Source organism: Pristiophorus japonicus, chromosome 14 (assembly GCF_044704955.1).
Source record: "Pristiophorus japonicus isolate sPriJap1 chromosome 14, sPriJap1.hap1, whole genome shotgun sequence".
Taxonomy (NCBI): Eukaryota; Metazoa; Chordata; class Chondrichthyes; family Pristiophoridae; genus Pristiophorus; species Pristiophorus japonicus.
In genome coordinates, this window is record NC_091990.1 from 37,464,739 (window position 1) to 37,536,827 (window position 72,089).

Sequence of the window (72,089 nt, forward strand, 5' to 3'; positions counted from 1 at the left end):
ATGATGCTTTGATTCTTGTATTTATATAGGGCCTTTAACGTAGTGAAATGTCCCAAGACGCTTCACAGGAGTATTATGAGATAAAAAAATTGACGCATAAGTAGAAACTAGCACAGGTGATCAAAAGCTTGGTCAAAGAGGTATGTTTTAAGGAGAAAAGAGCGGTAGAGAGGCAGAGAGGTTTAGGCAGGGAGTTCCAGAGCTTAGGGCCTAGGCAACAGAAGGTACGGCCAGCAATGGTTGAGCGATTATAATCAGGGATGCTCAAGAGGGCAGAATTAGAGGAGCGCAGACATCTCGGGGGGTTGTGGGGCTGGAGGAGATTACAGAGATAGGAAGGGGCGAGGCCATGGAGGGATTTGAAAATAAGGATGAAAATTTTGAAATTGGGGTGTTGCTTAACCACAGGCCAAAGTACGTCAGCAAGCACAGGGGTAATTGATGAGCGGGACTTGGTGCGAGTTAGGACATGGGCAGCCGAGTTTTGGATCACCTCTAGTTTACGTAGGGTAGAATGTGGGAGACCAGCCAGGAATGCGTTGGAATAGTCAAGTCTAGAGGTAACAAAGGCATGGAAGAGGATTTCAGCAGCAGATGAGCTGAGGCAAGGGCGGAGACGGGTGATGTTACACAGGTGGAAATAGGCAGTCTTAGTTATGCTGTGGATATGTGGTCAAAAGCTAATTTCAGGGTCAAAAATGACACCAAGGTTGTGAACAATCTGCTTCAGCCTCAGACAGAAGTTGGGGAGAGGGATGGAGTCAGTGGCTAGAGAACAGAGTTTGTGGCGGGGATGGAAAAGAAGGGCTTCAGTCTTCCCAATATTCAATTTGAGAAAGTTTCTGGTCATCCAGAACTGGATGTCGGACAAGCAGAGTGACAAGTCAGAAACGGTGGAGGGGTCGAGAGAAGTGATAGTGAGGTAGAGCTGGGTGTCATCAGTGTGGAAACTGACGCTGTGTTTTCAGATGATGTCACCAAGGCGCAACATGTAGATGAGAAATAGGAGGGGACCAAGGATAGATCCTTGGGGGACACCAGAGGTAACGATTTGGGGGCGGGAAGAGAAGCCGTTGCGGGTGATTTTCTGGCTACGATTAGATAGATAAGAATGGAACCAGGCCAAGCGCAGTCCCACCCAGCCGGACGACGGTGGAGAGGCGTTGAAGAAGGATAGAATGGTCAACCGTGTCAAAGACTGCAGACAAGTCAAGAAGGACGAGGAGGGATAGTTTGCCTTTGTCACAGTCACATAGGATGTAATTTGTGACTTTGATGAGAACCGTTTCGGTACTGTGGTAGGTGTGGAAACTGTACTGAGGGATTCAAACATGGAATTGCAGGAAAGATGGGCATGGATTTGGGAAGCAACAACACGGAATTTGGAGAGGAAAGGGAGGTTGGAGATGGGGCGGTAGTTTGCAAGGACGGAGGGGTCGAGAGTTGTTTGTTTGAGGAGACGGCTGATGATAGCAGATTTGAGGGAGAGGGGGACAGTACCCGAGGAGAGAGAACCATTAACAATGTCAGCTAACATGGGAGCCAAAAAAGGAAGTTGGGTGGTCAGCAGTTTGGTGGGAATACGGTCAAGGGAGCAGCAAGTGGGTCTCATGGACAGGATGAGCTCGGAAAGGTCATGAATGGAATTCAGAGAGAAACTGGAGAAAGATGTGAGGTCAGGACTAGGGCAGGGGGCTTCCAAGGAGGAAGTTTGGCTTGGTAGGCTAGGGAAGGAAGGGAAGAGGCAGAAGCGGATGCTTCACCAGCTATTCAATGTCAAAGGAAGCAACTTTTTGTTACCTCTGAGTAATTCAAGCTATTCGACTTTATAACCCACAGCTTACTACAAGGATCCTCAACTGCTGGTCAAACTCCAGCCACCCAGCGTGACTTTTATTCTAAAGTCTCAAGGTTATCCTGGGGCATCTGTTCTCTGGTACTGTGTGGAAGATAAAAATGTGCTCCTCAAGCCTAACATTTCATTAATTGAAGGTGAAGATGGTCTCTACTCACTGCAGATTATTCTTCAAGTTGACAACACAAAGACATATTGTAATCACGTAGTTGAAATTCAAAACTGCCTTGTTAACCAGACTGTTACCAGGAAATTCAGCCTCCTTTTACCCCGTAAGTTATTTTTTACTTAATAATTAGTGAATTTCCTCCAGTTGAACTTACTGGGCATTGTGGCTTAGACATGCTCAGTTTCAAAGATTTTTTTCTTCTGGAAGAATAAAGTTAAGGGTCGATTTTCCCAATGTGTGCTACCAGAGCAGTGCCTTGTACACCAGGAGCACATATCACAAGAAATCACAGCTCATTCACCAGAATTTCCTATGTAAGTGGTTTTGCCTTTGGTGGTTTCGAATGGTGCCCCCCCCACCCACCCCCCCCAGCCTTACAACAGACACCGGAATTATAGTGGTGAGCAGAATACACAGTTATGGGCAGATCCTTTGGGTCTCAACCATCACAATGCTTTTATTCAAGTTAATCACACACCTGCACCCAGCAAAACACACCCTGGTGGTGTAAAACAAGCCCCTATCGCGAACAGGCCCCTATCGCGAAGTACCCACGACTAAAACCCCCCCTGCTTGGTTCAATACGGCATCACTGAATCTGTCCAACAGATTGTGCGTACGCCCATGATCCTGTGCAGAAACCTCCCCACTAAACCCCTAAGGCTTGGTTGGGACACACGACACCCCTTCACAATATGCGGTGATCTTAAAGATGCGTGGACTGGGATAATGCTCACTAGTTACCCCTCTGGCTCACTCGCTGCTTCTCCCGATGAGGCGTATCTTCTGGTTCTGTACCAATCTGTGGTATTCAAGTCCAGTCTCAAGGTCAGCTTTCCAGTCGAAGTAGCGAAGCTCTCTTTGCTCATAGATGGTGGTTTCATCTCTCCATCCCAGTCGGTGTGCTCGATCCTTGTCTGCGTTGAATGAAGCAAGAGTAGAAGAGGAGAGAGAGAGAGAGAGATGGCAGAAAACTGCCTCTTATACCTGAAAAAATGCTTCTGAATTCTTCGCGCCAAAAAACAGTCCTTTGCCTGAGGCAGTCCAACTGAAAGAGCAATGAATCCTATGTCTTTGTTACCTGGCTCTTCTGGGGATAAAGGTTCCAATGAGTCTGGGTGGTCAATAGCTTCCTTTATCCTGAGGTTCCCGCGCTCCGGGGCTCTCAGTCAATTCAATGGCTTGAGCACTGACCAATTTACTTGATCTTTCACTGATGGGTTCCCATTATATGAAAAAGGGTCCCATCAGCCATCTTCCTGCGATTTCAGTCATTGACCCATCCCCGCCCACCTGGTGTGTATTCCTGTGGAACATGTTTGGACCTGTCCCACGTCATGCTGTCTGCTCTTCTGCAGTAACAGAAAATATGTCCAAAAGCAAAGTCCAAAACTTAAAGTCCAAAATGCGTTGCAGTCTGTCGATGTTTCCGTCGATTCTGACACCTACCCATAGCTTTTAATGGATGGAAAATACAGGAACTACAATTTTCTGATATTTGCTCCTGATCAGAAAGGTGTGATGAGAATGTTTGTGATTTGCTGATATGCATGCCCAATGGGCAAGGCTCCATGCTGGGAGCGGACATTCACAGAATCATAACTTTAATCGCAAATAAGAGCATTGTGGCTTTTGTCTCAGAGTACAACATGAATCATTTTTGGGATATATTCAGAGAAGCTATAAGATATACTGCTTAGAGTTCATGGGTATAATTTCCACAGGGGTACTCCCAATCTCCCACTGTAACTGCAGCACAAACCTCAAAGAAACAAAAAAACATAAGTATTAGGAGCAAGAGTAGGCCATTCGGCACTTCGAGCCTGCTCTGCCATTCAATAAGATCATGGCTGATCTTCTACCTTAACGCAATAGTAAGGAAGGACATTAGCTTGGATGATGTAGAATCTGTATGGGTGGAGCTGCGGAATACCAAAGGGCAGAAAACGCGAGTGGGAGTTGTGTAAAGACCACCAAACAGTAGTAGTGAGGTTGGGGACAGCATCAAACAAGAAATTAGGGACGCGTGCAATAAAGGTACAGCAGTTATCATGGGCGACTTTAATCTACATATAGATTGGGCTAACCAAACTGGTAGCAATAAGGAGGAGGAGGATTTCCTGGAGTGTATTAGGGATGGTTTTCTAGACCAATATGTTGAGGAACCAACTAGAGGGCTGGCCATCCTAGACTGGGTGATGTGTAATGAGAAAGGACTAATTAACAATCTTGTTGTGCGAGGCCCCTTGGGGAAGAGTGACCATAATATGGTAGAATTCTTTATTAGGATGGAGAGTGACACAGTTAATTCAGAGACTAGGGTCCTGAACTTAAGGAAAGGGAACTTCGGTGGTATGAGACATGAATTGGCTAGAATTGACTGGCGAACGATACTTAAAGGGTTGACAGTGGATAATCAATGGCAAACATTTAAAGATCACATGAATGAACTTCAACAATTGTACATCCCTGTCTGGAGTAAAAATAAAACGGGGAAGGTGGCTCAACTGTGGCTAACAAGGGAAATTAAGGATAGTGTTAAATCCAAGGAAGAGGGATATAAATTGGCCAGAAATAACAGCAAACCTGAGTACTGGGAGAAATTTAGAATTCAGCAGAGAAGGACAAAGGATTTAATTAGGAGGGGGAAAATAGAGTATGAGAGGAAGCTTGCTGGGAACATAAAAACTGACTGCAAAAGCTTCTATAGATATGTGAAGAGAAAAAGATTAGTGAAGTCAGATTCAGGTGAATTTATAATGGGGAATAAAGAAATGGCAGACCAGTTGAACAAATACTTTGGTTCTGTCTTCACTAAGGAAGACACAAATAACCTTCCGGAAATACTCGGGGACCGAGGGTCTAGTGAGAAGGAGGAACTGAAGGATAACCTTATTAGGCGGGAAATTGTGTTAGGAAAATTGATGGGATTGAGGACCGATAAATCGCTGGGGCCTGATAGTCTGCATCCCAGAATATTTAAGGAATGGTCCTAGAAATAGTGGATGCATTGGTGATCATTTTCCAACAGTCTATCGACTCTGGATCAGTTCCTATGGACTGGCGGGTAGCTAATGTAACACCACTTTTTAAAAACGGAGGGAGAGAGAAAATGGGTAATTATACACCGGTTAGCCTGACATCAGTAGTGGGGAAAATGTTGGAATCAATTATTAAAGATGAAATAACAGCGCATTTGGAAAGCAGTGACAGGATCAGTCCAAGTCAACATTAGTTTATGAAAGGGAAATCATGCTTGACAAATCTTCTGGAATCTTTTGAGGATGTAACTAGAAGAGTGGACAAGGGAGAACCAGTGGATGTGGTGTATTTGGACTTTCAAAAGGCTTTTGACAAGGTTCCACACAAGAGATTGGTGTGCAAAATTAAGGCACATGGTATTGGGGGTAATGTAGTGACATGGATAGAGAACTGGTTGGCAGACAGGAAGCAGATAGTCGGGATAAACGTGTCCTTTTCAGAATGGCAGGCAGTGACTAGTGGAGTGCCGCAGGACTCAGTGCTGGGACCCGAGCTACTAACAATATACATTAATGATTTGGATGAAGGAATTGAGTGTAATATCTCCAAGTTTGCAGATGACAATAAACTGGGTGGCAGTGTGAGCTGTGGGAAAGATGCTAAGAGGCTGCAGGGTGAATTGGACAGGTTAGGTGATTGGGCAAATGCATGGCAGATGCAGTATAATGTGAATAAATGTGAGGTTATCCACTTTGGGGGCAAAAACACGAAGGCAGAATATTATCTGAATGGTGGCAGATTAGGAAAAGGAGAGGTGCAACGAGACCTGGATGTCATGGTACATCAGTCATTGAAGGTTGGCATGCAGGTACAGCAGGCGGTGAAGAAGGCCCATGGTATGTTGGCCTTCATAGCTAAGGGTTTTGAGTATAGGAGCAGGGAGGTCTTACTGCAGATGTACAGGGCCTTGTTGAGGAATCACCTTGAATATTGTGTTCAGTTTTGGTCTCCTAATCTGAGGAAGGATATTCTTGCTATTGAAGGAGTGCAGCGAAGGTTCACCAGACTGATTCCCGGGATGGCTGGACTGACATATGAGGAGAGACTGGATCAACTGGGCCTTTATTCACTGGAGTTTAGAAGGATGAGAGGGGATCTCATAGAAACATAAAATTCTGACTGGACTGGACAGAACAGATGCAGGAAGAATGTTCCCAATGTTGGGGAAGTCCAGAACCAGGGGACACAGTCTAAGGATAAGGGGTAAGCCATTTAGGACTGAGATGAGGAGAAACTTTTTTACTCAGAGAGTTGTTAACCTGTGGAATTCCCTACCGCAGAGAGTTGTTGATGCCAATTCATTGTGTATATTCAAGGGGGAGTTAGATATGGCCCTTACTGCTAAAGGGATCAAGGGGTATGGAGAGAAAGCAGGAAAGGGGTACTGAGGTGAATGATCAGCCATGATCTTATTGTATGGTGGTGCAGGCTCGAAGGGCCGAATGACCTACTCCTGCACCTATTTTCTATGTTTCTATGTTTCTAACTCCACTTTCCAGCATTATCGTCTTATCCCTTGATTCGCTTAATTTTGAAAATCTATTGATCTCTGTCTTCGATACACTCAATGACTGAGCCCCCACAGCCCTCTGGGGTAGAGAATTCCAAAGATTCACCACCCTCTGAGTGAAGAAAATTTTCTCCATCTCAGTTCTAAATGCCGACCCCTTATTCTGAGACTGTGCCCCTAGTTCTAGACTCCTCAGCCAGGGAAATCATCCTTCCAGCATCTACATCAAGCCCTTTAAGAATTTTATATGTTTCAATGAGATCACCTTTCATTATTCTAAACTCTAGAGAATATAGGCCTAGTCTACTCAAGTTCTCCTCATAGGACAATCCCCTCATCACAGGATGTCAGTCCAGTGAACCTTAGTCTTTCCTTAGGTAAGGAGACCAAACCTGTACATAGTACTTCAACTGTGGTCTCACCAAGGCCCTATATAATTGTACTAAAACGTCTTTACTTTTATACTTCAATCTCTTTATAATAAAGGCCAGCATATGATTTACTTTCTTAATTGCTTGCTGTAACTGCATATTAACTTTCAGTGATTTGTGTACAAGGACATCCAGGTCCCTCTGAATCCCTATATTTCCCAGTCTCTCACAATTTAAATAATATTCTGCTTTTCTATTTTTCCTACCAAAGTGGATAACTTAACACTTCTCCACATTATATTCCATCTGCCATGTTCTTGCCCAATCACTGAACCTGTCTATATCCCTTTGCAGCCTCTTTACGTCCTCCTCACAGCTTACTTTCCCACCAAGCTTTGTATCATCAGAAAACTTGGATACATTACACTCGGTTGCCTCATCTAAGTCATGGATATAGATTGTGAATAGCTGAGGCCCAAGCACTGATTCTTGCATTATCCCACTAGTTACAGCCTGCCAATCCAAAAATGACCCAATTATCCCTACTCTCTATTTTCTTCCATTAACCAATCCTCAATCCATGCTAAAGTATTACCCCCAATCCCATGAGTCCTAACTTTGTTTAATAACCTCTTGTGTGGCATCTTATCGAATGCCTTTTGAAAATCCAAATACATTACATCCACCAGCTCCCCTTTATCTACCTTGCTCGTTACAAACTCAAAAAACATTAACAGATTTGTCAAACATAATTTCCCTTTCATAAATCCATGTTGCCTCTGCCCAATCATATTATCATTTACTAAGTGCCCTGTTACCACGTCCCTAATAATCGATTCTAGCATTTCCCTACTATTGATGTCAGGCTAAATTAAATGGTGTAAATTAAGTTACAATTGAAAAATGGGAGAAGTCCCGCTGAAATTCCAGGTACATGTGTTTTGTAAATGTTACTTAATACAACGGATAAATATTTAATATTTCTGTATTTTTCAATTTCAGAAGAGAGTGTTCAGGAACAAAACAAATGCAAGAACTATTTGATTGGCCTCACCTGCTGTATATTGCTATTGATAGCAATAATCGTTCTGCTATCAGTAATATATAAACAACAACATCATTGACAAAGGAAGATGGAAGAGAAAATGATGTCCGAAGTTGTAGGAGTGATTCCACGAATAAAAGATTTCACTTTTCCTCATTCTCAGGATGTGGGCACCGCTGGCAAGGCCGGCATTTATTGCCCATCCCTAATTGCCCTTGAGAAGATGGTGGTGAGCCTTATTTTTGAACCACTGCAGTCCGTGTGGTGAAGGTACTCCTACAACACTATGTTTTTGACCCAGCGACAATGAAAGAATGGTGATATATGTCCTAGTCGGGGTGATGTGTGACTTGGAAGTGAACTTGAAGGCAATGGCATTCCCACGCACCTGCTGCCCTTTCTTCTAGGTGATGGAGGTCGTGGGAGGTGCAGCCAATGAAGCCTTGGCAAGTTGCTGCAGTGCATCCTATAGATAGTACACATCATCATCATAGGCAATCCCTCGAAATCGTGGAAGACTTGCTTCCACTCTAAAAGTGAATTCTCAGGTGATTGTACAGTCCAATGCAGGATTTACAGTCTCTGTCACAGGTGGGACAGACAGTGGTTGAAGGAAAGGGTGGGTGGGGCGTCTAGTTTTCTGCATGCTCCTTCAGCTGTCCGCGCTTGGTTTCTGCATGCTCTCGGCGACGAGACGTGAGGTGCTCAGCGCCCTCCCGGATGCTCTTCCTCCATTTAGAGCGATCTTGGTCAAGGGATCCCCAAGTGCCGGTGGGGATGTTGCACCAATCAAATATGACACCAATGTTGCGAACAGTCTAGTTCAGCCTCAGGCAGTTGCCATGGAGAAGGAAGGAATCAATGGTTAGAGAATGGAGTTGGAAGACAATGGCTTCGGTCTTCCCAATATTTAGTTGGAGGAAATTCTATTGAATGGAGCCAAAAGTCGGGCGGGATGTAAATCGGACATCGGACCCGAATACGTCCCATTCTCTGGCTGACAGCCGTAGCCTGATTTCTTTCTATTTCAGTGCACACTGTAAATGTGGTCCACTCGGAGGGTTTAAGTTCAACTCTTACCTAAACGAACAAACTAAGTATTGACTAAAAAAAAAGAGAGATATTCAATTATTTCACACCCATGTACCCATGTTTATTCTGGATGTACTATTTCCGTTAGTTCAATGTGAGAGTATTTTATGCTTTTAAGACATGTACATGGTATGTTCTAAGTGGTCTGTTTTGTGATTGGTATTCATGATAACCCAGTATTTTATTGCTTGTACAAACAATTTTTCTGAATGAATTATTAATGTCTTCCATTTACATTGTGAGAAAACAGTGTAACACTTACTTGTCTGGGACAAGTTTACTTATGCAATAAAGTATAACTCACTGCAACATGTCCTTGTTTATTTTAATTATCCATTCCATCAGATTTAAACATCACAGCTCATCGGAAAATATTTTTGAATTCTTTTAGCTTTTTTAAGTCATGTGGACATAAAGGTGAGGAAATGGCAGTGATCAGGAATGGAACAATGTTCCACTTTTTGCACTCAGTATAGGCTCTGAAGATTCACAGATCAGATATAACATGGCCAGATGCAGACATTTGTTGCAGTTATCCACTTAACAATGTCAACCCTCCTTTGTTATTCATCATTGCACTTCTATCTGTGCCCACTAGAAATGTGGCTTCTTCTGAAACTCAGAGCATAGACACGTGCACTGCGTCATGTATCATGTATGAGGCTGTTCTTGCACAGAGTGCTGTGATCTTTGTTTCTGAATTATACTGTACCACCCGTGCTTATTAAAATGGCTGTCCTCTTTCATCATCATAGGCAGTCCCTTGAACGAGGATGACTTGCTTCCACACCAAAAGGAATGAGTTCATAGATGTTTCAATGAAAGACCCGATATTCCAGTCCTGAACTCCAGGGGTGGAAGATGTCTGGGCGTGGATTTTTTTAACGTGTGGTGACCGTTGCACATCAGCCAGCACATGTCCTTGACAGAGCTAGGCTTTTATCCAGTGGCAAGAGTTAACCAGGATAACTGGAGACCTGCTCTGCTGCACGGACCTAGTGCGCACACAAATCGCAGTGTGGGCTGGCCCGTGCTGCCCCTGGGCCCTCGGCTCTTCTGGGTACCGTACCCTCATTTGCCGCACCTCCGCTACGACCTTCCCATTCCTTCGCTGTGCCTGGGCCCCGCCAATGTTCCAGCCCACGCTCTAACCGGCGACATGGGCCTTGATGACGACACCCAGTCGCCCACCTCAAAGTCGTCGCAAACTTGGGACGATTTGCGCTGGAAGCAGGAGAAGTGACTGGATCGAATCAGAACTGGGAACTCTCTCTGATTCTTACCCTTCCCAGCCAATTATACCTCTCTGCAGGGGGCCTGGCTAAAAGTAGCTGTCTTGATCAGCGACCAAACCGGGGGCCCTTTGGTCTGTATGGCTCAGTCCCAGACGAGGCAGGATATTAACCTACGGAGACATCATGGGATACTCTGCTGGGATATAGCCAAAGTTTTGAATGTGTGCACCTAGTTTAACTGGTTTGGGACGTATTTACTTGCCAACTAACCCATTATCTGCAGGACCAATGTGACTGAACGAGGCAAATTCTGTTCACTACAATCAGTTACAAACTATTCCAGATTTTTAGCAGTGTATTTGAGGGTTGCATTCCATAATTCCATCGTGTTGTAATTAGGACCATTGGCGATTAAAGGTAACTGATTAAGGTTGACACAAGTACCTACCAAAAATTTAGATATTGGTCATCATGTCCAGTTTGTGGCCTACACTATTTGCTGTCCATTCATTTAAATTTTCAAATTCCAGCTTTATTATTATGGAATTACAGAATTTTGGTAATCACATTCCACAGTTTTTCTGTGAAAACTACAAATTTGATCACTTATTAACCTGAGAAGTTGGATTTGCATCAGTAGGTAACAGGCATTCTTGCTGAGGATGGGATATTGTGCCAGCTCCTTGTGTTACACTGGAATAAATGCCACTCCAACAGCAAATCATCCCTCATAGTTCCTACTGGAAACAAGATAATTTCAAGGAAAGATTTCCCCTGTGCGCTATGTGTAACAGAATCATGAATTTGTTTATTAAGAACAGATCTAGGATTTTGTTGCATTGTGCATAAAGGAAGTCTTTCCTTCGCCCAGGAATAGGTAACTCTATTGTGGAATACTTTGTACCATATTTGGAATCATAGTTCCAAGAATAGCACAAAGTTCTCTTTACTCTGCTTCAATAATGCACCTTAACCCCAGCCTTGGAGAAACACCTCCAGTGTACCAATATTACATTTCCTTTTCCCCAAAACAAGCATTCTTGTAGTTTCTCTCGGAGTGAAACCAGCAACTTTGTGGGCTAGAAAGAAAGAAAGAAAGAAAGACTTGCATTTATATAGCGCCTTGCACAACCACCGGACATCTCAAAGCGCTTTACAGCCACTGAAGTACTTTTGGAGTGTAGTCACTGTTGTAATGTGGGAAACGTAGCAGCCAATTTGTGCACAGCAAATTCCCACAAACAGCAATGTGATAACCAGATAAACTGTTTTTGTAATGTTGATTGAGAAATTAGTATTGGCCAGGACACCAGGAATAACTCCCCTGCTCTTCTTTGAAATAGTGCCAAGGGATCTTTTCCATCCACTTGAGAGGGCAGACGGGGCCTCGGTTTAATGTCTCATCCAAAAGACGGCACTTTCGACAGTGCAGCACTCCCTCAGCACTGTATTGGAGTGTCAGCCTAGATTTTATGTGCACAAGTCCCTGGAGTGGGATTTAAACTTTTTTTTTTCAAAAATATACTTTATTCGTATAAAATTTTCACAATACATTGGAAAATAGTTCAGTACTTTGCGGTCAGCAATTCTATACAATTCGTTTGGATGCTGACAGCAGTTCCATACAATGCACTAGCGTGCATTTCATTTCTAGGTACAGTTTAGTACAATCTGTAAATCACGTTACATGTAGTACTGTGCAAATAAGGGTATTACATGGAGCAGATAAGAACAGGTTTACATTACATTCCAGGATACATTTCAATACCGATCACGAATCACGTTACATGTAGCACTATGCAGATGAAAGCAGTACACGGAACGGATGAGAATACATTTACATTTCTTTATAAGTTACTAAACAGTTCAGAGATTTTCATTCTACATGGCACAACACAGGTGTTTTCAGTACATGGTGTTCTATGTATATAAGCAGATTAACAAGTGGCGGAAGGGCCTAAAACTGTGGCTCTTTCCCATCTTGCCTTTGCGGCGACTGCACCAACCTTTAGTGCGTCCCTCAGCACATACTCCTGAACCTTGGATTGCACCAGTCTGCAAGACTCGGCCGTGGACATCTCCTTGCTCTGGAAGAGCACCAAAGTGCGTCTTTCACCGAGTTGATGGCCCTCCAGCAGCAGGTGATGTCTGTCTCGGTGTGCGTCCCTGGGAACAGTCCGCAGAGCACAGAGTCCTGCGTTACGGAGCTGCTTGGGATGAACCTCGACAGCAACCACTGCATCTCCTTCTAGACCTGCCTTGCAAAGGGGCAATCCCAAAGGAGATGGATGGCAGTCTCATCCGCACCACAGCCAACTCGGGGGCAGAATGCCGTATCTCTGAAAGCCCAGCTGTGCATGAAGGATCTGACGGGTAGGACCCTTCTCACCGCCAACCAGGCTACGTCTTGGTGCTTGTGTGAAAGCTCTGGTGATGAGACATTCTGCCAAATGAGTTCGACAGTCTGCTCGGGGAACTGCCCGACAGGATCCATCATCTCCTTCTTCCGTAGGGTGTCCAGGACCTTGCGTGCTGACCACTGCTTTATGGCCTTGTGGTCAAAGGTGTTTTTCTTGAAAAACATTTCCACGAAGGACAGGTGGTGAGGCATGGTCCAACTGGTTGGAGCGTTCCGCAGCAGCCTGGCCAGACCCATCCTTCGCAACACCAGGGACAGATAGAATCTCAGCACTTACTGACGCTTGGTATTTGCGTACGAAGGGTCTATGCACAGCTTGATGCAGCCGCACACAAAAGTGGCCATCAGGATGAGGGCCACGTTCGGAATGTCCTTTCCTCCCTTATGGATTTAAATCCACAACCTTCTGACTCAGAGGCGAGCATGATGCCCACTGAGTCGCAGCTGACAAGTAGAGCTTCTTATAGGCTTCAGCAGTATATCAGAGCCTCGCTTGACTTACAAACTTGTTTTATTCTGTTAGTACATATAGATTAACAGGCTGCAACTGAGATAATTAGCTATTATCCCACGCCTGTGGGGTCTGACACACTGATACAGCACTAGACTGGCTAAAACAGAAGAACATTTGACAAAGATAGTCCTCAAAGATATAACACCTGAAAAAAGCAATCCTTCAAACAATGCAATTACATTATGCTTTAAATCTAGGCTGTACTAAAACAATTGTCACCATCCTCCGCCTACTTCACAATGACATGCAAGCCATGATCCTTACCAACGGATCCACTACAGACTCAATAGAAGTGCAGACCGGGGTAAAGCAAGGCTATGTCATTGCACCAATCTTTCTTGCTGCAATGCTTCATCTAACCTCCAACAAGCTCCCTGCTGGAATGGAGCTAATCTACAGGAGGAATTGGAAATTGTTCAACCTCCATCAGCTCCAGTTGAATACCAAGGTTGTCCCAACCTCTGTCATTGAAGTACAGTATGCAGATGATGCTTGCATTTGCGTGCACTCAGAGGCCGAACTCCAAACCATCGTTGACACCTTCACTGAAGCGTACGAGAGTCTGGGCCTTACATTAAACATTGGTAAGACAAAGGTTCTCTACCAACCTTCCCCCACGTCACAGTGCTGTCCCCCGATCATCAAGATCCATGTCATGATCTTGGACAGCGTGGACCACTTTCCACACCTTGGGAGCCTCCTGTCAGCGAGGGTAGACATCGATGACAAAACCCAACACCACCTACAGTGTGCCAGTGCAGCCTTTGGTCACCTGAGGAAAGAATGTTCGAAGACCAAGATCTCAAACCCGGCGACAAGCTCATGGCCAACAGAGCAGTAGTGATTCCCGTCCTCTTATGCTTCAGAGACATGGACAATGTACAGTAGGGACTTTGAGGGTGTAACGAGCAGGGTGGATAAAGGGAAACCAATGGATGTGGTGTATTTGGATTTCCAGAAGGCATTTGACAAGGTGCCACATAAAAGGTTACTGCACAAGATAAAAGTTCATGGGGTTGGGGGTAATATATTAGCGTGGATAGAGGATTGGCTAACTAACAGAAAACAGAGAGTCAGGATAAATGGTTCATTCTCTGGTTGGCAACCAGTAACTAGTGGGGTGCTGTAGGGATCAGTGCTGGGACCCCAACTATTTACAATCTATATTAATGACTTGGAAGAAGGGACTGAGTGTAACATAGCCAAGTTTGCTGACGATACAAAGATGGGAGGAAAAGCAATGTGTGAGAAGGACATCAAAATCTGCAAAAGGACATAGACAGGCTAAGTGAATGGGCAAAAATTTGGCAGATGCAGAATAATGTTGGAAAGTGTGAGGTCATGCACTTTGGCAAAAAAAAAATCAAAGAGCAAGTTATTATTTAAATGGAGAAAGATTGCAAAGTGCCGTAGTACAGCAGGACCTGGGGGTACTTGTGCATGAAACACAAAAGGATAGTATGCAGGTACAGCAAGTGATCAGGAAGGCCAATGGTATCTTGGCCTTTATTGCAAAGGGGATGGAGTATAAAAGCAGGGAAGTCTTGCTACAGCTATACAAGGTATTGGTGAAGCCACACCTGGAATACTGCGTGCAGTTTTGGCTTCTGTATTTAAGAAAGGATATACTTGCTTTGGAGGCAGTTCAGAGAAGGTTCACTAGGTTGATTCCGGGGATGAGGGGGTTGACTTATGAGGAAAGGTTGAGTAAGTTGGGCCTCTACTCATTGGAATTCAGAAGAATGAGAGATGATCTTATCGAAACGTGTAAGATTATAGAGGGGGCTTGACAAGGTGGATGCAGAGAGGATGTTTCCACTGATGGGGGAGACTAGAACGAGAGGACATGATCTTAGAATAAGGGGTAGCCCATTTAAAACAGAGATGAGGAGAAATTTCTTCTCAGAGGGTTGTAAATCTGTGGAATTCACTGTCTCAGAGAGCTGTGGAAGCTGGGACATTGAATAAATTTAAGACAAAAATAGAGAGTTTCTTAAACGATAAAGAGATAAGGGGTTATGGGGAGCGACCGGGGAAGTGGAGCTGAGTCCATGATCAGTTCAGCCATGATCTTATTGAATGGCGGAGAATGCTCGAGGGGCCATATGACCTACTTCTGTTCCTATTTCTTATGTTCTTATGTTCTTAAAAGCAGTGGAGAAGTACCACAAACGCTATCTCTGCAAAATCCTGCAAATCCATAGGCACACCAACATCAGTGTTCTCTCTCAGGCCAACATCCCCAGCATTGAAGCATTGACCACTCTCAATCAGCTCCGATGGCTGGGCCACGCAGTCCACATGCCTGATAAAGACTCCCAAAACAGGTACTCTATTCCAAGTTCCGTCACGGCAAGCGAGCCCCAGGAGGGCAATGAAAATGCTTCAAGGATACTGTTATGTATGTAAACCTGTAATGACCATGTCTAACCATCTGAGGGCTTATCCCCTGGAGTCCCGAGGGATCCCACAATCCCTTGGGAGCACCTGTATATAAGGAGGCCTCACAGGCTGGAGAGGCACTCTGAGATCTATAATAAAGGACTATGACCACACTTAATTTGAGCTTGCAGTATCTAGTCTGACTCTTCATTCAGGACATAACAACTGGCGATGAGTTACAGATGACGAACCCTAACGCAACAATGCAGAGAACTGTGGGCATCCTGGATAAATTTTCGGAGGGAGATGATTGGGAAACCATCGTGGAACGACTTGACCAATACTTCGTGGCCAATGAGCTGGAAGGAGAAGGGAACGCTGCCAATCAAAGGGTGATCCTCCTCACCGTTTGCGGGGCACCAACGTATCGCCTCATGAAAAACCTGCTCGCTCCAGCAAAACCCACAGACGAGTTGTACGATGAGTTGTGCACACTGGTCTGGGAGCATCTTTACCCGAAGGAAAGCGTTCTGATGGCGAGGTATCGGTTCTACACGTACAAGAGGTCTGAAGGCCAGGAAGTGGCGAGCTACATCGCCAAGCTAAGGCGCTTTGCAGGACATTGCGAATTTGCTCAGGGACTTCTTTGTACTTGGCATTGGCCATGAAGCAAACTTTTGAATGTAGAGACCCCAACCTTGAGTAAAGCCATAGCAATAGCCCAGGCATTTATTTTCACCAGTGACAATACCAAACAAATTTCCCAGCACACTAATGCTGCTACAAGTACTGTGAACAAAGTAACATTGTTTTCGAATCTAAATGTACATGGCAGGACTTACATGCCTGTAGCTGCACGTCCACAGATGACTCAGAGTCCACCATCAAGGGTGGTGAATACAAGACAATTAACACCTTGTTGGCGCTGCGGGGGTGATCATCGATCCCATTCATGCCGCTTGAAAGGATACGTTTGCAAGGACTGTGGAACAATGGGACACCTCCAACGTATGTGCAGGTGAGCTGCAAACCCTGCTAATCCTGCAAACCACCATATTGCAGAGGAGGACAGATCCATGGTGGATCATGACGATCCAGAGCCTCAGACCAAGGAGGCAGAGATATATGGGGTGCACACATTTACCACAAAGTGTCCCCTGATAATGCTGAATTAAATGGACTCCCGGTGTCCATGGAGCTGGACACAGGCGCAAGCCAGTCTATAATGAGTAAAAAGACTTTCGATAAGTTGTGGTGCAACAAGGCTTCAAGGCCAGTCCTGACTCCCATTCGTACCAAACTTAGAATGTACACAAAGAACTGATTTCCGTAATTGGCAGTGCTACCGTAAAGGTCTCCTACGATGGAGCGGTGCACGATTTACCACTCTGGGTGGTACCGGGCAATGGCCCCACGCTGTTCAGCTGGGAAAGATACACTGGAACTGGGACGACGTCCGAGCGCTCTCGTCCGTCGACGACACCTCATGTGTCCAGGTCCTAAGCAAGTTCCACATGCTGTTTGAACCAATCATTGGGAAGTTCCAAGAAGCAATAGTGCAGATCCATTTGATTCTGGGGGCGTGACCCATCCATCACAAGGCGAGAGCAGTACCTTACATGATGAGAGAGAGGGTGGAGATCGAGCTGCACAGGCTGCAATGAGAGGGCATCATTTTGCCGATCGAATTCAATGAATGGGCCAGTCAAATTGTTCCAGTCCTCAAGGGAGACGGCACCGTCAGAATCTGTGGTGATTATAAAGTAACTATCAATCATTTCTCATTGCAGGATCAATACCCGCCACCAAAGGCAGATGATCTATTTGCGACACTGGTAGGAGGGAAATCGTTCATGAAGCTGGACTTGACCTTGGCCTACATGACACAGGAGCTGGAGGAATCTTCGAAAGGCCTCACCTGCATCAAAACGTACAAAGGTCTTTTCGTTTTCAACAGATGCCCGTTTGGAATTCGATTGGCCGCAGCGATATTCCAGAGGAACATGGAAAACTTGCTGAAGTTGATCCCGCGCACCGTGGTCTTCCAGGACGACATCTTGGTTTCAGGTCGGGACACCGTCGAGCACCTGCAGAACCTGGAGGAGGTCCTTAGTCGGCTTAATCGTGTGGGGCTCAGGCTAAAACACTAGAAGTGCGTATTCCTGGTGCCTGAAGTGGAGTTCCTGGGGAGAAGAATCGCGGCGGACGGCATTAGGCCCACTGATTCGAAGACAGAGGCAATCAAAAACGCACCAAGACCACAGAACATGACGGAGCTGCGGTCGTTTCTAGGACTCCTGAACTACTTTGGTAACTTCTTACCGGGACTTAGCACATTGTTAGAACCCCTGCACTCTTTACGGAGATGAATGGATATGGGGTAAAAGCCAAGAAAATGCCTTTGAGAAAGCTAGGAAGCTGTTATGTTCAAACAAATTGCTTGTGTTGTACGATCCATGTAAACGTTTGGTACTAGCATGTGATGCGTCATCATACGGGGTCGGGTGTGTATTGCAACAAGCTAATGAATTTGAGAAATTGCAACCAGTTGCTTATGCATCCAGAAGTCTGTCTAAGGCCGAGAGGGCTTACAATATGATCGAAAAAGAAGCGTTAGCGTGTGTTTACGGGGTAAAGAAGATGCATCAATATCTGTTCGGGCTCAAATTTGAATTGGAAACCGACCATAAGCCGCTTATATCCCTCATTTCTGAAAATAAGGGGATAAATACGAATGCATCGGCCCGCATCCAGAGATAGGCGCTCACGTTTTTTTTGTTTTTTTTTGAAATTCGTAGCCAATCGTTCCAATTCTTTGTCAAATCACAAACGCCAGAGGTCACCTTGCACACGCCAAGGATCACTCTGCGCCAATGCTCTTAGCCAAAAGGCCTAGAGCCACTGCACCGTTCCTGGAAGTACTGCAATACCAGGTTCGTGCCATGGAGGTGGATGGGTCAGGTCCCCCACACACCTCCGTGGAGGTGGATGGGTCAAGCCACCCCACCCACTTTTTTTTTTTTTTTTTAAATTCGTAGCCAATCATTCCAATTCTTTGTCAAATCACAAACGCCAGAGGTCACCTTGCACATGCCAAGGATCACTCTGCGCCAATGCTCTTAGCCAAAAGGCCTAGAGCCACTGCACCGTTCCTGGAAGTACTGCAATACCAGGTTCGTGCCATGGAGGTGGATGGGTCAGGTCCCCCACACACCTCCGTGGAGGTGGATGGGTCAACCCTCCCCACCCCACCCACTTTTGTCCGCATACAACTACACCATCCGCCATAGGTCAGGCACAGAAAACTGTGCCGATGCTCTCAGTAGGCTACCATTGCCCACCACCGGGGTGGAGATGGCACAGCCTGCAGATATAGTTATGGTAATGGAAGCATTTGAGAGTGAGCAATCAACTGTTACCGCCCGACAGATTAGAACCTGGACAAGCCAGGACCCCTTACTGTCCTTAGTAAAAAACTGTGTGCTCCATGGGAGTTGGTCTAGTGTCCCATTAGAGATGCAGGAAGAAATAAAGCCGTACCAGCGGCACAAAGATGAAATGACTATACAGGCAGACTGCCTCCTATGGGGTAATCAGGTAATTGTGCCAAAAAAGGGCAGGGACACTTTTATTGGTGACCTCCACAGTACCCACTCAGACATTGTAATGATGAAAGCGATAGCCAGATCCCATGTGTGCTGGCCCTGTATCGATGTAGACTTAGAGTCCTGTGTGCACAAATGTAATACATGTTCCCAGTTAAGCAATGCACCTAGGGAGGCGCCACTAAGTTTATGGTCTAGGGTTCATATCGACTATGCAGGCCCATTCTTGGGATAAATATCTTTAGTGGTTGTAGATGCGCACTCCAAGTGGATTGAATGTGTGATTATGTCGGCAAGCATGTCCGCTGTCCCCATTGAAAGCCTACGGGCCATGTTTGCCACGCACGGCCTGCCTGATGTCCTTGTAAGTGACAATGGGCTGTGCTTTACCAGTGCCAAATTCAAGGAATTCATGACCCGCAATGGGGTCAAACGTGTCACGTCTGTCCCATTTAAGCCAGCGGTCAGGCAGAACGAGCAGTTCAAACAATCGAACAATCAAGTAGAGCTTGAAAAGGGTAACTGAAGGCTCACTGCAGACTCGCTTATCCCGAGTCCTGCTTAGTTACTGCACAAGACCCCACTCGCTCGCTGGGGTCCCTCCCACTGAACTGCTCATGAAAAGGGCACTTAAGACAAGGCTCTTGTTAGTCCACCCTGATCTACACGAACAGGTAGAGAGCAGGCGGCTTCACCAGAATATCGTGCAAATGTGTCACGCAAAATTGAAGTAAATGATCTTGTATTTGTGTTGAACCATGGACAAGGTCCCAAGTGGATTGCTGGCACTGTTTTGGCCAAAGAGGGGAGTAGGGTGTTTGTGGTCAAACTCGCAAATGGATTCACCTGCAGAAAACACTTGGACAAACCAAACTCAGATTTACGGACTATCCAGAACAACCCACAATAGACTGTACCTTTTTCGACCCTCCAACACACATACACACACACGTGGCAACTGACCCAGCGGTTGACCATGAAGCAGAACCCATCACCCCCAGCAGTCCAGCAAGGCCAGCTGTACAGCAGCCCATAGAAGGCCCAACAAACGACTCACCAACACCAGCATTTGCACCGAGACGAGCAACCAGGGAAAAGAAGCCCTCAGATTGACTCACATTGTAAATAGTTACACTATTGACTTTGACGGGGAGTGTTGTTATGTATGTAAACCTGTAATTACCATGTCTAACCACCAGAGGACTTAACCCCTGAAGCCCCAAGGGATCCCACAATCCCTTGGGAGTATCTGTATATAAGGAGGCCTCACAGGTTGGAGGGGCACTCTGAGATCTGTAATAAAGTATTATGGTCACACTTACTTTGAGCTTGCAGTATCGAGTCTGACTCTTCAATCAGGACATAACAGATACCCTCAAAGCCTCCTTGACAAAAAGACTCTTGGGAATCTCTGGTGCACGACTGCTCAAAGTGGAGAAGAAGCATTCAGGAAGGCTTCAAGTCTCTTCGTCGGGAGCACGCGGATGCCAAGTACAAACAGCGAAAGGAATGCACAACAAACCAAGCACCCCATCCACCCGTTCCTTCAACCACCTCCTGCTCCACCTGTGACAGAGTCTGTAGATCCCATATTGGACTCATCAGCCACCATCGTGAGGAAGCAAGTCATCCTCAACTCTGAGGGACTGCCTATGAAGAAACCTAGGTATTACCAAAATTGTTTATAAGGAGTTGTAGGCTAGTTTTTCACTTTGGTTATCTGGATCAATATTTGATTTAATTAAACCTTTAATGAGCTCCATACAATGAGAGCATAGTAAAAGGAAGCTTATGTGTTACACCTGTGAACACTTGTAATTTGGTAAGATAGCTTTAAAGTCAATGAGAATAATTACCTTATACCTAACTACAACTGCAAATACTGTTATAGTGAGCCGTTCCTGCAACTAACAGAATGATAAATAATTCAGAATATTCATTGTTGCTGGCCAAATGAAGTTAGATTCCAAGGCACATGGCTATGTAATTAAGGGTAAGAAATTCCAGATTGACACATGATAATCAGTGTGAAGAAACATCTGGGTATTAACAACAACAACTTGTATTTATATAACGCCTTTAACATAGTGAAACATCCCAAGATGTTTCACAGGTGTATTATGAGATTAAAAATTTGACACCAAGCCACAAAAGTAGAAATTAGCGCAGGTGACCAAAAGCTTCGTCAAAGAGGTGGGTTTTAAGGAGTGTCTTGAAGGAGGAAAGAGAGGTAGAGAGGCAGAGAGGTTTAGGCAGGGAATTCCAGAGCTTGGGGCCTAGGAAACAGAAGGCACAGCCACCAATGACTGCACGATTATAATCCGGGATTTTCAAGAAGGCAGAATTAGAGGAGCGCAGACATCTTGGGGGGCGCGGGGAGAATTGTGGGGCTGGAGGAGATTATGGAGATAGGGAGGGGGCGAGGCCATGGAGGGATTTGAAAATAAGGATGAGAATTTTGAAATCGAGGCATTGCTTAACCGGAAGTCAACAGGGGTGATGGGTGAACGGGATTTGGTGCATGTTAGGACATGGGTTTCGGATCAGCTCTAGTTTACAAAGGGTAGAATGTGCAGAAAACAATATACAGAAGGGCATCTCTGGTAAGGAAGATGGTTGTTTGAAAATACAAACTGTCCATGAAATATATGGGTGTTCTTCATGGAAGACAATGAAGACTTTTGACAGCAGTAAGTACCTATATATTCCCTTTACCACTGCGGGGCAATTGGACCTGATCAGATCTTCGAGCTCATGTTGTGTTAAAGTTTTGCTGATTAGAAATCAAATAGGGAATTCAGGAGAAAGTTCTATAATAACACCAAGTTGTTTGGAGCTTCAGTGAAAAAATATTCAGGCAGTACTGTTCTTGAATTCTATGCAATGGCCCCAAAGGCTTTTTAAGTGCCTCTAATTATTGACTTTGCTCCTTTTTTTTGAGTTGCAAACCTACGTTATTTAACCTAAATTGACGTAATTCCATAATTGTTGAGCGCTATAAACTCAATATATCAAAGAGAGAATGAGCAACAATACTTTGCAGTGACATTAATGTTCCCACTTTGAAAAGAGACTGCTCGGTCATGACCTTCCCCAGTAATTGAATACTGTCACCTGCTGCCCAGAAACTGTCCTTCATCAGGTCTATAAAGCATATTTGACTTGAGTGACAAAGTCTTTTTTCCCCAACAAAGAATGAAATGATCTATAGTGATTAAGGTAATCAGTGAAAGTACTAATCATCAACCATTAACTCTTGCACTGAAAAAGCAATGCTCTCTGCACCTTCCATAGCTCAAGAAACTCTCCCACCTGCTGCAAACAATGAGACACCAATAACAATCCAACTTGCTCTTGGGAAGTTTTCTCTCTGAAGAAGGGAAAAATGTAAACACAGCCATTAAAAAATATTTAAATGTTAAAATATTAAAAATTTTAGTGAAAATATTAATAAAAATGTTAATTAGAATAACTAGTATTAAGCTCTATGAACAAGGAATAATTATTTCCTGTCGCACTCTTCCATATATTGCTAGCAGGTGTGCTGCAGAGATCAGTCTTATTTCAAATTGTAAACTCGGCAATCATCAGGGGCTGTAAATTTGCTGGGCATTGGGTGCAAATGCCTTGCTTCAAGGGATGGAGCCTCACTTAGCACTTGGTGCATAAGGCATACTATGATGCTGAGTGTAGCCCTGACCGATCGTGCACCTACCTACCATGCATAGGAGTTCAGGACTGCAACATTGGGTCCTTCATTGAAACATCTGTGAACTCATGTGGGAAGCAAGTCATCCTCGCTTGAGGGACCACCAATGATGATGACTAGGAACATTCCTGGTATACACTTTTAATTTAGAGGTCCTCCCATAACTCACTTGGAATACTTGAAAAGCATAAAATGGATGTTGCAGGAAAAGCCCCTGCCCATGTTTAGGGATAACTTGATTTCAAAAGTTGCTATGTTGCTTTACAGCTGTTTTTGTGCTTCTTTGTGTTTACCTGTTAGTATGTCAAACTATTCAGCTTATTTGCAAGAAATGAACACAGTCTTAAAGATTGACCTCATTTGCCTTTATTCTTTAATTAATAGCCACTTACCCTTTAACCCCTTATTGAGGGGTATGGAATTTGTATGTGTGCAGATCACAGGAAATATCAAAAAAACAATGGGAATAAAGATCTGTGACTAGAGCAGAACTCAAGCCCTAGAAAGAGATGGGGAAAAGTGGTACAGGGAGTGCAAACACAATAGGTAAGCATATGAGAAAGTTAAGTGATTTTTCTATTTTTGAAGGTATTATGTAACTTTTGAATGTAAATAATTACCAGTTCTGGGAAAGGTGGGACCAGTACAAACCAGGCAGTCTGCACCTGGGCAGGAACCAATGTCCTCAGCAGAGTGTTTGCTAGTGCTGTTGGGGAGGGTTTACACTAATATGGCAGGGGGATGCGAATCTATGCAGGGAGGCAGAGGGAAGTAAAAAGGGGGCAGAAGCTAAAGGTAGGAAGGAGAAAAGCAAGAGTGGAGGGCAGAGAAATCCAGGGCAAAAATCAAAAAGGGCCACATTATAACATAATTCTAAAAGGACAAAGAGTATTAAAAAAACAAGCCTGAAGGCTCTAAGTCTCAATGCGAGGAGCATTCGTAATAAGGTGGATGAATTGACTGTGCCGATAGCTGTTAACGGATATGATGTAATTGAGATTACGGAGACATGGCTCCAAGGTAACCAAGGCTGGGAACTCAACATCCAGGGGTATTCAATATTCAGGAAGGACAGACAGGAAGGAAAAGGAGGTAGGGTAGCATTACTGGTTAAAGAGGAGAATAACGCAATAGTAAGGAAGGACATTAGGGTGGATGATGTGGAATCTATATGGTTAGAGCTGCGAAACACCAAAGGGCAGAAAACGTTAGTGGGAGTTGTGTACAGACCACCAAACAGTAGTAGGGAGGTAGGGGATGGCATCAAACAGGAAATTAGGGACACGTGCAATAAGGGTACAGCAGTTATCATGGGTGACTTTAATCTACATGTAGATTGGGCTAACCAAACTGGTAGCAATACTGTGGAGGAGGATTTCTTGGCGTGTATAAGGCATGGTTTTCTAGACCAATATGTCGAGGAACCAACTAGAGAGCAGGCCATCCTAGACTCGGTCTTGTGTAACGAGAGAGGATTAATTAGCAATCTGGTCGTGCAGTGCCCTTTGGGGAAGAGTGACCATAATATGGTAGAATTCTTCATTAAGATGGAGAGTGACACAGTTAATTCAGAGACTAGGGTCCTGAACTTAAAGAAAGGAAACTTCGACAGTATGAGACGTGAATTGGCTAGGATAGACTAGAAAATGATACTTCAGGATTGACGGTGGATAGGCAATGGCAGACATTTAAATATCACATGGATGAACTACAACAATTGTACATCCCTGTCTGGCGTAAGAATAAAAAAGGGAAGGTGGCTCAACCGTGGCTAACGAGGGAAATTAGGGAAAGTGTTAAATCTAAGGAAGAGGCATATTATTTGGCCAGAAAGAGTAGCAAACCTGAGGACTGCAGGAAATTTAGAATTCAGAGCATTAGAAACAAACTTTAGTATTATGGCCTATGATTTTTTTGGGGAGATGGGGGGGCGGGGGGCTTTTAAATCGTATATAATAGGCCTACTCTGATAGAAGGAGCCACCAAATTCAAACGACCAGGTTTAATGAAAAGAGCAGCAGTGTCAGGGCAACACATTTCAGTGGGTGGGGGAAGGGTTTAATTAGGAGGGGGGAAATAGAGTGTGAGAGTAAGCTTGCAGGGAACAAAAAAACTGACTGCAAAAGCTTCTATAGATATGTGAAGGGAAAAAGATTAGTGAAGACTAATGTAGGTCCCTTGCAGTCAGAATCAGGTGAATTCATAATGGGGAACAAGGAAATGGCAGACCAATTGAACAAATACTTTGGTTCTGTCTTCACTAAGGGAGACATGAATAACCTCCCAAAAATACTAGGGGACCAAGGGTCTAGCGAGAATGAGGAACTGAGGGAAATCTTTATTAATCAGAAATGGTGTTAGGGAAATTGAACGGACTGAAGGCCGATAAACCCCAGGGCCTGATAATCTGCATCCCAGAGTACTTAAGGAGGTGCCCTAGAAATAGTTGATGCATTGGTGGTCATTTTCCAACATTCCATGGACTCTGGTTCAGTTCTTATGGATTGGAGGGTAGCTAATTTAACACCACTTTTTAATAAAGGAGGGAGAGAGAAAACAGGGAATTATAGACCGCCTAGCCTGACATTGGTGGTGGGGAAAATGCTGGAATCAATTATTAAAGATGTAATAGCAGCGCATTTGGAAAGCAGTGACAGGATTGGTCCAAGTCAGCATGGATTTATGAAAGAGAAATCATGCTTGACAAATCTTCTAGAGTTTTTTGAGGATGTAACTAGCAGAGTGGATAAGGGAGAACCAGTGGATGTGGTGTATTTGGACTTTCAAAAGGCTTTTGACAAGGTCCCACACAAGAGATTAGTTTGCAAAATTAAGGCACATGGTATTGGGGGTAATGTATTGACGTGACTAGAGAACTGGTTGGCAGACAGGAAGCAAAGTGTATGAATAAACGAGTCCTTTTCAGAATGGCAGGCAGTGACTAGTGGGGTGCCACAGGGTTTAGTGCTGGGACCCCAGCTATTTACAATACACATTAATAATTTAGATGAAGGAATTGAATGTAATATCTCCAAGTTTGCAGGTGACACTAAGCTGGGTGGCAGTGCGAGCTGTGAGGAGGATGCAGGGGGACTTGGACAGGTTAGGTGAATGGGCAAATGCATGCCAGATGCAGTATAATATGGCTAAGTGTGAGGTTATCCATTTAGGTGGCAAAAACAGGAAGGCAAATTATTATCTGAATGGTGACAGCTAAAGGGGAGGTGCAACGAGATCTGGGTGTCAAGGTACATCAGTCATTGAAAGTTGGCATGCAGGTACAGCAGGCAGTAAAGAAAGCAAATGGCATGCTGGCCTTCATAGCATGGGATTTGAGTATAGGAGCAAGGAGGTCTTATTGCAGTTGTACAGGGCCTTGGTGAGACCACACCTTGAGAATTGTGTACAGTTTTGGTCTCCTAATCTGAGGAAGGACATTCTTGCTATTGAGGGAGTGCAGCGAAGGTTCACCAGACTGATTCCCGGGATGGCAGGACTGACATATGAAGAAAGACTGGGTCGACTAGGCTTATATTCACTGCAATTTAGAAGAATGAGAGGGGATCTCATAGAATCATATAAAATTCTGACATGAGTGGATAGGTTAGATGCAGGAAGAATGTTCCCGATGTTGGGGAAGTCCAGAACCAGGGGTCACAGTCTAAGGATAAGGGGTAAGCCATATAGGACCGAGATGAGGAGAAACTTTTTCACCCAGAGAATTGTGAACCTATGGAATTCTCTACCACAGAAAGTTGTTGAGTCCAGTTCGTTGGATATATTCAAAAGGGAGTTAGATGTGGCCCTTACGGCTAAAGAGATCAATGGGTATGGAGAGAAAGCAGGAAAGGGGTACTGAAGTTGCATGATCAGCCATGATCATATTGAATGGTGGTGGAGACTCGAAGGGCTGAATGGCCAACTCCTGCACATATTTTCTATGTTTCTATAAATGTAATTGTTTAGATATGTAATGAAATCTAATAGTTTTGATATATGGGACTAGAAATTCAGGTATTAGTGAATTTGCCCATTTTTGGGCGATATTTGTAGAGTTTTTTTTCAGTGCCGGGTCAGCGTTATCGCTGGAAGTCACAAAATTTGTCAAACAGTGACCGACGGTAGCAATAGCGCTAAATACGGCCTTGCACTATGAAATTTGTGCGCCAGAGCTGAAACTAGCGATGAAACGGAAACGGACCTTCTGCGCATGCGTGAATTTTTTTCCTGATTTTTTTTTTCTTCTTCCTGCGGTTCTGGTCAGCTGTCAGGGTGCGCACCCGCAGTACATCCAGGGCTGAATCAGGTATTTTTCACAAACCAAGCAGCCACGATAGAAGGGGACTCCAGCAAGTAGAGAGCTCAAAAGTTTAACTATGAAGCAAACGAGGCCCTGATTGCAGCTGTGCAAAGCAGATGGGGGGTATTTAATAGGAGGGGTGCTGGTAAAGCCTTCCCAGCTGTGCGAAGGCATCTGTGGACCAGCGTGGCTGGGGAGGTCTCATCAGTCGATAATACCCAGAGGGTTCATCAACAATGTAGGAGTAAGTTCAATGACCATTGCAGGGTTGTGAGAGTAAATAATACTTTTATTCATGCACACCTTCATTACTTAAATTGTAAATCTGACACATGTTGGTATATGTAGGCTTAGTGTTGCACCTTATTTGCCATAAATGATCGTTACACATTAGTAAGACTGCTTTTTGACATCTTTAAAGATGTTTCTGCATTTCAATGTTTTCCTCATGAACCACGTGCAACTACCAGGGCCATTAAACAGAGGACTGTATTAAATGGTTCATCGCCAGGCTCCTCCTCCTCCTCCTCGTGGTCCTCCTCCTCCTCCCCCACCCTCCTCCTCCCCTCTCTCCTGAGGTGGTCCTGCAGTCCCCATTGGCAAATCATGTCCCCTTCATGATGGCTAAGTTGTGTAGCATGCAGCACACCACAATGAACTCAGAGACCTGCTGAGGGGAGTATTGTAGGCAGCCTCCAGAGTGGTCCAAGAATTGGAAGCACTGCTTGAGCACTCCAATTGTCTGTTTGACAATGTTGTGTGTGGCTACATGGCTCTCATTATAGCGATGCTCGGCTTCTGCCTGAGTGTTCCAGAGGGGGGTCATGAGCCAGGTGATGAGGCCATAACCTTTGTCCCCCCAGCATCCAGCTCTGGCCTTGTGGCTGACGCTCGAACAGGTATGAGACAGTGCTCTCACGCAAGATGAAAGCATCATGGATGCTCCCTGGAAATTATGCATTGACTGCCATGATGCGCTGCGTATGGTCGCAGACGAACTGTACATTCATGGAGTGGAATCCCTTTCGGTTTCGGTAAACCTCTGGATCCTCCAAAGATGCTTGCAGGGCGATGTGCGTACAGTCAATGGTAGCCTGAACCTTGGGAAGCCAGCAATTTGTGTAAAACCTACAGCCCTCTCATTCTGTGCATCCCTGCTCATTGGGAAGCTTATAAAGTCCTGTGTGCGTACAGTGCAGTAGTCATCTGGTGAATGCAGCGATCTTTAATGTGCTGTGAGATGGAGCATATGTCCCCCTGCTGATGCCTGAAAGGAGCCGGAGGCATAGAAGGCAAGGGCTGTAGTCACCTTCATCTCGATGGGAGGTGCAGTCCTGTTGCTGCTGGTAGGCTGTAGGTCTGGAGCTGGCACATCTCTGTGACCACCTCTTTTCAGAGGTGCAGCCTTCAAATGCACTGTGCTTCAGAGAGCTGCAGGTATGAGTGCTGTTCCCTGTAAACTCGTGTGGGGGGGCGGAGTAAGGCCTCCTCCCCATAAGTCTGCGAACTTTTCGATTACGCTCAAAATGCTCTTGAATAAGCCTTCTTCCAGCTCGATGCTGCATAGAAAAAGCAGCCAAGAATGATGGCAGAGATATTAGAGTCCTCATTCTTTCAAATGTCCTTAAATATTTTGAAAGGTGAACTATGAACTAACATAATGCTCACTGTGCAAACGCAGCCTTCCCTCCAAATCCTTTTAGGTAATGAATTTCTGCTCTGTTTTTCAAGACGGCGCCGTTAACGCCAAGTGGCTCCTGGATCTGACCTGGTAAGACTTGATTTTTTCGGACGTGTTATTAGGCCGGCCATAAAAATGGCGATATTGGCGAATTTTCCGCCCCCGGCGATAGCGCAGCATTGCAAGCCGATTGACGTTATTAAAAACAGGCCCGCCCTGTCTGCTCGCTCGTATGGACGTAAAAGATCCCATGGCAAAAAACTTAGCGCCTGATCGGAAAATTCGGCAGTGGTTTTGTGCCGGCGCTAACGTCAAACCGCTGCCGAATTTTCCAATCGGGCGCTAAATTTTATGCGACTCGTTTAGCACCAAAAAAATTTCTTTTTCAGCTTCGCCACGGGCGCAAACGTGCTGCATTTCTAGCCCATAGTTGCAATGCACGAGAAAACATGCCTGACAAAATGGTTTTGTTGTGGTTGCGGCTTCTCAATTGGTAGCTTATCCTTCCTGTGCAATGATTGAAGTGGGTTTTGCTTGCTTTGTTTTTAAGTGCTTCAGCATTTCATAGGTAGCGATTGACCCAGTCATGACTACCTGACAGATATTTTTGTGTGTTGTTTTGCATACTATTTTGAGCTGTGATTGCATTCAAGATGTAATGTTTGTGGCTAGGGTGTCCAGGTTTTTGTCTTTGTCAGCTGTGGCTCAGTGGGCAGCACGCTCGCCTCTGAGTCAACAGGTTATTATGGGTTCAAGTACCACTCCAGGAACTTGAGCACATATATCTAGGCTGACACTCCAAGGCAGTGCTGATGGAGTGCTGCACTGGAGGAGGTGCCGTCTTTCAGATGAGGCGTTATCCGAGGCCCTGTCTGCTCTCTCATGTGGACGTAAAAGATCCCATGGCACTATTTCAAAGAAAAGCAGGAGAATTATTCCTGGTGTCCTAGCCAATATTTATCTTTCAATCAACATAACAAAAACAGATTATCTGGTCATTATCACATTGCTGTTTGTGGGAGCTTGCTATGTGCAAATTGGCTGCCACATTGCAACAGTGACTACACTCCAAAAGTACTTCATTGGCTGTAAAGCGCTTTTGAGGCATCTAGTGATCATGAAAGGCGCTATATAAATGTAAGTCTTTCTTTCTTTCGTGGGCTGCATAGGTGCGTACCATGGAGTCGAGGGCCACAGATTAAGTTCCAATTCATGCTCCTGTTAATTTTTGCACATATCAAATCGCTGATATGAACAGATCTTGTGGCCTTCAGGATCACAATCCTGCCTTGGTCATGGCCCAGTTATCCCTCAATCCCACTTAACCTGCAGACTACTTGGTCTTGATTCCCCATGGCAGATTAACTATAATATAAATACAGCTTATTTGAGTATTTGATATTTTTTTTATTCTACGCTGGGACATTAGGTACAATAGGTTAATTATATCTAATGTTGACTGGATGAATCCTTTCAGTGCAAATTACTGAACAACCAAAAGGATGAACAAATGGAAAGCAAATACCTGCAGTTGTTGGGAATGTTCTTTTTGTAACTTTAATTTTGGTACGTGCTAGACAAATAACAGAACTAGTGTCATCTGGCCTCCCCATTTCTAGTATTAATGAAGCATTCTTGTGTCTAATCTTGGGAAAGACGCTTCATCTGTGGAAATTCAGAGGACTTTGTTGATTATGTTGTTCTTGCGCATTGTAGTAACCATGTCTAAGCTCATGAGTTCTCTGCGTGTTACCAAATGATAATGATCTGCTTGAGGGATGTTGTGCTACCAACAGTGAAATTGCATTGCAGCCCTGTGTATTGATGGTCGATGCCTGTCACTGCCAACTCTGTCTCTCTGCACTCCAGGATAGCTGTAAATAAAATGCAAGGCAGAATTAATTATTTGTTTTCTACTCGGATCAAAAATTATCACTTATTTTGAAGTAGATTTGTACAATTTTGGGGAGGAAAGCTCTTGGAAAAAAAATCACATGTCACAATGGGATTCTTAGATTGGAATGCTAGTTATGCAACACTCATTGAAGCAAATAACTTTCAAAGACCATCAGCCCTTACGTGCTTTTATAATAGAGAGGATCATTAGCAAATGGTACAGGCTTGTATACAGTGATGTTCTACATTTGCCATGATTCCAAGAGATTAACTGATATGGAAGGTTTACTAAACCCAGGTGGCCCGATGGGTTTGAATGAGTATTAGTAGAAATACAGTAGAATTTAGAGTGCCTCGGTGATTGCTTTAAGTTCATTTGCACAGATGTGGTGAAGCTGAGTGTTACAGCATTAATAATTACACCCAGACGAACATTGTGTCAATTCCTTTTCCACTCTATTCCTGATTTAAGTTGCACAGAATGGAGAGGCTCCAAGTGGAGCGTGTGGTGTCTTCCTAAAGGAGAAAGGGACAGGTTAAATGCAGGAAGAATGTTCCCAATGTTGGGAAAGTCCAGAACCAGGGGTCACAGTCTAAGGATAAGGGGTAAGCCATTTAGGACCGAGATGAGGAGAAACTTCTTCACTCAGAGAGTTGTAAACCTGTGGAATTCCCTGCCACAGAAAGTTGTTGAGGCTAGTTCATTAGATATATTCAAAAGGGAGTTAGGTGTGGCCCTTACGGCTAAAGGGATCAAGGGGTATGGAGAGAAAGCAGGAATGGGGTACTGAAGTGCATGATCAGCCATGATCATATTGAATGGTGGTGCAGGCTCGAAGGGCCGAATGGCCTACTCCTGCACCTATTTTCTATTTGTCCAGCCCCTAGCACTTCCTGGTGGCTGGCCACATAGGAGATTGGTGGCAATTTGGGAGCAGTTTGCCCTTCTTCTTGACAGATGAGTTGACAAAGAAAGGCAGATTGAAGATGAAGGATAAATGAGCAGAAAAGTTAAATAAGAAATAAAAATATGTTCGCTCAGCACTGTCTCACTCAGTAACTTGTTACATTCAGTTCCATTGATCAACTCATTCACACTTTCATTCACACTCGCTAATTAAAAGTATTCAAAGCAATGAATGCGAACATCAGAAAAATCCATAATTTATTTGCAAACTCTCCATTTCAGCCCTCCAAACTCATCAGGGATTTGCTTGGGTGATGTCAACAATAGTTCCCATCAGCTGACCACTCAGAGTACAGCACTACTTGACATTCATTCATTCCCTGATGTTAATCAGCATGCATCTGAACCTTGAATATTTATTACTGATTGGGTAGGGTAATACCTGGTTGGAACTGAAATGTTTGAATTCCGTTCGGTTGAACAGGATTCCACTTAAACCGGGAAATAAAACAAGTAGAGGGAGTACGGGTGAGAAAAATCCATCCCCTGTTCAATTTTTACTCTTTGAATCCTAAAATATGTGAAATACTAGCAGAGATTAAAGCAGCTCACACCTCCCCTCCCCGCTCTTTATCACCCCCACCCCTACGCCCCATAACTGGGTTAGATTGTTGATTATTTTGAAGGCGCTGTTGTTTCTTGATGATAAATTATATATTTCTTGACAAACTTGTGGTAATTGCAGCACTATCATTCCTCCATTACCGCGCAAACACTTTCACCCATCCATAAAATCGAACTCACTGAACCAAGACAGTTCACACTGGCTGTCTAAGCATGAACAGCATAGAGCTAGTATCTTCCAAACAGCAGCACCAAAAGCAAATGAGAATTAAGTGACAGAGGAAAGAAAAGATCCTTTCTGCCCGTATCGATTATTATCCTGTGTGTCAGCTGTGGCTCAGTGGGTAGCACACTTGCCTCTGAGTCAGAAGGTTGTGGGTTCAAGTCCCACTTTTGGGACTTGAGCATATAAATCTAAGCTGACACTCTACTGCAGTACTGAGGGAGTGTTGCACTGTCGGAGGTGCCGTTATTTGGATGAGGTGTTAAATTGAGGCCACGTTGGTCCCCTCAGTTGGGTGTAAAAGATCCCATGGCACTATCTCGAAGAAGAACAGGGGAGTTATCCTCTGTGTCCTGGTCAATATTTATCCCTCAATCAATAAAACAAAAACAGTTTATTTGGTCATTATCACATTGCTGTATGTGGGAGTTGCTGTGTGCTGATTAATATGTGCAAATTGGCTGCTATGTTTCCCACATTACAACAGTGACTGCACTCCAAAAGTACTTCATTGGCTGTAAAGTGCTTTGAGACATCCGGCGGCTGTGAAAGGCGCTATGTAAATGTCAGTCTGTTTTTCTTTCTTTATTCCTACTTGAGGCTTCAACTGCACCAGCACAGCTTGTATGTAATAATTTATACAGAATATGCTACTTTCCTGTCGTGTTCAATGAAATAAAACTCAGGATTACTGTAGTTCAATTTAAAACAAATGATTCATTCAGGTGGAGAATCTCATTTATCTCTGTCCATCATGATGTCTGCTGCTGAGCAAATATAAATACATGGAGAAGGGATTCAGGTATTACATTTGTCCCGGAACGAAGCTGGCAGCCAGTATGAACTGGTTGGTTGGGTGAGTTTTATTTACTGGATAGACAAGCGTGCCTGTAATGTGATGGTTTCATCATAGTGCTTCAGATACTGTAAATCTGTCAAAAAAAAACAATTAACTATTTATTATCAAGAAACAAAAGTGTCTTCAGAATAATTAATCCAATCGCATTATGCAGGGAGAGTTGCTCCAATTAATATGTACAGCAAGATTGCAAATATGTTCAAAAAGAACATTTGAAAATTAGTTGCATAAGGTGACCAATGAAATTAATTATTTCCCCTAAATATCCATGTGAATCCATCCATGCAACCTGAAAGCCCATCCAGAGACCATTGTAAGTATCAAACACTGTGAGACCTCTTGTCGTACAAGCATTTCTCAGCCGACTGATATACAGCTGTGACTAAATTAATAATGCTATCTGTATAAGACATCTACACTTGTCCCTCTTTATGGGCCCAAATTTGGCCCACCCATTTTTTCGGCGCACTCACGTGAGATGCGGCAACTTACAGGATCAAAACGGCGGCAAAAAGATGTCTTCGGATTCTGGCCCATCTGTCGACTCTCCCGGGGCTTGGTGCGGCGTGGCTAGTCCATTGGGGAGCGGAGCCTAAAAGAGTGCCAGCAGCTGTTCCCATGCGCAGTAGAGCATTTGCGCATGCGCAGTAGCTCCTCCTCCGATGATGATGATGATGATGATGATGGCTGCAGCATGGGACCCGATGCATCTCGTCCCTATCCCGGGCCGAGTGGCTTGCCACTCAGGTCAGCCACTGCCTTCTCGCGCTGAGGCTACAAGAAACAGATTGGTGCGGGGAGACTTTTGATCGGGGGCGGGGGTGGGGTGGGGGGGGGAGGAAAGAGTTTTGATCGGGGGCGGGGGGGAGGGGAGGGAGGAGGAGAGTTTTGCTCCGGCGGGGGGGGGGGGGGGGAGGGGAGAGAGAGAGAGGAGAATTTTGATGGGGGGTGGGGGGGTTGGGAGGGGAGCAGGGAAGGAGGAGAGTTTTGATCTGGGGGGGAGGAGAGAGGAGAGTTTTGATGGGGGGGCCGGGGGGAAAGAGAGGAGAGTTTTGATTGGGAGGGGGCGGGGGGGAAGAGAGGAGAGTTTTGATGGCGGGGGGAGAGGGTGTCATAACTGTGTAGCCAATAATTTTAATGAGCTTACTCAAGACTTTCCTTTACCCCGTTGATGAAAATACTTTCCTACGAGCAGGAGGTACTTCTATTTTTTATTTGGATATTTTGAAAAAATTATGTAAATATGTTTTGTCTCTTTACTTCTTTTATTTTTGTAGTTTAAGCTTCCATGAATGCTTCTGTTGTATAGTAAATTAACTTTGCAAAGTTTGTCATATGTCCTGTACAGCTGTTTGATCCTATTCACATTCTTTAGTCAAGTCATTAAGTACCTACCTGCGCTGATTTCTTAACTCTCCGCAAGCGTTTTCTGTGCGGCCACAAGTGGCCAATTATGCTGGCCTAAGTTAGTTTGGAGCAACTATTAGCTGTCCAAAGTGGCTTAAATGGCCAAAACGGGTGTAGGTGGCTGGTAACGCCCCTTTTGAACAAAACTAAACTAAACTAAAAAAAATCCTAACCAACTCACTTACACTGGCACAAATTGAATGTGCAAAATATGTATTTTTAAGATACTCCAGAAAAATCAAGTTGCTCCAAAAAAAACAGAGCAACTCCTGGGCAATTTTGGGCCCTATGTGAGCACAGTTGATTAAACATGATGCAGGACACTCTGAAACAGAACTACACGATTATGCAAGCTTGATCTGTTCACTCTGACTACGATTTAGCATTTTATTGGGAATTATTTTATTCCAACCTGCACTTCTATGAACTGCACAGAACTGTCAGCATCATCACTTGGAGATGCTGAAGAAATGAACCATTTGATGCAGCATTTGGTGTGCAGGGATTGGAATGTGCGAGTAGCTGTTAGCCATTTTTAGATGCTTATTTTTAGCTACCTGTACCGAAGGGTGTTAAAAATATCAATTTCACTGATGGAACACATTGGGTTTTTAAAATATTAATTTTGAATTCAATATTTCTTGATGTATTTAAGAATGGTAACCTGGTGCTGTTTTATTAATAAAGCTGAAAATGGGTTTATCATAAAAAATAGGCATTTTTAAAAAGTGTATCTGAGTAACCTGATTTTAAATCACTGAAAATGACTTAAAAAAAAACTATACAGAACCATTTGTTAATTACATTACTGTACAGTGGTCAGTTTCTTAATAAATTAAAAAGAAAATATTTAAGATCTTTTAAAAGATGCCTATTAGTGTCCTTGTGCCAAAAAAAGTTAGCTTAATTTTAAGAATCTCCTCGAAGGCCTGCAAACATTAGAGGAAACTTGCAATGGGGACTAATTTGATTTGGGGGCTTGGCCAGTTTTGTGGCCCAATGTAAGGCCAAAGATTGCAGAATCTCTCTGAACATAATTTGCACTTGAAAGTCCTCGATCTTTTGCACTGATTTTAACGATTTTGGGTGAATTGCATTGAAAAAAAAACACTACAGCCTAGTGAAAATTCCATTGATGTTTCTCTTGTCTATATCCTTGTAGGATCTTGAATACTTCTATACGATCACCCCGAACCTTCGCTTGGATTTATGAAGAGAAGAGAAAAAAAGTGGAATGATACCCTGCATTTAGATTGTTCAGCGTTTTTAGAACGGTTGCCCTCATTCATACTAGAAAAGAAAGCACCTCGCAATGTGTGAGTCACTGCGTGCAACTGCAAGAGCTCCGTATAGTAATGCATGTAAAAGGGAATGGTCTTCATGACGAACTGTTCCAACACTTTTTTAAAATTTACTTACAAATACGATCCAACAATGTTGAAATACATTGGGCCTGAATTTGCGGTCGGAGGCTTCCCATGGGCGGAAGCCTCTAAATAGCAATAAAACTACAAACCTACCTAATGGTCCTGAATCCACAGAGACTCGCGCTCCTGGGAATCCATGCGTAGGCCTGCGTAGAGGCCCATGTATCCCAGGGACGCATGTGGTTCGCAAGCGTCCCAGGATCAAGTGGGCCGGCCCAACCAATCAGAAAGGGGAGTCCCATTATGCTTATGGGGATTCCATTTATGTACGGAATTCCCATAAGCTTAATAGAAATCACCCAAAAAATACATGTACACAACATTGAAATGAAAAAAAATCATTACATTGGTTGAATTAATTTAAAATACAATTTAATCAAACATTTAAAACAAAAGTTACATTTTTTGAAAAATAAATGTAAACATTTTTTAAGAGGCCTAAACTTATTTTACAGATTTTTGAATGTTAAAATGATTGGTAAAAATGTATTTTAATATTTATTTTCACCCTTATGCTAGTAAATGAAATTCTTAACAGATTACAAGTTCCGGGTTTTCGCGCATGCGCAGCCCCTGTGTAAACCCGGAACTTGCGGGGCACTTACGCACCACATATATGGTCACAGACTCCGGAAAGTCCAGGCCAATATCTTGTCATTTGCAAGTAATATCCACATGATGAAGTTTTCTTCTGCATCTCCTCTACCTCCAAAGGTTTTGCTGCACACTGTTGTATGACGAATGTGCCCTTTAATTGAGTATACATTGAAGTCACACATGAAACAATTTCCCCCACTGACAGACATTCAGAGATGTTGTTTATGTTTGTAGTGTTGTTGGGCCTCCCAATAATCCAACATTGAATGATAATTATATAACAAATGGCTTTATTATGGTTTGAAACAATTTTAGATATAGCAGGTTCAGCAGCTCATTGCTCTATCTTGCTGACTTCAGTCTGGATCTAACCGATCACCTCATTGTAACATTAATATGGCACTACTGGTGTCAAGGGAACATCTCTAGGTTCATAAGCTCAAACTGATAAATCGTTGCAGACAGCAGTCAATGTTCACTCGCTCAATTAAATCAGAGGTATGCAGACGGATTTTATCAGAGCGACAAGTGTAAAGTTTCTTGGTGTTATTGCATCCTAGGGAAAATGAAATGGATGTCTGAAGTACAGGGTGGGTTCATATGAAAAAAGACTTGAAAACTTGGGGCTGTTTTCATTAGCACAGGAGATTATGGGGTGATACGACAGAAGTGTTTAAAAGAAAGACTTGCATTTCTATAGCATCTTTCACAACCTCAGGGCATCACAAAGTGTTTAAATTTATTTAAAGGATGGGACTGGGTAGATAGAAGCAGCCTATCTCCAGTAATTGAGGGGTCTAGATTGAGAGGCCATAGATACAAGTGAGATTGAGGAGAGACTAAGATACATGTCCTTGCACAGAGTTGTGAGGCTGTGGAGTTCACTTCCAGGGTTTGTGGTTGAGACAGAATGAGGTCAGCATTCAAGATTAAATTGGATAGGTGCATGAAGGAAAAGGGGACGGGGTGGATAAATGCCATTACAACTGTTGCTCATGTGGAGCATAACCACCAACATGAACTGGTTGAGCTGAATGGCCTGTCTCCGTGTTATAACCTCTATGTAACTGGGACAACTAAGCAACAGTTACCATGGACCAATAAATGTGAAATTTATCAGTCATATTGTCCCACTGACTGATCGCTGTTTGAAGAAGCAATAAGGAGTGGTTATCACAGAAATGGCCATGAAGAGCGGGTACTAGCTAGAATCCTGAAAATCCCAATACAGTGTGGACCAACATAGCCTTTCTTCGGTACATTCAATACAAAGCCTTGTAAATGAAACACTGGGCAGTTAGATCCATCAAATGACTGATTAGCTGCAGGCAACGCAATTGCTAAAAAGTGACGTGAATAGAACAGTTATGTAACAAGGTTATTAGAGAGTAGTACACTGTAGGATTGGTCACATGGGCACTAGTGATCAATGTGATTGTTAAAAAGGGAACCTCGCTACTGTTATTACAACAACTTACATTTACAAGGCACTTCACAGGAGTATTATGAGATTAAAAAATTGACACCGAGCCACATAAGGAAAAATTAGGGCAGGTGACCAAATGCTTGGTCAAAGAGGTAGGTTTTAAGGAGCGTCTTGAAGGAGGAAAGATAGGTAGAGAGGCAGACACGCTTAGGGCTAGGCAAAAGAAGGCATGGCAACCAATGGTTGAGCAATTATAATCAGGGATGCTCAAGGGGGCAGAATTAGTGGAGTACAGACATCTCGGGACGGATGGGGAGGGCTGGAGGAGATTACAGAGATGGGGAGGGGTGAGTCCAGGGAGGGATTTGAAAACAAGGATGAGAATTTTGACATTGAGGCGTTGCTTAACCGGCAGCCAATATAGGTCAGCGGGCACAGGGGTGATGGATGAGCGGGACTTTGTGCTTTGTGTGAGTTAGGCAGCCGAGTTTTGGATCACCTCTGGTTCATGTCGGATAGAATGTGGGAGGCCAGCCAGGAGTGCGTTAGAAAAGTCAAGTCTAGAGGTAACAGAGGCATGGATAAGGGCTTCAGCAGCAGATGAGCTGAGGCAAGGGCGGAGACAGGCGAGGTTATGCCGGTGGAAATAGATGGTCTTAGTCAACAAGACTTGTATTTACTTAGCAGCTCAACTACAGGGAAAAAAGCACGTTAGAGGCACAAGAATGAGATATTTTAAAGCTACAAAAACTAAGAGGGCAACATTGGACTCCTTTGTGCCTTCCATTTGTGACCGGGCGCGGCACTGTTAACTGCTCCCACCATATTGGGCGGGTGTTTAGCGGCGGCGCTACGGCATTGCACTCTGATCTGTGCCCGGAGATTATGACGTCATTGCCGTGAGCATTGCCCTGTTAGCGTCCCAGCCCTGAAATTGGCTTTCGCCCCCCCCGCAGCAGCGCCAGGCGTTAACAACGACAGTTTTAGGGGGCGCGTATCGAACGTGCGGGCAGCCACTTTTGGGGTGAAAATTAAAGGGGAGGTGGCCGAGTGCAGAAAAAAAACGTACCTTTGCATTGCTGCTCCTGATACGGTTTCTTCACGGGGTCGTGGCCGCGATCGCTCAGCCCGATGCTCTGCTCGAAAGCTGGGCTGATCACGCGTCACCCCCCACTCCCAGGTGGTCTAGATATATCTGTTGAGTCAGCAGCGTGGGCCCATGCCTTTAATCGAGGGAAGAGTCCCTCGGACGCGGCAGCGCTGTACAGCCCAGAGTGCAACGCTGCATCGGCCTCTGCCCCCTTCGCGCCCCAGGAGGTGGAGTGCTTTAGCAGCCACTTCCTTCCGGGGGGGGGTAACCCAAATTTATCGAGGGGCGGGGGCGGGGCGGGGGTGGGCGGGGGGGCGAGACTTCTGTACCTGCCGCTAAGTCTCCTGCCTCCCGAGTGTTACCGCCCCCAATCGGAACGATATCAAATTTCTCCGCACCTAGCTTTTGCCAAGATTTGTGTTAGGCTGTGGAGTTGAACTTCCTTCTCTGTACTGCATTTAAAATGGGAGCTGTTGGTCGAAATGGATTCCTGTGTAGTGCTCTCATTATCTGCTTGTCAGTTCCCCAGACAGTAACAATGTACAGTGAGAGGCTACAACATCGTTTCCTATTAAGGCAGCATTTTCCCTCGGGTGCAAAAAAGAAATGAGCTGTTTTGTAATGTTGCCACCACAATGTCCTGAGATATTTGGATGACATTTCCTATTTAGAAAGGGCTGCCAACGCTCTGTGACTGGTGCAACTAAAAGTGACACATGCAAATGAGAAAGTGAATCAGCACCCAATTACACAGGAAAGGTGATAGTAAATGCAGAGACCTGGGGAGATAACAGAAAATAGAATTCTCTGTGTATTTAACTAGAATGATGCCAAACCACGTATTTCAATGTCAGTGCATGACTTATTCTTTTTAATTGTAAATTAAATATAGGTGCTGTCGTGGTAAAGTGAATTGGAACATCATTGTGAGGTGACAGTGCCTGTGAGTTGTTGATTCTTATCCATGGTCCCTTGTGTGCGACTGACAATTTCAGGCAGAGCAAACAGATGGATGGCTGTTCTTGATGCATGTCCTTATGAATGTCATGAAAAAGCCTCATGGGGTGATTTTGATTGAGTCCCGGTATTGAATGACATACTTGAGTCCTTGAAGAGTGAAGGCATGCTATTTCTGGTGCATGAAGTGAGTGTTTAGTTTCCTGTGAACAATTTCGCTTTTCCCAACTGCACCAGCTCTGTGACTGAGGGCATTCTCGGCTTTCCCTCTGGGCTTATTCCAATGATTTTGCATAATCTCATTGCTCCTTTAACCACATGCATGACATTTCTTGGGTTACTAAAAATTATTCTTTTTAAATGACACTTTGAGGAATTGATTTGCAAAACTTGTTCAGTGTAATAGGGCTAGACTTTCCTCTACATTGCCGGCGGTTTTCCCGGCAGTACAGCTCGTTTTTGGCAGAAAACCACCCGGTGAAAGTTCCCACTTAATTTTTTTTAAGAGTTCCGTTGACATTTTCAAAATATCGCTGGGGAGCGGACCGCCCGCGTGCACTGCCAGTAAAATCGCCAATGCCCGAGTTTGGGCTCAACGGTGACCTGTGGGAAAGATCGAAAAAAACACCCACCAAAAGCAGCCGGAGCTGGGCAGTCGATCAGTACCCTGCAGAGAAAGGTAAGTTCAAGCTTGTTTTATAAATCTTTTAAAATTATTTTACGGCAATTAAGATTTTTTTATTTTTTGTTTCATTGAAAAAATATTTTTTGTGTTTTCCCCTCTCACTAGGCCCAACCGCAGCCTTGGTCTAAATTTGAGTAATTACCGCCCATTCTGGTTAAGAACCACCCAATTTGCCCAGGATCGCGTTTAACTGCCAAGAATCTACGTGTAATATCCATTTTCTGGCTGGGTGGTATTTTTTCCCTTTTTTATGCAATTTTTCATTGGCGTTATTTGAAGAACCTTAGCGATCTATTTGGGTGGCAATCCGCCGGTGGTGAGCTCTAGGGAAAGTCTAGCCCTTAGACTCCAGCGTCATATTATCAGCCGAACCCTTTTAAATGGATTCCAAACTAAATTGCACAACTGCAGTATTTCTGTTAATATGAAAACAATTCCTGTCAAGGTGGCAGTGAAAATGTTCTGCTCTGATGCCCCCAGGTTGAATGGCTTGACAACGCTCACTATGCAACTTGACAACTTGTACAAGGTACCAGAAGGCACCCAATATCCAACATCCAGCAGAATTCAACCCCTTTCAAGAGAAGAAGGGGAGGAAACCAGAAAAAAAATGTTTATTGAGATAGCAAGAAAGAGCCCATAGTAAGATCTGATTATGTATGTGCGCTCTTTACATGTTTTCTCTCTTACTGCAGCACTCATGTACTATGTGCATTTCTCATTTTAATTGTACAGAACTCATTTCCTTTCACATGTGACTCTAATTATACCCCTTCTTGCACACAATCAGATCATCAGCACAGAGCCTGATCCTATTGTGACCTTCTCTCCACAGCTGCTGATATTTCTCCCATCGCTGCCTTTTTTTAATGCAGAATTAAAAATGTACCCTTTATTTTAAAATGTTAGTACTGAGAACCAGCAAAGAAGATATTTGGATTTCCTTCTCAATGCAGTTTATTTTCTCTTCCATTTTGCACACAGCTTCTGAAGAGGCCATGAATATAATTTGTTACCACACCTCTACCAATGCCTCTCTTGAGCTGGAAGGTGCATGAGAGCAATGGAGATTGCATTGCTCCGTGTACAACTGCTTGTGTATGAAGCATTGGCTTGCTTTTTCTCAGTAACTCTCCCAATGATTAGAGTTGTTATCTGATGTGAGGAGTCCAGAGATTTCTAAAACATAAACCAAACAGTAAGGGGAGCATTGTCAAACTCTGTACTGGCAGTGGGAGCATTGCCCACCAGGAAGGTGTTGTGCATGGTTTTCTGCCAAAAATGGTAAGGAAATAGTCTGCAGCGCTTGCCTTAATTTCTGATTTGCGCTCCCAGTGAGTGAGGCTTCCCACTGCCAGCGTGAAGTTCGACGCCTAATCGCTCCGAGATATACTTCCAGTTTTTACATAGAGCACAGAAGCAGGCTATTCAGCCCAACTGGTCTATGCAGTGGTTTGTGCACCACACAAACCTCCTTCCACCCCTCTTCTTTTAATCCTATAAGTATATCCTTCTATTCCTTTCTACCTCATGCTTTCCTCTTTTTGAGTTATGGTTATCAGATCATCAAGGCTTTCAATTAAATTTGATTTGCTGTCAAGTAAGTATCAGAAAACAATAAGCACTTGTTGGAAGAGTCTTATCAAGATGGTGTTGGAGGGGGAAGTACTGCATGGAATGCCCAAAGGCTTCGTGTGGGGGCTAATTTACATAAATGCTTTAGATTCAGAAACTCAATGCAAATTGGTCAAATTTGCAGATGATACTAAATTAGGAGGGACAGTGGATTTGATGGAAGCAGTTCATAAATCACACAATTAGTTGGATAAGATATGTATCTGGGCAGAAAAAATGGCAGATGAAATTCAATGCAGACAAGTGTAAAGTACGGCAAATAGGAAGAAAAATTAAGTGACACACGTACTCCATGAATGGTGTTGGAATAGCAGAAGACCAAACCAAAGAGACCCAGTAGTCAGACTCAATGCTCAGCACTATAGAGCAACAATCAAATAAGTCAATAGAATATTGAACTATATAACCAGAAGAGTCAAAGTCGACGGAAGTTGCGACCAAACTGTATGGAGCTGTGGTCTAACTGCACCTTAACCACTGTGTCCAGTTCTGGTCACTGAGACAAGGAAAACAGTCAAATGTTAGAGACAATATGGAGTAGAATCACGAAGCTGATTACTAGTGTCCAAATGCTGAACTGTAAGGAGACACTTGAGCTTTTCAGTCTGGAAAGGAGGTGATCTTTATAGAGATATGGAAATGGGAAAGATAAATTCAGATTATTACTTTAAATTAAATTATGTCAGTAGGACAAGGGGACACAGATTTAAATTAGTAAAAGGTCAAAATAGTGAATGATGACAGGAAGTTCTTCTTTACACAAAGCGTGATCATCTTGTGGAACAGTCTTCTCGATAGAGTAACGGAGGCAAAAACCCTGTAATCATTTAAGAATCAGTTAGATGCTGCAACTGGGTGAGGGTAGGTCTAGGGTCTCGCTGGATGGATGAATTAACATGAGTTGAATGACCTTCCTCATCCATAAGCATCTTATAGAATCATGGAATAGTACAGCACAAAAGGAGGCTATTCAGCCCATCGAATCTGCACCAGCTCGTTTGAAGAGCAATCCCGTCAGTCCCACTCTCCCTCTCTTTCCCCATATCCCTGCAATTTTTTCTCCTTCAAGTATTTATCCAATTCCCTTATGAAGGTTACTATTGAATCTGTATCCACCACACTATCAGACAGTGCGTTCCAAGTTCTACCACTCGTTGCATAAAAGAGTTTTTCCTCATGTCGCCTCTGGTTCTTTTGCCAATCACCTTAAATCTGTGCCCTCTGGTTATCGACTCTTCAGCCATTGGAAACAGTTTCTCTTCATTTACTCTATCTAAACCCTTCATGATTTTAAACACAGTTGTCATCTCATTTAAAGCATCTCACAACTGATACCAAGTTACTGATTTCAGGGAAAAATTGTATTGCAGGTTTAGCATTAGTGTGGCATTTCAAATCCAGTTCTACATACATCATCATGCCATAGTAACATCCCGCCTTATTCAGACACGAGTGGGTTATGATCAGAAGTCCAGTTAATTCCCATTTCCTGTGCGACCCTATTGCACCCCCACCCCCCCGCCCCCCCCCCAACCACCCACTCCCCACTTGTGCATTGGTAATCTTGCTGACAACAAGGTTAAGATCTCCCTAAACCTCCCAATGACCAAGGAGACCCAAAGTGAGAGAGTTGTAGGTTTTGGACGATTTGCTGGCTTCCCCAAGGTTCAGGGTGCCCTTGATTGTACGCACATCGCCCAGCGAGCAGCTTTACTCAATCCAGAGGTTTACCGAAATTGAAAGGGATTCCACTCCATGAACATACAGATTGTCTGCGACCATACGCAACGCATCATGGCAGTCAATGGACAATATCCAGGAGCATTCATGATGCTTTCATCTTGCGTGAGAGCAGTGTCTCACATATGTTCTAGCGTCAACCACAAGGCCAGAGCTGGATGCTGGGGGACAAAGGTTACGACCTCGCCACCTGGCTCATGACCCCCTCCGGAACACTCAGACAGAAGCCGAGCATCACTATAATGAGAGCCATAGAGCCACACACAACATCGTCGAACAGACAATTGGAGTGCTCAAGCAGTGCTTCCAATGCCTGGACCACTCTGGAGGCTGCATACGATACTCCCCTCATCAGGTCTCTGAGTTCATTGTGGTGTGCTGCATGCTTCACAACTTAGTCATCAAGAGGGGACAGGATTTGTCAATGGGGACTGCAGGACCACCTCAGGAGAGAGGGGAGGAGGAGGAGAAGAAGAAGAAGGGGGAGGAGGAGGAGGAGGAAGAGTAGTCTGGCGAGGTACCTATGCCACCATCACCCCCACCACAACCACAGGGGAGGCATTGTGGAAATTTTGCCGCTGCAAAAGCCTTATGTCAGCAGCTCATAATTCAACGCTTTACTTCAAGAGTGAACGGCATATTTGACCGTTGGCTGTCCACTCTATCCCACCATATTGACTATTCTCCCTCTTATTCTGAAAAAGAGACACTACACAGGAATGGTTAAGGTGAACAAAATAATTTATCAAACATTGTAAACTTTTATAACTTAACTTAATTTTGAAACTTTGAAACTTTAATAAAATAACATAAATTATCTGCATCCAGCAGTGTGATTATAACGTTATTGTTGTTGTTGTTCATTAAACAACAGAATGCAGAACATAATGCCCCACTGTCTTTTAACACCGGCTTTCCCCCCCCCCCTTACCCTTATCCCTCTCCCTTGCCTGTGGCTCCTACCCAAAGTGGTACCAAGATGGCGTGCAGCAAAGTTGCCAGAGCGCTGCTGCATTGGGGGGAGAGACATTGGAGATGCCGCCTGGGGAGACACTGGACCAGCTCGTGGCATGGAAGGCCCGGCTTCTGACTGGCGAACCTCTTCATCGGCGTCGCCAGTCATACCTCGGAATCCTACTGTCAGCAAGCACAGACATTGATGGCGAGGTCCAACACCGCCTTCAGTGCACCAGTGCAGCCTTCGGTCGCCTGAGGAAAAGAGTGTTTGAAGACCAGGACCTCAAATATGGCACCAAGCTTATGGTCTACAGGGCAGTAGTGATACCAACCCTCTTATATGGCTCAGAGACTGTGGACTACATACACCAGACACCTCAAAACGCTGGAGAAGTACCACCAGCACTGCCTTCGCAGGATCCTGCAAATCCATTGGAGGCACAGACGCATCAACGTCCGTGTTCTCGCTCAGGTCAACATCCCCAGCAACAAAGCATTGACCACGTTCTATCTGCTCCATTAGGCAGGCCACATCGTCCGCATGCCCGACACGAGACTCCCAAAACTGTTGCGCTACTCGGAGTTTCGTCATGGCAAGCGAGCCTCAGGTGGGCAGAGTAAAGGCTTCAAGCACACACTCAAAGCCTCCTTGATAAAGTGCAACATCCCCACCGGCACCTGGGAATCCCTGGCCCAATACCGCCCAAAGTGGAGGAAGAGCATCTGGGAAGGTGCTGAGCACCTGGAGTCCCATCGCCGAGCACAAGTAGAAACCAAGCGTAGACAGCGGAAGGAGCAAGCGTCAACCAAGGCTACCCACCCACCCTTTCCTTCAACCACTGTCTGCCCCACCTGTGACAGAGACTGTAGGTCCCACACTGGACTCTTCAGCCACCTGAGATCTCAATTTTAGAGTGGAGGCAAGTCATCCTCGTCTCTGAGGGACTGCCTATGGTGATGATGATGATGATGATGATGGGTCTGGGCGTGACACTGGGGAACGCAGAGAGTATGGCAGGAGAGTTTATGGATTGCATTCACCTGCCCCAAGCTGAAGCAGAGCTTGTGCCTATGATGCACCATATTCCGCAAGGTTTTGAGCCACACTCTCCGGGACTCCACTGTCAATGCTGGAGGTCACCAGCCTCGTGTGGGCACTGATGGGCTCGCACGTATCATGGCTCGCACTGACAATCTGCGACCCTACCTCTGTAATGGTCGCTGTGAGACTGTCGATGCTCACGGGAATCCTACTCCAAGACATCAAGGAGCTGACGGCTGACCTGGATGCTCTCCCTGGACATTCCCAGCATGTCCAGTTCCACATCTGTCTGTCTGTCAGCAGACCGACTTTGCTGACTCACCCTCTGTCATGTATCTTACATTATTATATATAACTGTATCCTAACTTGTTATACATGACTGTAATAAGATATGACCTGTAACCACCAGCATACCTTACCACCAGGCATGCACTTGCAAGAGACAGGTATATAAGGACAGGTCTCAGGCAAGTGCAGCATTCCAGAGCTGTGAAATAAAGGTGCAGGTCCAGAGTGACCTTGACTTCACCACATGCCTCGTGTGAATCTGTAGTGAGGGGACAGGACTTTACAGTGGCGACGAGTTATGGGATTACAGAATCCACAGAATGGCGAACAACGGATCAGATGAAAAGTACAATGCGGGAGACAATTGGGAGGACTTTATAGAAAGGCTCCAGCAAAGCTTTGTAACCAAAGACTGGTTAGGCGACGATAAGGCAAACAAGAGAAGAGCCCATCTCTTGACCAGCTGTGGCTCGAAAACATAAGCTTTAATGAAGGATCTGTTGGCACCCGAGAAACAAGCAAGCAAGTTGTTTGAAGAATTGAGCACACTGGTAAGAGACCACCTGAAGCCAGCGAGCAGCCTACACATGGCTAGACACAGGTTCTACAACTACAGACGCTAAGTGGGCCAGAGCATACCTGACTTCGTGGCGGAACTTCGGAGGTTGGCTAGTTTATGTGAGTTCTCCGATGAACTGAGGAGAGAAATGCTGAGAGACTTTTTCGTTGAAGGAATAGGCCACGCAGGCATATTCCGAAAGTTCATAGAGACCAAGAATCTGACCTCAGAGGTAGCAGCACTGGTTGCACAGACATTCTTGGTAGGGGAAGAAGAAATTAGGTTGATTTACAATGCAGGTACGACAACTAACGAAATATCGGAACAAGCAGTTCACAGCACTAAACAAGCTGCTACCCCCACACACAGACAAAACTGGGAGAACAGGCTCTCGACAGCAGGCAGAAGCCATCAAGGGCCACAGGAATGGCCGTTCACACCTCATCAACCCACAATGCGAGCAATCAACTACAAACTGAGAGAAGCTCAAGAGAAATCAGCCAGATGCAGCTCATTCTTTGGAAACACTTTGAACAATGGAACAGGTCTGTGCTGGAGGTGTGGGGGTGGGCACTCGTCAAGGGGATGTCGATTTCAGCAGGCTTTGCAGAAATTGTGAACATACAGGACATTTGGCCCGCATGTGCAAAAAAACGGCAGCTCGGCTGGTATACAAATCGGATGGGTCGGAAAGCGGACCAGAAGATGGTGGGGACAGTACACGGGACACTGATGTACAGCGGGTCAACACGATCAATGGCCGCTGCTCCTACAACAGGACGCCTCCTATATTGATGAGGGTCCTACTCAACGGGATATCTGTCAAAATGGAGCTGGATACGGGAGCGAGTCAATCTCTCATGGGCGCTCAACAATTTGAACAACTGTGGCCGCATAAAAGAGTCAGACCAAAACTCACAAGGGTCGACACCAAACTAAGGACCTTTCCCAAAGAAATCGGACCAGTCCTCGGCAGCGCCATGCTCTCTGTCACACACAAAGGGACAGTGAACCGACTTCTCCTGTGGATTGTCCCCGGAGACCCCCCAGCACTGCTGGGGAGAAGCTGGCTGGCAAAACTAAACTGGAAATGGGATGATGTCCATGCCATGTCATTAGAGGAACGGACCTCTTGCTCAACAGTTATAAAGCGATTTGAACATCTCTTTCAGCCAGGTGTGGGCATTTTCAAAGGGGCCAAAGTCAAAATCTACATCACACAAGATGCTAGACTGGTCCATCACAAGGCCAGAGCTGTACCCTATGTGATGAGGGAAAAGATTGAACACGAACTAGACAGGCTTCTGCGGGAAGGCATTATATCACCTGTGGAATTTAGCGACTGGGGAAGTCCCATCGTCCCAGTCATGAGGCCTGATGGATCCGTATGAATCTGTGGGGACTACAAATCTACCATAAACAGAGTCTCCCTACAGGACCAGTACCCGCTGCCCAGAGCGGAGGACTTATTTGCCACATTGGCTGGAGGTAAACTTTTCTCAAACTTAGACCTCACATCTGCGTATATGACGCAAGAATTGACCGAGGAATCCAAGCTACTCACCACCATCAACACACATCGAGGCCTTTTCATGTACAATCGATGCCCATTCGGCATCAGGTCGGCAGCTGCCATATTCCAGCGCAACATGGAGAGTCTGCTCAAGTCCATCCCGGGGACGGTTGTATTTCAAGACGACATACTTATCACGGGCAGGGACACCGACTCCCATCTCCGTAATTTGGAGGAAGTGCTAAAGCGGTTGGATCGGGTAGGCCTACGAGTCAAGAAATCCAAGTGCCTGTTTCTCGCACCCGAGGTTGAATTTTTGGGCAGAAGGATTGCCGCTGATGGAATCCGCCCAACAGAGTCCAAAACAGAAGCAATTCGCCTGGCACCCAGGCCCCGGAATGTCTCAGAACTGCGCGCCTTTCTCGGGCTACTCAATTACTTTGGGAACTTTATGCAGAACTTAAGCACGCTGCTGGAGCCTCTCCACGTGCTACTCAGGAAGGGGTGCGATTGGTTTTGGGGGGACGCCCAGGAACGCGCCTTCAATAAGGCACGCAACCTTCTGTGTTCCAACAGTGTTTTGACTTTCTTTCACCCAGGTAAAAAGCTAGTTCTCACATGCGATGCGTCAGCGTATGGGGTCGGGTGCATTTTGCAACATGTCAATAGTGTGGGCAAATTACAACCCATAGCTTATGCCTCCAGGTCACTTTCGTGGGCGGAGCGCGGGTACGGAATGGTAGAGAAGGGGACGCTCGCGTGCGTGTACGGTGTCAAAAAGATGCACCAATACCTTTTCGGGGCCAAGTTCACGTTAGAAACCGACCACAAGCCCCTCATGTCCCTCCTATCCGAGAGCAAGCCAATAAACGCCAATGCCTTGCCGCAAATTCAACGGTGGGCACTCATGCTGGCGTCCTACGACTATACCATAAGGCACAGACCAGGCACAGACAATTGTGCCGACGCGCTCAGCAGGCTACCCCTGGCGACCACGGAAGGGTCTGATGAACAGGACTGTGAGATAGTCATGGCAATCAATGCCTTTGAGTCCACAGGTTCGCCCATGACAGCTCGCCAAATCAGAGCCTGGATGGCCAGCGACCCCACGTTATCCTAAGTAAAAAGATGTGTCCTAACCGGTGACTGGGCAGAGGCTTGCGATACCTGCCCCGAGGAATTAAAACCCTTTCACAGGCGCATGCATGAGCTATCACTACAAGCAGACTGCCTGATGTGGAGCAGCCGAGTAGTCATGCCTCTGCGAGGCAGAGAGGCATTTGTCCGGGCGCTCCACCGCGAGCACCCGGGGATCGTTCTCATGAAGGCCATAGCCAGATCCCACGTCTGGTGGCCTGGTATTGACACGGACCTGGAGCTCTGCGTCCGAAGGTGCACCATTTGTGCCCAACTCAGCAATGCTCCCAGGAAGGCTCCACTGAGCCCCTGGCCCTGGCCTACCAAACCATGGTCGCGGGTGCACGTAGACTATGTGGGCCCATTCATGGACAAAATGTTCCTCGTAGTTGTCGATGCATTTTCAAAGTGGATCGAATGCACCATTTTAAACTCGAGCACAACCTCCACCACTGTGGAGAGCCTCGCAACCATGTTTGCAACGCACGGAATCGCTGACATATTGGTCAGTGACAATGGTCTGTGCTTCACCAGCGCAGAATTCCAAGACTTTATAATTGACCACGGCATAAATCACGTCAAGATGGCACCGTTCAAGCCAGCCTCCAACGGCCAGGCGGAGAGAGCAGTGTAAATCATTAAACAAGGCATGCTTAAAATCCAAGGTCCCACGCTGCAGGGTCGCTTGTCGCGACTGCTGCTGGCATACAGATCTCGTCCGCACTCATTGACTGGGATCCCCCCCGCGCAACTGTTGATGAAAAGGACTTTAAAAACAAAGCTCTCATGACAGACATGCACGAAATCGTTGAGGCAAAGTGCCGTAAGCCGACTGAGTACCATGACAGAAATCTGAGGGGGAGATGGAATAAGACAGGGGACAAAGTGTTTGTACTAAACTATGGCAGGGGTCCCAAATGGCTTGCAGGGACAGTAACGGGCAAGGAAGGAAACAGGCTACTGGTAGTACAAATGGACAATGGTAAAACCTGCCGGAGATATGTAGACCAAGTCAAAAGCAGATTTACCAACAACACTGCGGAACCAGAGGCAGACTACAATGTGGAACTCGCACCACACCTGGTGGACAGAGGGAACAACCTAAGGAAAGGGCAATCCCAACAGACAGCCCAGGCGAGTCAACAACAATCACACCAATCGAACTAGACAGCCCAGGCAAGATACCAGCAACCACACCCAAAGAAAAACAGACACCAAGGCAAACAACTGAACCACAACTCAGACGCTCCACGCGAGAGCGTAGAACACCTGAGAGACTGAACCTATAAAGACAATAAGATCTTGGGGGAGGGTGATGTCATGTATCTTACATTATTATATATAACTGTATCCTAACATGCTATACATGACTGTAATAAGATATGACCTGTAACCACCAGCATACCTTACCACCAGGGGTGCACTTGCAAGAGACAGGTATATAAGGACAGGTCTCAGGCAAGTGCAGCATTCCAGAGCTGTGAAATAAAGGTGCAGGTCCAGAGTGACCTTGACTTCACTACATGCCTCGTGTGAATCTGTACTGAGGGGACAGGACTTTACACCCTCCAGAGAGGTGGCATACGGGATTCGACCCTAGAACTGCGTTGCTGCACACCACTAGTCCCAGGAGCCTTGGAGGTAAACTCTGAGAAAGCCACATCATTGTCCTCAGACAAGGTGTTTGCTGGTGGCAAAAGAAGTATAGAGCGCTTCTGCCCCGGAGTCGGCTGATCTCTGAACTCCTCTTCCTCCTCCTCCTCCCCCAAAGGATGGCCTGAAGTGGAGGGTTGATCCAAGGGATGCTGCACCTGTGGCTGGTCAACTGGAAGTACAAAGCAACAGTCGAGTGGTTTGCAGCAGGGGAGGGGGCAGGGTGACATGAGGAAGGTCGCATAGCACAGGCTCATTTGAAGGACCGCCGCTACTCCATTATATCTAGCCCACAGACACTGCAGGACATTGCCCCAATCCAGCCCAGGGAGTATACAGGGCTTGCCCTCAGTTTCCGAGCAGGGGTCAACACCCCGAGTGGCAGTTGCCCGACCTGAGACGCTGATGAGGCCTGCCACTCTCCTTGAGGTCGGTGAGTGGCAGGGTCTGAGGCGGACCGCCGCCTGTCCGCACCTGCTCACGGCGATTGTGTGACTTCTTTGTCTGCGAAGATAAAAATGGGAATGGTTACCAGAGGGTCCATCTGCTTTTGTGACACAGACAGATAGCCACTTATACCATACTGTCTGAATGTAATAGAGTCCTCAGTTTATTGGCCTTGGAAGTTGCACGTGGTTCATCAGGTGGACATCGAAATGCAGAAACATCTTATGAGATCTCAGAAAGCAATCTTAATAATGTGCAAAGATCATTCACGGCAAATAGGTGCCAAACTAAGCCTACTTATGTGTCATGCATTTTAGCAGACAACCCACAGAGTGCTGAGTGACAGCAACAGCATGAGAACAAATAGTGTGTCACATTTATAATTGAAGTAATAAATGAGTGTACTCAATAAAAATTGTACTCACTCGAGCGACCCTCAAAAGATCATTAAACTTTTCTCGACGTTGTTTTCCACTCCTGGCCACTGTGTCTGAGGCAGAGACCTCCTCAGCGATGCCCCTCCATATTCTATTAAAAATGGCTGGCAGGGGTCTAGACCCACCCCTCCGGTGTAATTCCTGCCCTCTCCTCTCCACAGCCCCCACAAGAGCTTTGTTAACCTCTTGAGTAAATCGCCTGGCACGCTATCCTCCTCCCCCATGATCAAAATCGAATTATAACATGGCTGATTCAGCCACGAGTGTACTTCGCAATTGCACGGCTGCGCCCTGCATTAGCATTTGTGATTGGACAGCAGACCAGAAGCGTAGGAAGAAAATAAAATTAAAAAATTCGCGCTTGCACAGAGCGGCCAATTTTTTTAGTGCCGGAACTTTCGGCCCCGGTGCACAAATTCTGTGGTGCAATGCCGGGGTTAGCGCTAATGCTCGTCGTGAACTTTCATTTGGCAAAAGTTGTGGGCTCTGGCGCTAACGCTAACCCAGTGCTAAAATTTTGATTTTGCCGCGACTTGCACCCGGAAACGGGCGAAATTGCAAAAAGCCAAAAATCCAGGGGTTGGCATTTTCCCGCAACCAGCATCACCAAAAAAAATGATTATCTGGTGCGTCACCTCTTGCTATGTGTAGGACCTTTCTGTAAAACAGACTGCTGATGTGCTGTCAGCTGTATAACACAATCGCACAGTCAGAATCTCCCCCTATATGTGACAATACAGGAGGGAGCGTATGTGATAGTATATAGGAGAGTGACATGCCTTGTTACATTCCATGATTGTGTGATTATAACAAATAAAAAGCAAACAAATAAATGCTAATGCTGGAAATTGAGACTGGAAACAGCAAATGCTGGAGACAGTCAACAGGTCGGTCAGCATCTGTGGCGAGAACAAGTTGGTTAATCATTCGAGCAAACAGACCTTCATTTCTTTTCTTGCAAGACAATTCGTTTTGTTCCAAGCTCAAATAATTTAGATTCATAAACCTGATTCTGCATTCGTTCAGATTTCAAAATATTTCAGGTAATGGATCCTAGGTTAAACAGCTCCGAGAACTATTGGATGTAATATTCTGTCGGGTAAAATGTGTAAAATATCTAGGTAATATAATCTTCCTTTTCATATTAAAAATTTTTTATATATTCTACCTACTTTTTGCTACAATTCCTTTAACAAATGCTAATATTTACTTGCAGTATGGTGGAATTCATAAAATGACAGTACACATGCAGAAGTCGAGATGAATTGAGTTGCATTTTGTACAATTCTCTGATGGTTGAAAATATAATCAGCGGCTCAATCTCTTCAAGTAACTAAATTTGCCAGTCAGACTGTTCTGAATAAATTTGAAAACACATTTCTAACTAATTTTTGAAGCCACTGAGAACTCATTAATATAAATTGTTCCTTTGTATTTCTGCCTCTTTATTTCTGGGTAGCTAAAGAAAGAGAACTTTTATTGTTGGTTTAGCAATAGCTCATCATAACACACTCTTGTTGAGTAAATGATACGTTTCTCACTACATTGACGGGGGCGGGGGGGGTGAGGGGATGTGAGGGGGAGGATGGCGGAGGAAGATCGATCTCCTCGCCTAAATGTCTCAGGAACACTCTGTCTAGCTCCCAACTCCATCTCTTCTGGCCTTCCATCATGATACCCCATCTGCTGTCAACCTCTCAACTTCGCCCTTGGCCACATTAGTTCCAAGCAAATCAGTCACTCTCCCACCAACTTTACCCTCGCGATACAGCCCCAGTCTCCGCACCCTCAAGTCAGAGGGGCACAAAGTTGAGAGTAGCTGGTACATAACAGGCCTAGCCACCAATCGCCAGATTTGACTTAACCATTATAGTGTATGCACCTGTGAGTATGCGCACAGGCTTGTTGAGCTGTTGAGTTTTGAGTGGTTCAGCCAGTCACATGATGTTCACAAGACTCAATAAAACCCCAGCCAGTTGGGTTCAGGGGATCCACGATGAGGCAGGTGGTTGTGAGCCTGGTGGATGAACTGGTAATGTGTAGTGTGATTGCTAAACCTTTGCTAATAAATCAACTAGTTCTTAATAGCAATGCGTTGGTATGAATCCTTAAGCAAAGAACCCATGAAACAAGTACATTACAACCATCATCATTCTGCTCTGTTAAAGCTGCCTATGGTTCCAAAATCATCCTACAGGACAAGGACAAACCAAGGATCCTCTTCTCCATGGTTAACTGTCTCCTCAAATCTTTTTCTCCCACCCCTTTCAAACTCAGATTTTCTATGAGATTTGTCTCCTGATATTTGATTCCCACCTTTCTCCACTCCTGCTCACTTAACTAACCCTCCTGGCTCCATATCGGTCAACATGGTCAGTGCCTCCCTCACCTTTGGCACAATCCCTCTTCTCTTCACAATCGCTGTTGTCATCCCCTACTCAAAATAAAGTCCACCCCTCATCTATCCATCCACTGAACTATCACCACATCTCTAATCTCCCTTTCTTCTTGAGGCCCTCGAGTATGGCGTGCCTCCCAGCTCTATGCCCATCTCTTACACATCACCCTGTTCAAGTTCCTCCAGTCTGATTTCCATACATCTCATAATGCCAAATTGGCCCTAGTCAAAGTCATAGATAGCATTTTCAGACTATGACTCAGGGACGTTACCGCTCTTAACCTCTCCACAGTGTCCAACCTCATCCTCATTCACCAGCTGTTGTTGTAATACATAGTGGAACTAAGTTGTCGTGGTTTTTCCCTGCAAGCTAATCCCTGGTGACATCACCAATGTTCTTGTGAAACTCTTCGGGGTAGAAATTGCCCTCCCACCCGAAACGGAGCGCACGCACCCCGTTTCAATGGTTTTTACCGCAGCTGCGATTCAGGGCGACTCTTTCGTGAAATTCCGCTCTTTGTTTTGATCTGGAAGTCGGTGTAAATGGGGGCATTGACTACACCTGAGGGGCAAAGATGTGGCGGTGACAGCAACTGAGGGGCGGAAGTTGGATGCGGTGTGGATTCACCGCCACGATGATGTCATCACGGCGCGGTGTCACCTCGGCTCTCCCCTTCACTTAAAGGGGAGAGCCTTCGCGATTTTTAAACTTCGGCCCACTGGGCCACCAGGGAGGGTTTCGGCCGGGCCAGCGGGGGTGCCAGGCTGCCTGTTGGCGGCCTGGCCGAACCCGGGGACCTGGCAGTCGACCGGCAAAAAGAAAAAACATGGTGGCAGCGGCAATGAGCCCTCCCCTTTCAGGAAAGCTGCACCGCCGTTACAAAAGGTCACAGCCTCACTGGACCACCGGGAAAAAGCTTGTTTTGGCACCGCTGGGCGGCCCGAAGATTTTCCGAGGGAAATGCTGCCGTTAGAGGGTTAGATCGGCAGTGCGCACGGTGATGACGTGCTTAACACCGATTGGCAGCAGCAGAGCGGTAAGGGAGGGATCGGGGCACTGCCGGGAAAATTCGGGAGGGCAATTGGGCAATCAGCGGCCACTCCACCAAAAGTCAGCGACTGCTCCACTCCGCAGCATGGCCGCCGATTTGCAGTGGTAACAGGCCTTAAGAGAGGGGCAATTTCGGCCCATTCCTGTTTTATTTTTTGAAGTCTTAAAAACTCACTAGCAGGGGCTGCTCATAGGTTAATTAAGTTAAGCTTTATTCTAGATTTTCAATTACTGTAAATATCAGAATGAGCCTATACTTCAAAGGCGGAAATGATCCTAATTAATGTAATTGTGTTCCTTTTTGAGAGTAAAGATTGTGCTCAGCAATGTGAGCCTTGTATTTTATAATAAAGTGTCTCTATACTAGTACTGTTTTAGTTTACATTCTGAGCGATTGACATCCATGAGCCCAGTGCCACCACTTACATTGTAAACCTGGCTCTCTTGACCCAACAGCAGACAAATAGACCCAAGAAAAACTGGATTCACGAGTATGGCACCAGTATAATGGAGCCAGATGTGAACACCAAGAGTTGACTTATGGATACCAATCTCTCAGAATCTAAGGTAACATGGCACCAATATAAAAGTTGCTTTAGCTAACAAAGTTACATGTCTGGAATTTTGGTAATGATTTTTTTTCATAGTTTCTAATTGCTGTTACTTCTTAAGATAGCTGCTTGCTTTTTGAGAAATGCACAGGCTTTTGCTCAGGGAGTTACAAAGTGTATATTGAAAATGCCAAGATAATATCTGCATCAAAATAAATCTCTCCTTCAGGGAATTTAAAGCAGATAAAAGTGATTCCTGTGGTCTCTTAGTTGTCTCTGCATTTGGAAGCCTGTTTAGAAACAGAGAACAACTAGCTCTTTAAGAGCATATTTTAGCTTTTTTTGCCTTGCATTTTATAATACATGCCTAATATCTCTACATCTATATATTATTTAAGTGGAAATAAATTGGATTAGTTCCTTTAGCCTGCACAAATTTGTTTGCTAGCTGTTGGCCACCCAATACACAATGTGGGAATCCTCTGTAAATTCCAGCATGCAATTTATGACAAACAAGATTAATTTTGTAGACTGGCTTTGTTACCTCTGCAAGGGCAGAATGTGAAAGACAGAGGTTTCAGGTAGAGGGCTGTCCTCTTATTGAAACTGACATCGGGCTGTTTGAATGAGAAAGTTGGCAAAATAGATAGCGGATTTGATTTGCTGAGTGGTCCCGAATACGGATAGACCCTGTTGTTCTATGATGCTGGGCCCTTCTGCATCTCTTGGCTGTATCAGGAACTGTCATTGTATCTTGCACAAGTCATTTCTGCTCCAACATTTCCACTTGTGCCCTCGGGCCGATCCATTCTGGCTGTGGAAACCAGTCTTGTGCCAAGCTCCATCTGGATTCCCTTTAATGTTTTAATGGCTCTGCTACATAGGAACTGCAGCATAGGGTTGGTGTCTGTAATAAGGCTGTCCCTGTTTTCTGATTTAAATGGTTAAACTTGCAAATAGAACAATATGGTACAGAATATGCAGTTGTTCATTAATGTGTTGGGGGTTTTGGTGCCAAATATTAAAGAATTATCAAATCATTTAAGCTGTGATATTTGAGAAACGGGAATATTGATCTAACAGATAGATAACCATTAGATTGATGGATCGGATAGCACAGACTTTACAACACTTGGCTCAATTGCACCTGTGCTACTACACTGCATGGAGATTCTTAATCCGATTTCCCTACTCTTTCCCTGTATCTTATATATTCTTTTTAGAAGCACGTTTTAAGGATATTGCCTTGAACTTTATCGTACATGCCTAAAATCTTTGCATCTACATTAACAGTCCCATTTCCACTGCCCTTTTCCTGTACATTATAGCACTCTTTTATTCAAATACATATCCAATTTAATTTTTTTAATTAAAAACTAAAGACTGGTATTTACATAGCACCTTTCATGACATCCCAAAGCGCTTTACAGCCAATGAAGTACTTTTGGAGTGTAGTCACTGTTGTAATGTAGGAAACGCGGCAGCCAATTTACACACAGCAAGCTCCCACAAACAGCAATGTGATAATGATCAGATAATCTGATAAATATTGACCAGGACGCTGGAGATAACTCCCCAGCTCTACTTCAAAATAGTGCCATGGGATTTTTTACGTCCACCTGAGAGAGCAGACAGGGCCTCAGAGCACTCCCTCAGCACTGCACTGGTGTCAGACCAGATTTTTGTGCTCAAGTCTCTGCAGTGCGATCTGAACCCAGAGCCTTCTGACTCAGAGGCGGTAGTGCTACTCACTGAGCCACGGCTAACACACTAAGCTATGTCTGTATCTAAAAGCCACTTGTTAAAGCATTCTATTTTGGAATAACTCTCCATGTGAAAAATGCTTCTAACACCCCTTCATTCTTCCAGTGATGATCCTCAGTCTATATCCCTTTCTTACTAATTTGCCCACAGTGGAAACAATTTTTCACCGTTTACAATTCAAAACTTTCCATAATTTTGAATAACTCTATTGGATATCTCCCATAACATTCTTTATTCCAGTGGAGAAAAAAGCTTTATTTTTTTTAAACTTTTCTCCAAAGTATTAACGAGTTTGTGGAGCAAGCAGAAGAGTGGGACTAGACACGATGGCTTATGTAGATAAACACCGGTACTGATTGGATGGATTCACAGGCCTTGTTCTGTGTTGTTGTAATCTATAATTTTGCACCTATAAACTCTGATTTTTGGTTTTATGCTACTAAATGTTTGATATATCCTTTCTATGGCTCTAATATTCTTCCTATAATGTGGTACAACTGAACACATTACTCCAACTGTAGCCTAGCTAACGTCTAGTACAAATCCAACATCACTTTTATATTTATATTCAATGCCCTTGTGTAAAATCCCTTTTGCTTTTTTATCCCACACTCATCTTTAAGGACCTGGATCTCTCTGTTCATCCATTCTTTTAATGATCTTGACATTTAGAGTATAGTTCCTTTCATTGCTTTTTCCAGAGCACACTATGTTGCATTGCTCTGCCTCTGCTACCTGTTTTCCCACCTGACTAACCTGTCTGTTTCCTCCTGCAATTTTCTACATTCTTCCTCCCAACTTGCCATGCCCAGAATTTGGTATCGACAAACTTAGACATTGTTTCTCTTGTGCTTGTGTCCAAATCCTTCATATACAATGGGAAACAGCTCCCAGCACTGATCCCTGTGCAACATCACTTGCCTCTGCTCTCTATTTTCTGTTGCCCAGACAGCTCAGGTGGCATCACTCCATATACCACGTGCCTCCGTTTTTGCTTTTGGTAAGTATCCTATGCGGCACTTTACAAAAAACTTTCCAAAAATCCTTTCATATAAATTCATTGCCTCCCTTGTATTTTTACACTCATGACTTTCTCAAGGAACTCATGTAAATTACCATGATCATGCCTTTAGAAATCCATGCTAACTGTCCATGATTAGTCCCTGTCTTTCTACTTGTTCACGGTGTTTAGAAAATAAGTAACACATTTAGGTAAACAATATCTTTGTATTTAATTAATAGATTTTGTACTTAAGAAACTGTGGAATGGAATATATTTTCTTTTTGCAACCAGTAACAGAATCCAGGCTGTATTTTTAAAAAATTCATTCTTGGGATATGAGTGTCGCTGGCAAGGCCGGCATTTATTGCCCATCCCTAGTTGCCCTTGAAAGCTGGTAATGGGTGGTCTTCTTTCACTGCAGTCTGTGTGGTGACTGTGCTCCAGGATTTTGATCCAATGTGGGATGCATAACACAAATGTAGAGGTGTGCCAGAATTCTAAACTCACAAGAGCATTTGGAGTATAACCTCTGCAAACTGTTATTTCCAATGCCAGTTACACATGTGCGGTCGATTTCTCCACCCACTGACTTGAGCTCTGCAATGTACTATTTTGCAGCCGGTGGTGTACCTCACAGAATATACCTTAACCTGCGCGGTGCAAACAGCCCTGAACTTTGCCCTCCAAATTCACCCTGACGAAAAAAAAATCAGCCCTTAAAAGTAGCTTTGACACCAGGATGGTCTCAGATTTCCTAAAACTGGTAACAAGATTCCAATTTGTATAATAAAAACAGAAAATGGTGGGAATACTCAACAGGTCAGACGGTATCTGTGGAGAGAGAAACAGAGTTAACATTTCAGGTCGATGACTTTGACCTCATCAACCTGAAAATTTAACTCTGTTTCTCACTCCACAGATGCTGTCTGACCTGCTGTGTATTTCCAGCATTTTCTGCTTTTATTTCAAATTTCCAACAACTGTAGTATTTAGCTTTTGTTCCAATTTATGTTTCCAACAGCCTTTGCGATGAATTTCCTACATGACAACAACGTCCACACTTCGAAAGTACTTCGCTGGCTGTAAAGTGTTTTGGGATCTCCTGAGGTCGTGAACGGCTTTGTAGAAATGCAAGTGATTTCTTCTTTCTTTATTGTTACATTTGAATGTGCTAAATGCTCCTGGTATGTAAAATCATTATTTTAGATGAGCAATCAAAATGCTGCAAATGGAACCTGACCAGCAGCTAAGTAATAGCAGCGCTACAAAAGCGCCTGAAACTCCCATGATTGGAATACCCTCTGTCTGCCTGATGTGTCGATGTGTTCATTTACTTAGAGTAGGCCATTTCCTCAGGACAGAAAGTAATAACTGGAAAATAGGGTCCAGCATTTCGGAAAGTGAAGGTGATGCAATAAAATTGACACATACAAGTGCCAAGAGCAATATGCATATACATTACTGAACAGACCGCACAAATTAGAACTGGAGGTGCCCTCACTATTTCAAACCTTTATAATGGAAACACGGTCATTGAAATAGCATTGGATCTCCACAGGGATCAAAGAATTGGATTTATACTGAGAACGTATATAAATCAGATAACCAGCTGCTCATTTACTATTGAATTGAGAAACGATTGCTCTGGTTTAGTTTACTTAACATGTCATAACTGCTGCCAAAGACTCGAGTACTTTAGCCTTGTCTGTATGGGTGGGATCTGAGCTAACGTACTGGGCCAATAGAAAGTTTTCCCCAGGCCAGTCTTGCATGCTGCTGGGGTTCAGATCAGCAGTGGTATTGACAGAGCTTTGGATCAGCTTGCCTGCGTTATTTTTCTCTATATTAGTACGCTGTTATTTTTAAAGGGAGCAGTTTGTACAGAAAGCAAAAGTTTCCTATCTGATCTATCACCATAAGTAGCAAGATGGTGTTCTAAGGGTACTAATTATAACCACTCGCTTTGTTTGAATCAGGTTTGCAAACCATGTACTATTATCTCAAATGCAGCTTATATGAAATGGCTTAGAACCGTGTCAGCTGCATCTCCATCCGAACATGTGCGCAGTTAAAAGATCTGAGCTACGTCACCGATAGCAATCCACGGTTTAAATGCAGGGTTGTGCTACAGCATACCCACTGCACAATAAGTTAGTTTAATTACATTTAATCTACAATATAAATTCCTGCTCCTAACCATCCCTGGCTGGGAATTAAGTAGGATTTGGTTGTTTTAATACAATTTAGTAGTAGAAGATGCAGGTTGGTTCAGGGAGTACAACCAAAGGGCTGGATTTTCGAGGTGGGAAAATTACTGGCCAATTAACATTAGCAATTCATTGTTCAACTTTCGTCATTTGGGGGCTGCGCGGGCGCAGCGCAAAGAAAGGCGTTGAACTATTTTCGCGGCGCAAAAACGGGATCCTCGCCAACTTTAGTATGGGGCCGGGAGCGCTCCGAGGGAACCCCCTCCCCCCAAAAAATTCAAAATTCAAAAAATCATTCAAAAAACATTGGCAACACTCTTAAATCACAAATTGATGTAAGCATATGAAAAAATAAAAACTTTAACTTACCTTTTTTTCAGTTTTTCAACTTACTGCCGCTGGCAGGGCTGTGTTTACCCTGGCGGTCATCGCGGGGCGTACGGGTCGGCTGAGTCTCAAAGCTCGCAGCGGTGTCGCAATGGGAGTCGTTACACACCCGGCGCAGCTCTCCCTGGCGGTGCTTCTATCCGCCACCGCAAAACCCACCCGAGGATTGTGACCGGGCGAGAAACAGCTGAGTGCCCCATTTTTTGCCGCGGAGGATCAAAACGCAGCGAAAACCCGTCGCAAACGACCCGAAAACCAGCCGATTGTTTTTCTTTCGGATGAGATGTTAAACTGAGGTCCTTTCTGCTCTCTCAAATGGACGTAAAAGATCCCATGCACTATATCAAAGAAGAGCAGGGGACTTATCCCTGGTGTCCTGGCCTATATTTATCGGAGTGATTATTTGCAACAAATCTTTTTGTGTCCTCCTGTGCATGCGCGTTTAATCCAGGTGCGCATGCGCAGTGCGATATATGAGGAAGTCGGTTGAACCACAAGATGCATGGAGCACATTGCCACTGGAGCTGCTTCTAGGGCTTTTGAGTTACCTCCCAGACTTTTTTCCAAAGTATCGCTGTGATTATCTACACGAATATTTTCACGGCCTTCTGAGAGAGAGAAAAAAAATCGGAGGTGGGAGAGAGAGAGTGGGGTGGTGGGGGGAGAGAGAGAGAGTGGGGAGAGAGAGAGAGAGAGAGAATGGGGAGAGAGAGAGAGAGGGAGAGAGAGTGGGGGGAGAGAGAGAGAGAGAGAGAGAGTGGGAGAGAGAGAGAGAGAGGGTGGAGAGAGAGAGAGAGAGAGAGAGTGGGGGGGAGAGAGAGAGAGAGAGAGAGAGTGGGGAGAGAGAGAGAGAGAGAGTGGGGGGAGAGAGAGAGAGAGAGAGAGTGGGGAGAGAGAGAGAGAGAGAGAGAGAGTGGGGAGAGAGAGAGAGAGAGAGTGGGGAGAGAGAGAGAGAGAGAGCGAGGAGAGAGTAGGGAGAGAGAGAGAGAGTGGGGAGAGAGAGAGAGAGTGGGGAGAGAGAGAGAGAGCGTGGGGAGAGAGAGAGTGAGAGAGAGAGAGAATGGGGAGAGCGAGAGAGAGAGAGAGAGAGAGAGAGAGAGAGAGAGTAGGGAGAGAGATAGAATAGGGAGAGAGAGAGAGAAACATAGAAACATAGAAACATAGAAAATAGGTGCAGGAGTAGGCCATTCGGCCCTTCTAGCCTGCACCGCCATTCAATGAGTTCATGGCTGAACATGCAACTTCAGTACCCCATTCCTGCTTTCTCACCATACCCTTGATTCCCCTAGTAGTAAGGACTTCATCTAACTCCTTTTTGAATATATTTAGTGAATTGGCCTCAACAACTTTCTGTGGTAGAGAATTCCACAGGTTCCCCACTCTCTGGGTGAAGAAATTCCTCCTCATCTCGGTCCTAAATGGCTTCCCCCTTATCCTTAGACTGTGTCCCCTGGTTCTGGACTTCCCCAACATTGATCCAGTCTTTCTTGAGAGAGAGAGTGGGGAGAGAGAGAGAGAGTGGGGGGAGAGAGAGAGAGAGAGAGAGTGGGGAGAGAGAGAGAAAGAGAGTGGGGAGAGAGAGAGAGAGAGAGAGAGAGAGTGGGGGAGAGTGAGAGAGTGGGGAGAGGGAGAGAGAGTGGGGAGAGGGAGAGAGAGAGAGATAGAGAGAGTGGGGGAGAGAGAGAGAGAGTGGGGAGAGAGAGAGAGAGTGGGGAGAGAGAGAGAGAGAGATAGAGTGGGGAGAGAGAGAGAGAGAGAGAGTGGGGGGGGAGAGAGAGAGAGTGGGGGCAGAGAGAGAGAGAGAGTGGGGAGAGAGAGAGAGAGAGTGGGGGGAGAGAGAGAGAGAGTGGGGGGAGAGAGAGAGTGGGGAGAGAGAGAGAGAGAGAGAGTGGGGGGAGAGAGAGAGAGAGAGAGAGTGGGGAGAGAGAGAGAGAGAGAGAGTGGGGGGAGAGATAGAGAGAGTGGGGAGAGAGGGAGAGAGAGAGAGTGTGGGAGAGAGAGAGTGGGGAGAGAGAGAGAGAGTGAGAGTGGGGGGAGAGAGAGAGAGAGTGGGGAGAGAGAGAGAGAGAGTGGGGAGAGAGAGAGAGAGAGAGAGTGGGGGAGAGAGAGAGAGAGAGAGAAAGTGGGGAGAGAGAGAGAGAGAGAGAGAAAGTGGGGAGAGAGAGAGAGTGGGGGGAGAGAGAGAGAGAGAGAGAAAGAGAGAGTGAGGAGGGAGAGAGAGAGAGTGGGGAGGGAGAGAGAGAGAGTGGGGAGGGAGAGAGAGAGTGGGGGGGAGAGAGAGAGAGAATGAGGGGGAGAGAGAGAGAGTGGAGGGAGAGAGAGAGAGAGAGAGAGAGAGAGAGAGTGGGGGAGAGAGAGAGAGAGAGAGTGGGGGGAGAGAGAGAGAGTGGGGGGAGAGAGAGGAGAGTGGGAAAGAGAAGAGGGAGAGGAGCTATTCAGGAAGACAAGATCATGTTCCTCCAACCCCACCCCCTTTACACCCACACCACATTCCCCTTCTCCTACCCCTACACTTGGCTGATTTCTCAGAAAGCTCGGTGCATATGTGACAAGTGACATAATTGGAGCGGATGAAATCCGGAAGTCACGACACTCACTATTCACTTCATATTTAATAAACCTGTTCACAATCCATGACCCACTCACAATGCCCCATCTATGGTGGGGGTGGGGGTGGGGGTGGGGGGGGAGAGGAGGGTAAGGTCAGGAACATATTGTGGGGAGAAGGTTATGAATCTGTGGGGGGAGGAACTTGAGCAGGGGCAGCAGGTCAGGAACTGCGGGGGGAGGGTGGGGTGGGAGAAGGTCAGAAACTTGGAGGGGTGGGGGTGGGAGGTCAAGCACTTGGGTGGTGGGAGCAGGAACTTGGTTGGGGTGTAGGAGAAGTTCTTAACGCATGAGAATAAACCCTGTCTGTTCCAAGTCAGCTCTATTCTGGAGTCGGCAGTCAGAATGGTTCGAATTACACTTTGCAAAGTCACTGATTATGTCGGCAGGGTGGTTCTAATTACACATTCCAGAGAAACTGCTGGGGGTGTCTTATCCTCCAAAGGGACCAATCAGCAATCAGGTCATGTGCAAGGGGGACCCGATCAAAGCATTTTGCTGGTTGCAAATAAACACATCCAATATTCATTCCTCGATCAACATAACAGAAAAAACTGATTATCTGGTCATTATCACGTTGCTGTTTGTGGGAGCTTGCTGTGTGTAAATTGTTGCCGCGTTTCCTACATTACAACAGTGACTATACTCCAAAAATACTTCATTGGCTGTAAAGCACATTGAGACATCTGGTGGTCGTGATAAATCCAAGTCTTTCTTTCTTCTTTTCTGGAATGATCAAAAAAATTCTAGCATAGGTGGATGAAGAAGCTGGCTGTCTGTGTTGATGGACATTTGGGTTGTTAAATAACTGCTTTCTTGCTCACTGATTTCTCCATGGTTCCAGCAGTGGACCTTATCTGTTTTCAGCTAGAAATTTATCTTTTTCTGTATTCGGTCATGTGACTTGAGAATTAACATTTATTCTACTTGCAGTAATTTGATTTTAAAATAATGTTATATGTTACCATATTTTATTTAGATTAGTGGATACTGAAATGAAACAAAAGTCTTTTTAAAAAGGATACAACCAGTGCCCTTCTATTTACATTTAAATAGAAATATGAAATACAAAAAATTGACAACTTATTCTAACACAAAATTATGTAAATTTACTGTGAGCCAATTATCCAGATATATATTTTAATCTTCAGATATACAGAGGAAGTCACTGATACTTGTTTAGGTTCAGTCTGAATAATGAATTCTCTGTTTTTTCACCTTCTCACATTATACTTCATACTAATACACAAAGTAATAAGAAACATTTCCCTTAATCTGTCAGCTTAGATATTTCCATTTGACTCATCGCCGGAATTAGTGAGAATTCCACTTTTGTTTCAGGGTCTTGTTTCAACTACTCAATTTATAGAATCATAGAGGCCAAGTTTCGGCCTGAGTTGCTCCTGTTTTTTTGGAGCAACTGGTTTAGAATGAAGTATCTGAGAAATTGCAATTCTCGGCATTTAGTTTGCTCCAGTTCTAGTCAGTTAGAACAGTTTCAGTTTGGAACAGATTTTTTTTTTCAAAAGGGGGTGTGTCCGGCCACTTACGCCTGTTTTGAAAGTTTAGGCAGTGAAAACATACTCCAAACTAACTTAGAATGGAGTAAGTGTAGATTTTTGTATGCTCAGAAAAACCTTGTCTACACTTAGAAAATCAGGCGTAGGTTACAAATCAGGTGTAGGGAATGGGTGGGTTTAAAGGGAAGTTTACAAACATTAAACACTTCAGTTTTACAAATAAAGAACCATCATCAATAATAAATGATAAATACATCAATAAATCAACCAATAAATCAATCCAAAAAAAATAATAAAAAATTAAAAAAATTAAAAAATCAATAAATAAAACATTTTCTACTGACCGACTGCAGCACCGGGAGTCCTCCAACAGTGTGCTGGGACGGCTCCCCCAGTGTGTCTCTGTCAATGTCTCTATCTCTCTGTCTGTATGTGTGTGTGTCTCTCACTCTGTCTGTCAGTGTCTGTGTTTCTGACAGCGAGGGGAGGGGGAGAAGGGGGGTGGGGGAGGAAGGAGGAGGGAGGTAGAGGGTGGGAGGGAGAGGTAGAGGGTGGGGGGGAGGTGGGGGGTGGTGGAGAGGGGTGGGGGGAGGTGGGGGGGTGATAGAGGGGGGTGGGGGGAGGTGGGGAGGTGGGGAGGGAGGTAGAGTGGGGTGGGGAGGGAGGTAGAGGGAGATGGGGGAAGGTGGGGGGGAAGGTATAAGGGGGTGGGGTAAGGTGGGGGAGGTGGGGGGAGGGAGGTAGAGGGGGTGGCGAGAGGAGGCGGAGGAGGAGGGGGGGAGAGAGAGGGGATGGGGAAGGGGGAGGAGGGGGGGAGGGGAGAGAGAGGGGAGGAGGGGGAGAGAGGGGAGGGGGAAGAGGGGAGGAGGGGGAGAGAGGGGAGGGGGAAGAGGGGAGGAGGGGGGAGAGAGGGGAGGGGGAAGAGGGGAGGGGGAGGAGGGGAGGGGGGAGGGGAGAGAGAGGGGAGGGGAAGAGAGAGGGGGAGAGAGGGGGAGGGAGGGGGAGGGAGGGGGGAGGGAGGGGGAGGGAGGGGAGGAGGGAGAGGAGGGGAGAGAAGAGGGGAGGAGGAGAGAGGAGGGGAGGAGGCTGAATGGCCGGGCCCATGACTTCGGGCTGGATTTACAGGTCGATGGTGTCGGGTCTCGGGTCCAGGGGGGGTCGCGGAGATCGGTGGGGGGGGTCGAGGAGATCGGGTGGGGGGGTCGCAGAGATCGGGGGGTGGGGAAGAGAGTCGCGGAGGTCGGGGGAAGCGGGAGTCGGGCCGGGGGGGGGGGTGAAAGAGTCTCGGGGGGGGGGAAAGAGTCTCGGGGAGGGGGGAGGAGAAGAGTCCCGGAGGTCGGGGGGAGCGGAAATCGGGGGGAGCGGAAATCGGGTCAGGTCGGGGGGGTGGTGGAGCGGCGGTTGGGTCGCCGGGGGGACGGGGGTGGAGCCCCGGAGGACGGAGGGGGAGCAGAGGTCGGGTCGCCGGGGCCGGGGGGGGGGGGCGGAGTGGGGTCGGGTCGGGTCGGGTCCAGGGAGCGGTAGTCAAGTCGTGTCGGGTCCGGTCGGGTGGGAGGAGCCTTAAGCACGCAGCCCCAGTGAGGCCATTCAGCCAAGGCGAGGGGCTGCGTGCTTCGGGCCCCTCCCACACAGTTTTGGGTGTCTGGAGCTACTGCATATGCGCGCCCACTGTAGCGCGCATGTGCAGAGGTCCCGGCACTGTTTTCAGCGCAGGGACCTGGCTCCGCCCCCCCCACAGCTTGTGCTGCTCCGCGCCCAGCTCCAGCGGACCTGCAGGGAGCCGGAGAATAGGTGAGTTTTTTTTAGGCGCACTTTGTGGTGCGAGAAACGGGCATCCAAGTCCGGGCTGCGCCGTTTTAGTGCGGCCCAAAACTTGGGCCCATAGAAGTTTACAGCATGGAAGGAGGCCATTTCGACCCATCGTGTTCGTGCCGGCCAACAAGAGGTTATCCAGCCTAATCCACTTTTCAGCTCTAGGTCCGTAGCCCTGTAGCTTTCAGCACTTCAAGTGCACATCCAAGTACTGCTTAAATGTGATGAGGGTTTTTGCCTCTACCACCCTTTCAGGCAGTGAGTTCCAGACCCCCACCACCCTCTGGGTGAAAAATATTCCCCTCAAATTCCCTCTAAACCTTCTACCAATTACTTGGAATTTATGCCCCCTGCTTGTTGACCCCTCTGCTAAGGGAAATAGGTCCTTTCTATCACTATGTCTAGGCTGAAGTCAGTTTTTTGAGACAAGTAAATAGTTCATAAATACAAGTGCTATTTACAACAATATAAATATACACTTATGCAGGTGAACAGCTGGAAAAAATAGATTTTAAAGCAATCACAAGCTGATTTGTGGAACTGTGAAGCAAATGAGCAGGTTCCATCAAACTACTGACCAATTAAAGAAACAAGTCATTTTGCAATTTAAAATAATGAACTCTTCAATTGATGATCAATTGACTTTTTTATGATCAAAATCCAGCTTCTAAACTTGAAATGAGCAAAGCCACACTGTTGTGATCGGGCAGATGATGAAACAGTGAACCTTGTCACCGCTATACAAGGTACACTTTGTAGTGTCGCACTCCACTACAGTGTCTTATACACTTCACTCTCTCTCCTGAGCTCAATGGCTTATTTCCCCTCTTTTCCTCCAGAACCTGTGACTGGCATACACCTCTCTCCCAGAACCACAGAATGCAGTCTGCTCCTTCCTAAAACAATAGATTGTCTACCTCTCGTACCAAGGTGCTCCTTGTCCACTTGAGATCTGACAGACCACTGATTTACTTTCTATGGACCCCACAGTGGCCCTCTCTCTGCTAATGCACTTGCTCTCTTCCAAAATGATCGGCATGAGTCCAACAGGAAAAGAAAGAAATAATTTGCCCCATTGCACCTTGCCACCTCCGAGAGAGCTATCTGTCTCGTCCCATTCGCCTGCCCTTTCCCCTAATCCATTTGCAATTATTTTTCAAATAATTTCCTACACTTTTTTAACAGCTATTATGGATTTTGCTTCTAGCCCTTTTTTTCTGGCAGTGCGTTCTGTAAGGGATATAGCAGGCAAAGAGCAGACAGATGGGTGGTCAGAACACAATGAAGGTAGTGAACTAATCAGTATTAGGAGGGTCCGAGGAATCGGTGATGGTATGGATTATAATTGCCTATTGTATGTAACACTTGCTTATGTAGGTATAGCATATTTATAATGAATTAAAACTGTATGGCTAATTGTCCTTAACCTTAGTAACACATAACAAAACAGCAGAAGTCAGCAGTTACAATTTTTGATTAGAAGTCTCTGAGGAAGAGATAAGAAAGCCAGTATTTTGGAACAATTACTTCGGCGTCATATAGACCATGGCAAAGTGCAAATCACGGAACAACATAATTAACATATGATGGGAGATGGACAATTGCATGTACCACTCAGCCAGTCTGATAAGAGACGACAAATCAATGTAACACCGCTGATAGCAATAGACCTATCGATGATTTTGTAGGAGGATAGCTCCTCTCCAAAACCTGTATAAATTATACTTGAAACCTCTTGTATTCCACGATTGAACTTTCCCTTGCATTTGCTCGAAATAAAGCCGGTTGAACCTAAGGTTTTGTTTGTTTAATTCCGTTGTCGTTATATGGAGGGCGACAGGCAAGGTGTCGATTACCTATATCAGGTAGTCTGCCTCGAGGAAGAGAAGTCGTCCTTTTATCCCAACAACCCTTGGCACATTGAAAAAAGTTCTACTAATCTCTCTCTTTATTCTTTTGATGCCGATCTTCCATGTATGACCTCTCGCACTGACTCACCAACAGTTCCTGTTTGCTTTATCAAAACCTCTCACAATATTGAACACCTCCAGCAAATCTCCTCTGAACCTTCCATGTTCTTGTTTAAAAAGAGCCCCAGGCCCCGACATTAACCTTGAGGTGCGTTTGGTATGGGGTGGGGTCCAATATCCGGTGGGATACCAGGGAGGAATTTCAGCACGTCTGTCTCTGGCATTTTAATGCAGCCACCTCATTATAATTTTACTTCTGGGTTTGCCGTTGCAAGCACGGCAGCGTTGTGGTGAGGACCACTCTCGAGCTCCTGCGCAGCCGAGTCGCCAGCTTTTAAATGGGAAAAAATGCGCATGCGCGGCATTAAGGGAACATTGGTGAGGGCCCACTTGATGTGATCTCAACTCGAGTATTTAAAAGGCCAATCCAAAGATGGAATTTGGTGGAGTTGGGAGGGTTGGAACAGAGACAGCAATTATAGAAGATGGACCCGGTATGCTCAAAGGCTGCACCCCGCTTTAACAACGCCTCCCTTGATGTGGTGCTACCTGCAGTGAGGAGTCGGAGAGAGATATTCTTCCCCAGCAACGGGAGAAAGGAACCTGCAGCTGCCACAAAGAAGGTGAGGCTGGATGTGGCCAAGAAGGTCAGCAGCAGGAGCATTATGCCACGCTGTTCGATTCAGTGTAGGAAGTGCTTTATTGACCTAACCAGGGAAGAAAAGGTGAGTACAGTTGCACATTCACCTAAATCCTGTTTTGCACATCATCCCTCCCCCCTCATGCTGCCTTTTCAAGCCTACTCCATCACTTCACTCCTCACACCAACTTATCTTGTAAGTGCACCCATCCTTTCCTTTCTATGTACTTCCTCACATCCTCATCTATCCATCCATCACTGGCATTCACTCTGATCATTAAACAACCTGATAACCTTCATAAGAATAGACCTCTGGCATGGCATGTATTCATCTAATGGATGCAGTGCATCTCTCCCTGATAATCACCCACACCAAATGCACTGCATCTATTGGGTGAATACATGCCATTCCAGTCACTCCATGGTTCTATTCTTTCCCCTGTTGCAGGAGAACAGAGCACAGAATACGAGGGAGAGAACTGGAGGTGGGCCTCCACATATCGCACAGCTGACAACTGCAAGCAGGAAGTGCTGGGGATCAGCGGCGTCTCCGTGTGCCTGTCCATGGGAGATGGGAGCCTCCCAGCCACCTGGTGACAGAATTAAATATCATCGATCCACATGTCACACAACACTCAAGTCATGTAGACCTGATTTCAGCGTTGAGTGAAATATGATCATCTTCATAATGTTCATTTGCAGTATTCTTGCCTTGCCAGTATTAACTCATGTATTTTCTCTCCGCCAGGGCCTTGCATGCAGCAGTAGTGGGTGGAGTTCATGGATAATGAATCCTCAGAGGACCTGATTCATTCTGAGGGTGCACTATGACAGAACTCGTGCTTACCATGCACCAGTGCAAATACTTGCTCGTCAGTGGGTCCAGTTAGACAGATAGTTGGGTTTTCACCTGGTGAATCACCAAGCTCTGCTCAGCTGAACACGGATGCTGTATCTCGAGGGCCATCGATGAAAAGGATAATCATTGAGGGGCAGCTGAAAATCTGTGAGGTATTGACAGGCCTCCCATGCACACTCACCAGGATTGCAGAGATGGTGGAGGAGTCCGGCACAAGCACGAGTGGGTTGATGTCGCAGGGCAGTGTGAGGATGTCTTATTCTATGGATAGAGTGGCCGAATCCATGGAACATCAATCTCAGAAATCAAATAAGTCCATACAGGCCTTGACCATGGCCTAGCAGACTCCGGAAGCCAACCTGTCTGCCGCCTTAAATAGGATGACAGACACCTTAACCTTAGCCTTGCAACACCTCATCGATCTGCATCAAGCTGCTCTCCAGCAGAGTGGTCAGAGTGAAGTGTGGTTGGGCCATGAGAGGGATGATAGTAAAAGGGGACATGGAGGTGGGGATTCCATTCAAAATGCTCTCACTTCTCACCTCTCATCACAGGTACTCTCGACAAATCCTTTTCCAATGGTCGGTCAGAAAGCAGCTGTGAGCACTGAGTATTTATTGCTGTATTTGCCTGACTTGTAATGAGCCCCATGAAATGCCATCGTGTTCTTACCTTCGTTTCAATGGCAAGTTTCAAGAAGCCCGGAAAACCCATGGACATGCTGTTAAATTCGAATTTAGGTTGAAATATCACGTGAATTGGGTGATTAACATATTTAAATTGCTAACCCGCCTCTCAGAGTTACACGCAAACATCCAAACATGCCGAATTAAACCCAGAAGCTAGTGCATTGGAGCTGGCTTCCAGACACAAATGCATTTTCA

At 45.3% G+C, this 72,089-nt stretch overlaps 1 protein-coding gene and 1 long non-coding RNA gene across 2 annotated transcripts in view; one reads left to right on the forward strand and one right to left on the reverse strand.

Moving 5' to 3' along the window:
* Nucleotides 1–9,287, forward strand: part of LOC139279363 (CD276 antigen-like) — an 18,698-nt gene extending 9,411 nt beyond the window's left edge. Inside the window, exons 4-5 of the mRNA XM_070898484.1 lie at nucleotides 1,840–2,127; nucleotides 7,950–9,287. Of these exons, the coding sequence (XP_070754585.1) occupies nucleotides 1,840–2,127; nucleotides 7,950–8,071 (410 nt within the window). The 3' untranslated portion in view covers nucleotides 8,072–9,287. The remainder of the gene's footprint in view (nucleotides 1–1,839; nucleotides 2,128–7,949) is intronic.
* Nucleotides 9,288–30,460: 21,173 nt separating this feature from the next.
* Nucleotides 30,461–34,048, reverse strand: LOC139279364 (uncharacterized). Its single transcript, XR_011596457.1, has 2 exons — nucleotides 33,931–34,048; nucleotides 30,461–30,803 (listed from the first exon to the last, which is right to left on the reverse strand). It is a non-coding gene; the product is annotated as an uncharacterized lncRNA (long non-coding RNA).
* Nucleotides 34,049–72,089: the final 38,041 nt, after the last annotated feature.